The sequence below is a fragment of the Pezoporus wallicus genome, unplaced genomic scaffold, assembly GCF_028554395.1.
Source record: "Pezoporus wallicus isolate ANWC-B61680 ecotype Strahan unplaced genomic scaffold, APGP_CSIRO_Pwel_v1 scaffold_3294, whole genome shotgun sequence".
NCBI classification, from domain to species: domain Eukaryota; kingdom Metazoa; phylum Chordata; class Aves; order Psittaciformes; family Psittacidae; genus Pezoporus; species Pezoporus wallicus.
In genome coordinates this window covers 15,439,685-15,502,346 of record NW_026635478.1, presented here as the reverse complement: position 1 = coordinate 15,502,346, position 62,662 = coordinate 15,439,685, and the positions used below count along the sequence as shown (strand labels likewise).

General features: G+C 45.8%; 3 protein-coding genes across 4 annotated transcripts; all 3 read right to left on the bottom strand.

Annotated features, from left to right (window-relative positions):
* Positions 1–1,216: 1,216 nt before the first annotated feature.
* On the bottom strand, positions 1,217–7,299 carry MGP (matrix Gla protein). The gene is made up of 5 exons (XM_057429797.1): positions 7,173–7,299; positions 4,513–4,661; positions 3,715–3,750; positions 2,462–2,537; positions 1,217–1,592 (listed from the first exon to the last, which is right to left on the bottom strand). Exons 2-5 carry the CDS (start codon positions 4,571–4,573, stop codon positions 1,454–1,456), a joined length of 312 nt encoding a protein of 103 aa, XP_057285780.1. The 5' UTR covers positions 4,574–4,661; positions 7,173–7,299; the 3' UTR covers positions 1,217–1,453.
* Positions 7,300–23,737: 16,438 nt separating this feature from the next.
* On the bottom strand, positions 23,738–44,393 carry ERP27 (endoplasmic reticulum protein 27). Of its 2 annotated transcripts, XM_057429548.1 has the most exons (8): positions 44,171–44,393; positions 43,883–43,983; positions 40,666–40,803; positions 36,876–36,989; positions 32,936–33,061; positions 27,310–27,369; positions 24,937–25,134; positions 23,738–24,246 (listed from the first exon to the last, which is right to left on the bottom strand). In XM_057429548.1, the coding sequence occupies exons 1-8, from the start codon at positions 44,289–44,291 to the stop codon at positions 24,202–24,204; spliced, it is 903 nt and encodes a 300-aa protein (XP_057285531.1). In that variant the 5' UTR covers positions 44,292–44,393; the 3' UTR covers positions 23,738–24,201. The 2 variants fall into 2 exon arrangements, with proteins under 2 accessions (XP_057285531.1, XP_057285540.1); XM_057429557.1 differs by lacking the exon at positions 27,310–27,369 and having other exon boundaries at positions 44,171–44,378.
* Positions 44,394–44,788: 395 nt separating this feature from the next.
* On the bottom strand, positions 44,789–54,289 carry ARHGDIB (Rho GDP dissociation inhibitor beta). The gene is made up of 6 exons (XM_057429753.1): positions 54,151–54,289; positions 50,514–50,702; positions 49,840–49,923; positions 48,391–48,467; positions 46,487–46,550; positions 44,789–45,579 (listed from the first exon to the last, which is right to left on the bottom strand). The coding sequence occupies exons 2-6, from the start codon at positions 50,689–50,691 to the stop codon at positions 45,380–45,382; spliced, it is 603 nt and encodes a 200-aa protein (XP_057285736.1). The 5' UTR covers positions 50,692–50,702; positions 54,151–54,289; the 3' UTR covers positions 44,789–45,379.
* Positions 54,290–62,662: the final 8,373 nt, after the last annotated feature.

The following is a 62,662-nucleotide window of genomic DNA, read 5'->3' as shown; positions in this document are numbered from 1 at the left end:
TTTCTAATGTGGTAGGTAAACTTGGCTCTAGACTTAATTTCACAAATTAGTCAACAATTTGATACTTTATACCTCATAGCCTTTGATAGCATGCCACTTTTATAATTTGCAGATGCTTATGGAAGTCTGGAGATGCGATTATTGAAACCAGCTGTGCTGTGATAGAAGATGTTATGTCTTGTACACATGCCACAACAGGTAGCATCCAAGCTGCTGTGGCTGCTGCCCAGCCCAGAGCAGCACTGAATTCTTGAGCATGTCAGCACTGGTGCCTCTTGGCCTGGGGACAGGCTGCTGCGAGTTCCCCCGGTGCTGGTGGTGGTGATAACCTGACAGCAGTCACACTCACTCCTTAATGGGCTGGGAGGTGCACAACAACCTGTGCACAGGCCAGGACACATCTTGGTTTCCAAGGAATTATGAACAGTAAAAAATGGAATTGTTCTAGGTAAACAAGGTTGTGTTTGACCCTAAACACTGAGTTTCTTTTATTTGTTAATTTACCATAGAATCATAGAATGGTTTGGGTTGGAAAAGACCTTAGGATCATCTAGTTCCACCCCTCCTACCATGAGCTACCACACACTAAATCGTGTCACCCAAGACTCTGTACAATCTGGCCTTGAACACTGCCAGACATGGAGCATTCAGAACCCAGAGCCCCTCTTCACCTTTGGTTTCTGCAGCTTTCTAGTGCTACCCTAATCATTCCAAGTGGAAGTACAGGCATGAAAGAAGATTCCAAAAGGAAATATGAGTAAAGCCTGAACCACGTACTCCTTCCTACAGGAGTATCCTACCTCACGGCTCAAGGGTAGCTGGATAAAGAAGTTGCAATTTACATGCTTTTTCTGTCACTTACTCTCTCCCCAACTTTCTTTTTAAGATTATATAGATGCCTTCTGAATTTTGTTTCCTCAACTAAGGAAGGATATTTTAGATTTCATTTTCAAAAAGTGCATCTCACCCTGCCTTCTGAGCACCATGCCATTTTAGGATCTCTCAAGAGTGGGAGCCGAAATTTGCCAGTGACCTCTAAAAGAAGCCACTTGTAGATCCTGGAATGAAAGCTTTGTAGATAATTTCAAATTTATGGGACTGCAAGGTAATGACTTTTATTTTCCATAATCCAAGACAGATTCTATAATAAACAGACTCAGCTTCTTCGTGGAAAATTGCACACCTCCACCCCAAAATACTGCGACTCAGAAGAAGATAGTATCAAACCAGCAATTTATTGTGTAGTAAACACCCACATCTTGAACTCTCTCTGATCTCTGTTACATCAGCTCAGGGCTAATTAACACGGTGTAGGAATCCATGGCTACAAGGGAGAGAAGCAGCAGGCAGGATAACATACAGGGACATAAGCAACTGAGTATGTTTCAGAGCCACTGCATTTTCTGGGAAAATACCCTGGGCTCCAGGCCCCAGGGTAGGTTTAGGTCATCGTTTACTTGGTTCTCCTCCTCCCAAAATAGTGCCTGTAAGCAGCAGCATAGCCATGGCGAAAAGCATACAGTTCACATGGGTAGTAGTCCTCGCACATCTCCCTCTGACGTTCGTAGGGCGCTTTACTACGTTCCCTGATCCTGCAAAAGTAGGAGAGATGAAGGGTAAATGCTGTCCTCTTAAAAATCTGTCTATAGCCCATTTCTGGCCCACAACCCCCTATAAGGGTCCATAACGAGATTCCATCATCCAGCTGCAAAAAGCTCCTCATACCATATTCTGTTTTCACCACACACAGGGGAGCAACGTGACTACAGCAGGAACATTTTGCCTCTGCAGGCAACCTTTTATTTCATGGCTAACTGGGGTAGTGGGGAGAGGGAGGTTGCTCCTGCCTCAACTTGGAGAGGAGTCCTTCTTTGGCAGTACCCCCAGCTTGCTGCCTTCAGCTCTTCTGCTGTTCCCCAAAGCCATGCATGGAACAAAAAAGCCCTGAAAAGTCCTGCAAAGGGGCCACCAGGTACTGTGGAGAAGTGCCTTGTTAAGAGATTATTTCTGTGCTTCAGCCTTTACTTTCGCAAGCCCTGAATAAGGCATGAAACTGCCTATATTTACATTTCATAGATGAGGCAAGGAGGCCCCCAGATGGCTCTGTGATTTAGAAAAAGCTGTGTTAATTCTGCTTGAGGTTTGAGGACTAGAACAAGATCTCAAACTGAGCTGTCTTTCTGGCCATCCGACACTGATTTCCTCTCCTTCTGTTTCCTTTGAACAAATTAAGCAGAGCCCCTCCAGCGTATTACATGATTTCAAATGTAAGGACTTGCTCTCTACGATCTCTAGTTCCAGCTTCTCCAAGGGATGAGGGACTTCACAGACACCTCACATTGAAGAAAGGGACTGAGGCTTCTCAGAATTACTATGGCTGCCACCCCTGGTACCAGCCTGTGCTTGGCAAGGAGATACCTCTTCTCACTCTCATCCTTAGTGTCCTGAGGCTATAACATACCTCTCCTGAGTGATGGCTTCTAGTCTCGAGTCAGCTTGTATGAAGTCATTGGCCCTTCGCCTGTTGATGAAGGGATCTGAGAAGGCAAGGGGTTATTTAGAGTAGATTGACACTTTTTCAGGGCCGTATTTCAGCCAAAGCTAACTTCCACATCTATAATAGGCTTCCTGTCAGCTCTCCCATGCACAATGAAACCCAGAACCTTTTAATACTCCGTGTTGTGTACCCCACTGCTTTGCTCACAGGCCCTCCCTCCCTCTGGCTTCTGCAGCCTCTATGAAAGTGCACAAGCTTCTCCTGCTCTGCTGTTAGTCAAGCCACCCAAGGGAAAGCTACTGCGATTTTGCTGCCACAGCTCCCAAGTGAGCAGAGCTTGGACAGAAGGTAGGTGCCAAGCTGCACAGAATATGGGAGGTCTGGGCACACTCAGCATCGGGAAATTGCATGTAGAAACAGGAAGAGCCTGGGTAAGTTCATCTGTTTCTGAGGTTCGGTAGTCACAGAGCAGTCTGTGTGGCAGTTTTAGACTGAGGTGTCTGAAGGTCCCTTCTGCCATTTTTGGGAAACACCACAGCCCTATTGCAGAGTTCAGGAGGTTCAGGAGCCTGTGGATGTCTTTGGTATTTTCTCCCACATGTGCCTTTGTGCTTCTGACTAGCTGCTTTGTGAAGTCCTTCTTCCAGATGGTCTAATTTCTTTTTAGTTTCAATCCATCTGTTTTCTAACCTGTCCAGGATATTGCTTGTTCCAGACTGAGACTCTCCACCCTTTCATGCTTTTCCTGTGACTCTAATGCTCTCTTTCAGCTGAAGGATCTCTCCTGCTCACACATTCCACCTGTTTCTTCCAAGGTGCTGCAAGTAAGTCTCTGCCTGTCCTTGGAGGAAAACAAGTCATGTCACTGGCTTCTGCAATACCTCTTCCCATGCTCATCCTAGCGTTTTTTGAGGAATGTCCTTTTCTAGTGGGACTTAACCTATTTTAGGTGCATGCAGCAGGGGTCTAAGCTCATGACTCTTCATTTTCCAGTTCTCATATTCTTGCAAAACAATGAAATGCATTTGTGCCCAAACATGTAAAGTCTTTTTTAATCCTTTCTCTTTTCGTCCTGAAATGCCATCACGTACTAAACTCTATTTCCCTGGCCTGAGTGGTTTCACATATTTAATCCCTAAAGTAAAATACAAGGAAATGGTCTTGAAGATGTCTGTAGCCCACTTCAAGTTTAAGAAAATAGTAAAGCAGTCTCTTACTGAGATACTCATGGGATTCCATGCTCTCATGGGACTCTGGGGAAAGAAAGATTAAAACATATGGTAAGATACTGTACTGATGGGATTCAGAGTCTTTCACACACGGCAGATCAATCTTTGACACACACAAACCAGAGAAACCAGGTTTTAGGGCATCTGTTTAAGAAAAAGAGATCAGTGGTGTGACGTAGTATTTATATAATGACTTTACGGTGTTTAGAATGGAGCTATCTAGTGTCATAGGCAGGACTTCAAGGCTCATGATTGGTCTTCAAGTGTGTGATTCGCCAGCATAGCTCCTCTCCTTTGTGATCCTGACAGTGCAGTGGACAGGATACCTGTTTAACTTTAAAGCCTGCATGTGGTCTTAGGGAATGGATCAGCACAGTGAAATGTGCTTGACTCTTGCATGAAAAGGCATCTTAATTCCATCAGTGTGCCGCATAGGAAAAGGGGGTTGATATTAGAAAAGGAGAAAGGGTAACATCCCAATTCAAAAGGAAGAATTAAGAATAACAACTCTTACTGTAGTGCAGACAACAGAGAAACAGAAAGAGGATCAGCCTTCAAGGTGAGCTGGAACAGAAAGGAAGAGGCTGAAACATCTTGGACCACAAATCACATTAAATAGAGCTGACAGCTCTGGAGCAGGGCTAGGAGGATCTGACACAAGGGCAGGAAAGCACTCAAGAGATCAAGTTAAGGGGAAAGAAAGCACAAAGTTGAATAAAAAGCATCTGTATAGACCCAAAGAAGTCTGTAGGTTTGGAGCTTTACTCAGTGAAAAAGGTCACCTACCATAGCAAGTAGCAGCCATCACCAAGACAGCCAGGAGCGTAAGGATGATAAGAGCACGCATTGTGCCAGTGCAAGGAGGAATCTCTCACTCTGTCTTTCTTGCTGTGTCACTCTCTTCCCACTGAGGGCAGCTGGAGATCCTGGGCTGCCTGCAAAGTTAGAACTGGAATGTTTACTATGAAAACAGAGCCAGGAGGAGGCCATGAAATAGCCTGGGGAAGGCAACGTCTGGCTGGTACACACTCTTTATGGACCCATAACAAAACATCCTCTATTAGCAGATTGAATCAGCTTCTGGGAAGGAGGGGGCATGCCCCCTTCATCTCCCATTTCAGGGCTGGGGGCCATAATTCACAGGCAAGTATGTCACTCACTAGTCCTCCATAGTCAGAAAAGCTGACCTGAGCAAGTGGAAGGAATTTCAGGGGCTCGTGGGGGCCCAGGGGGAGAGTTATGTGCTGATCCCTAATGTAAATGTTTGCCTTTCTAATTTTTCCTCTGATCTGCCCTCTTTGCCCCCAGCATCCCAAATTTGGATACACCCAGCCCAGACTGTTCTGCTAGCTTTGCTGATGGAGATTTACAGAATGAGGCTTCAAACATTCCCTCCCCACTCAGCCCCCCTCCTTCCAGTTGGCCCTGCTGCAGTCTCAGCCTGCCAGTCATCAGAGGAGGAATCCGGTCCCACTGCCTCTTCCTCTCTCCTACTTTATTGCTCCAGGAATGACAAGCAGCAATCTAGAAGGATCCCTTCTTTCTGCTGAAGGGATCACAATTTTTGCATTCAGATGACAGCAGCACCCAGAGCTCTATCTCTGCAGGTCCTCACTGGAGTCTTGGCCCTACATTGCTCTTCCAGCCCAAGGGACAACATCTTGGTGAAGGCAGAGGTAACTGTATCTCTCAGAATTGCCACCTCTTTAGGGCTAAAAGCCCTTGCCCCACCAGGCACCAACGTCAATGCAAGGAGTTATAAAGTTACCCATCCCTGCTGGGTGACAAGCAAAGGGAAGTAGTTTGCTAGAGGCAAGGCAGGGAGGGAAGATGGGTATCTAGTGCCTGCCAGCTCTCCCTCATGGCAGTGGTGGCTGTGATCATGCGTACTGCCTGGGGATGAGCACAGGGCACAGTAACCATTGTTATGTCTGATCCAAGCTCTGGTGACCTCCTGTTTAGTGCATGTGTAGCTGCAGGAATGATGATTTCTCACTGACATTGTTCAGACTATGTGCACTCTGAGTGCAGGTCATTCCACTCAAGCCAGTGTGGTGCTGTCACTGCTGTCACCTTCAGAGGCTGGTCTGGGGAGTCATGCTGCAGATGACTCAGCCAAGAGTTACAGGGACAGCTAGTCAGAGCCTAACACTTCCCCAGTGGGAAGTAGAACTTTAGTGGAACAAGATTACTCTGGGTTTTACAACTTACCCTTTTGATGCCAAACTCCTGGCCCTTGCCTGAAGCCTGTGGTCTCTGGGGGAGAAACCGAGCAGGGCCTTCAATTTCAAACCAGGGCGAAATAGTTGCTTTTCTTTCCCATTATCCCACCCCAGCCCTGCACCATCAATACCCCTTCCCCCTCCAACCATGTCCTGCCCATTCAGTGCTCACCCTGAGATGAGGAAGAAAACTAGGTTGTGCTGGGGCAAAAGCCCAAAGTCTGCTATAGGCAGAAGGTCAGAGACGTAATGAGACTTTTCTGCTGCTCCTCCAACCCCTGCCATTCCAGTCTCTTTAAGGGAATTCTCTGCTCTGGGATTGTTTGCATTCCATAGAGCCAACAGTTTTGGAGTTAGTATCACATGTGGATTTTATAGGTTTCCTGAATGTCTTGTACACTCTTGGAGCTCATGGGAGCTGCCAAGAAAGGGCAGCTTGAGAGAGAGTCTGGAGGAGAGAACCCAGTAGGAAAGCAGTGGAGCACAGAGAGGAAGATGCTGGAAGTACTTTGGCATGAAGGTGAGGCTGCACAGTGGGAAACTCCAACATGTTTTCCAAACAAACCCTCTTTATTTATCCCCATTCACTTAGGGCAGAGCACTCTGCTCCCTAGAAGACTTCACTCCCGTTTCAGAGGACTCTGATCCAAGACTGCCTGGAGTATCCCCTGCCTTCAACCACAGGAGAAGAGCCACAAACACCATGTTGACCCAAATGTTTCATTTTTCACCACAGAGGCAATGCATTTTCCAAGTATGCTGGTATGACTGAGTATGCTGACTACACAACCCCAAACCAATTAACCTCCTTCTGGGAACACTTTCCCTTGCAAAAGTACATCTCCTTTTTACTCTCTCTATACTCCATGCTTCACCAGCACACAAGTCCCCTCCCCAGCATCAGTGGGCTGCTGCAGAGGTAATACAGCACACAACACAGTGAGCCCAATCCCCCTGCTTTCTAGCAGCATCCACTGGGTAGCAAGTACAGAAAGAGAAGCTAAGATGAATTGTCTGCAAGTGCCAGGGAAACATCTGCTGCCCCCTAAAATAACGGACAGATCAGAAAAGCAGTTCTCTGTCCTGTCTCCTGCTGGAGTGGAGAATCACAGCGTTCTGCATGCCATAGCAAGAGCTCAAAACATTTTGCAGCTGTGAAGCACCAGCAAGGCATCAATAACAAGCAGCCGTCCAGGAAAAGCAAGGCGGTCCCTGCATACTCACTGAGCTGTCGCTTCCCCGCCAGCCTGCAATTCTTGTCTGTGGGGCAGCTCTCCTGGAGTCCTGGTCCCTGGACTGAAGAAGAGGGGCCTTTTATTTATTAGCATTGATCAGTGACTCCTCCCCTCTTCTGTCTCCTACTCTCGATCCACCCCCAGGCTACCACCTTCTCAGTCAAAAACACCTCCTGCCCACAGCAAGGAAACCAACAAGCTCAAGGAACTGAGCCAAGAGGGAGAGGAAAGAGCCAGAGCAGGCACCAGGGGCCATGTCCAGGTTGCCTTTCTGTGCCCAGGAGCAGCGAGTAGGAAGAGGTCTGAGGACAAATGCTAGTCTCTCTCTTTGCAGCAAGACCCCTCTCTCCGCCACCCCTTTCTTCCCTAGCTGTGCTCTAACTACAGCTGCGCTGCTGGCAAGGGCGCCTATTCTTCCACAGGGAGCAGGAGGCCAGAAGCCTTCTCCCATCTCCTTTCATGGTCCTTTTGCAATTGTCTGGTCTCCTCTCTTAATAGCACGCTAATGTCAGACTGAAAAGTCACATAACAAAAGTGTCTGCTTTCGGAGGCAGCTCTGAAACCCCCAAAAGTGACAAACCCCAAGAGGCAAAGAGCTGGCTTATACAAACCCAAGCCTCTGAGATGCACCCTCACTGCTCACAGCAGACCCACAACAGTGCTGGACAACATGTCAGAAAATCTACATGTGCTTGTTAGACTGGGTTATTGGCTTTCTAGCCCTTCCTGTACTTGAACCAAGAGCACACAATGCACCATGCTGAGATGCTGAACCCATGTGAATAGCAGCCCACAGCAGTGCTCCTTCATTCTGCAGAGATCCTGGTGCATGCAGAGCATGGGTGCTGGCACATCCAGTCCTTAAGTAAGGGTAGGCACAGCCCTAGAGACGGAGCTCAGCAGAGGTGAGGTGGAGGTGATGACCAGCTGCAGAATCAGTGGCTTGAGAGATTAAGAAAGAAAACCCATCACATCTATTCACTAACCAAACAGCTGGTGAGTATAGCTTGTCTGGTCCAGAAAAAGATCAAGTGTAGCCTGATTTGTAGGTTGTAAAATTACTTGGTAGCAAAATAAAAATTATAGCATAACTAAGGAGTTAAAGGCCCACCAAATGATTGGAACAGAGGTGGGATTTGCTGCACTTCTATAGGACACTTTGTGACCTTACACCTAACACATTCATTTTTGATCTATGTATTCTTGCCTGGTTCCCAATGAACAGTGAGGGATTCCTGTAGGATCTTTAGCTCCTGCAGTACTTAATAAGGTTCGGGAAGTTCAGACCTACCTGTGGCAACAAAGGTACCATATTACATGTGTCCTTGTACAAGCAGCTGTTGACCCTCAGAGTCTGACAGCAGTAACCTCGAGCTCCTCAAGGTATAGGATGCATAATCATGAGCCACCTTTGGAAAGCAGTGCAAACAGGAGGACAGTTCTTGCCCTCTTTTACCACCCTGAATCTTCAGCCCTGTGACATGCTGAACCCTGTAAGAAATCACAGCCCAGATCTGGTCCTCCTCATCTACCTAGACACTGGAAGAGTTTTGTCCCCAGTGGCATCTCGCAAGTTTTTAGTTAAGTTGGAGAAAATGGGCATTAAAGCCAAAATTGTGAGATGGTAAGGAACCAGGCAAATGGGGCAGAAGCTTGAACAGTGGAAAGAAGAAATGTTGAGGAATTACTGACTTAATTTTTCTTAGGACTAGTTTTACTGAATACTTCCGTTAATGACTGGATTAAAAAATGAATACTTGTTGAGGAAGTTTGTTGATGACACTAAGCAAGAAAGCAATAACAGTGGAAAAGAGGCCTGAGCACTCATACAAGAGGAAAAGGATGACCTAGAAAGCTGAACTAACAGAAACAGGAAAGTATGCAATGGTGGAAAGGCAAGGTCTGCCATGGGGATTAGCAGTAAGAATCCTGCTGTAAATTAAGAGCTTGCAAACTGGAAGTAAACTGGGAACAAAAGATACAACAATGAACCAACAGTCATAAAAATGATCACAGAATACTGATTCTGAGATCTCTACTTGCAGTGTGCCAACAGAGGTGGGCATCTGCTAGTGCCACTGGATAAGATTCCAGAGAGACCTCAGGAGGAGTCATCTGTATAGCCCATGTCCATGGAAAAAAAATCCTGTGGGAAGTGGTGTAGATGAGGACTAACAAGGTGAGGTGATTTGCAGACACCACCAAAATGACAGGCCTTTTCACCGTAGCCTGTGGGAGTCACCAAGCCTCTCCTTCCCAGCATTGTCCACAAGGCTTTTCCAGCAGGACAGTGGACTGATAATTAGGTTCTGTTTCCAGTACTCCTCCAAGGACTGTTTCAGAGCCCACAGGTCTCATGTTTAGCAGAAGTCCCATTTCCAGTCTCTCTGTCTTCAGGGCCATAATCCATATCCATGTGTCCATCACTGAGTGCCCAGCTCATGACAGGAAGGCTTCAGCAAAGTTACCGAGCACTGCAGCAAGGGAATAAACCCTATCAATCAACTCTGTGAAGGAGCAGAGCTTCAAAACCCAGGTCGCCCAGAGTGTCAAGTAACTGGACTCATCAATCTGGACAGCCCTTTCCCAAACCCACAGCCTGCTCCTGTGTTTCAGGACATAAGTTAGTCAACCACCACATGGTCTATGGCTAGGGAAGTGATTTCTCAACATGATAAACAAATGCTTTTTGGAACAACTAGTTCTACAGCACATGAGAAAACAAGACTTTATTTTTACTTTTTCATTTAGTCCTAAGTAATACCTAGGAACTGATCCAAGAAGCAAGTATAATTGAGCCACTAAGTAACAGTGCCCGAGCATCCACAATATAATTAAAGTCAACAACCTCATGGAATAAATCGTGCTGAAAACTAGCATACTGACACTCAGCTTTAGAAAGGGTGATGTTTTTTAAACACAGGAGCTAGTCAAAAGACTATAAAATAAAAATAAACAGAACAAATTAGAAGAACTTGACATGCATATCTGAATGTGTGCTAGCTCTGGCAGCAAACTCACTCAGGTACGCGAAATTAACCCTGAAACTAGTTCAAAAGCTAGTTCAACCTGGGAAAAATACAGATTTAAACATTTCAGACTAGATTTAAAACATTCCAAAGATTAAAAGAAAGGGGGAGCACATAAACAGGAAACATCTAGTTTCACAGCAATAAAAAAATTTTGGTTTAATGTAACTGAAATGATTAATTTCCATTCCAGTGGTGGGGTGGGAAGAAAAGAAAAATTTCATAACAAGTAAGTGGGATTATTTTCAAAAAAATATTTAAATACCTATCTTTGAAATCTGTTTACATTTTCCCCCAAGAAGAATTTTGTTCCCAGCATTACAGCTTTGTGCAAAAATAAAAATTCCTAGTGCAAATATACATATTGGTTCTAATTGCAACTTCCTCTAGCAAAGTGAATCTGTGTGTAGTTTTGCAAGTACTGTAGACACCACCTTTTGTAGAAGTATTTTTGTATTGTAGAAGCTTACAGATAATATTGGTCTCCTGCAGCTGAGGAAGGTTCCCCTGCCAGCTCACAGCTTTTCTTTTATGCTTTCTTCAATGTTTTTGGCCAGGGTGCATTTTAGAAACTCCCTTTTCCATCCTATGCAATGACTTCCAGTGCCTTTCTTTCACCCATGGATGTGGAACACAGCTGCACATTTAGTCTGAGGGATGTCATGCTGGACTCTGGGACAACTAGTTGCTCAGTATCCCAATGCCAAGGAGCAGGACTGAAATTAAACACCATGAAAAAGCCCAGGTCCTTCCTCCCTGACTGAAGCCAATGGTGAGAAGATAATTCTTTTTCTACCTGCAGTATCCTACAGAATTTAGGTCTGTCTCCGCATTAGCCTGACCATAAAGACAAGTTTCTGATTACCGAGCTGTGGGGTTAGTTTACCTGGCTCCTTAGTAAACTGGGGAGGGTTTTAACCACTGTATTTTGCTGGTGGTGGCATACACTTAATCTGTTGACATTCTGAGATTAGTGGCCAGGCAAAACCTCACAGCCATGGTCTGTGGAGCTGTGATTCTCGAAGTTACTCCTAATCCATCAGACTTCAAAATGAAGGTCTGTGTCCTGGAAAAATCACAGACTGGATATAAATGCCAGGAGCATTTGGGGTCAGCAGTACAGTTCAATGAGAACTCATTGCTCTCCATTTCTGCTTGGTGCAAAAAGTGAGCCTGGCTGAAGCCTTCAATTCCAATACTTGACACTTTCCATTTGAGTTAAGGTAATTTAAGTTACCTTAAAGACTGATTCTCTGTTTGGCCAGGACTTTCCAGTGTTTGGCTGAAACAATGAAAGAAGATTACTGGTAACGGGAAGTTCATGAGCACAGAAGACTAAAATTCCACAGAAGCCAGACCAAAGTTATTTAGCGCACTGAATAAAGCACCAAAGCCTTCAGGGCTAAAAGCTAACTCTGTCCCTTCCTTTGGCTTCACTCCCACCCACCCACACATGTCCACATGCACTAATCAGACTATTTCTCTTTCTGTCTGGAAAGGAAGGAAGAGAGATGGTAATGTTAATATTATTTGGATGTTGAAAAAATTGGCAGAGGCTCCTGTGCAGGGATGAAATAATCCATGTAAGTAACTAGAATTACTTGTATTTCAAGTATCCTATGAAAACCTGAGCAAGCAAAAAAGTTGAACTCTGACTATAAAAACAGGGCGTACTTCTGGGATGCACTCTTACGGGAAAAGAGAGACGAAATTTCTCTTCCACCCCCAACCCCCTCACTTCATATGAGCACAAAAATGTCCTGACCTGATTCATTCTTTGAGATCAGATGAGATTTACCCATCTTATTTCCTGTCCAGACACGCAGAGCAATAAGAAAGCAGCTGTGGTTTCACTCTTTTCATCCATCTGGTAAATAAAAAATAAAAAAAATAACAATAATGCCTCTTTTTCCAACAACAAACTTAGATACCATCTTCAATCAAAAAACTGACAGTCCTTGTGAAAACAAGATTGGACTGAAATGTGACTGTTCTGTCTGTTTTGAATGAAGGAAGCCACTGATACATTTACAAGCATCCCTGTATTGTTATATCTTTGATTTATCTCATGTTCAGTATCTATACTAAGATAAATTTTGGTTTTAGTAAATAAACCTTTTCTGTGGTACACCAAGCCTCTGATCTTAGCCTCTTGTGTAAAAACCTGACAGAGTTTAAAGGAAGGCTATGGTGTAGGGGGAAATGCACAATACCCACCTGATTGTGAAATGCTGTTTGTGGTGCAGATGACATTCCTTGAAGCATGAAATCTGATTACTCTTATCTTCCTGTGCATAACTACGAATTATATTAATGTTCCTAACATCACTAGTTAGCGAAGTCATTTGACTCGATGACCTTCCTTAGCAATTAATTTCACATATTAATTATATGCTCTTTGGATACATATTTATTTTTTATTTGTATAAAAAATAACAATTGCTTACTTTTTATCAAGAAATTTTGTGTTCTCATAAAGCAGGAAAGAATTTTAAAGGCAATATTGACACATGGATCTTCTGGGCTTCTCGTCTGGGGCAAACAGAGCACTATTTAAAAACAAGATATGTCCTAAAACATGGGACAGAGTAAACCTAAAACATAATACAAGGAAAAATTCAAACCACTAGAGATGGTGGTACCAACATAAAAAACAAGATTGAGCCATAAAATACCTAAATAAGAAGACAAAAGGCAATGAGATCTACAGATACTCAGAGGTGGGAAAAGATGGAAAGACAAAAGATCACAGTCACTGCCAGCTCCTGAAGGATGCAAAAGAAGCATCCAAAATAAACATATGGTGGTCAAATCAAGAGAAACCCAGGAGATGTAATGAGGACTCCAGAGCCCATGCCTTGAGTCTTCTATTGTGATTTCAAGAAAACCAAATAGCATGAAGAAATGTATCTTGGTACTTGTGAATATGTGGTTATAAGAATGTTAGTCTGCATGAGTGAAATCAGTGTCACTTAAAAATAAACAACCTTCCCTTTCTGTAGTGTCTCACATTGACCTCTGTTACTCCAATATTGCAACATGAAGTACCAAAAGGTAATGTGAATACTTTTTATGATGTCCCCAGTATGGAAAAGTCTTCATCCAAAACCATCTCACATCATTTTTCAGCTTTGGGAGTGATCTGTGTGGTAAGAAGTTTCTTTGAGAGCTCTTTCCACTTTGTCTTATGGTCCTTTTAGCCAGACACTGGAAGGAAACCCAAGACAGGTGCACAAGAAAAAGAGGAAGGCTCCAATGCTGCAGGCATGCAGTGACCCTGGATTTAACATCGTCCCTCACTTTGTTTGGTCAACGTTGGATGGGGTCTGCTGTGCTGAAACTAATCCCCTTTATTCTCTACATAGAAAAAAAAATAGAAAAAAGAAAAAGAAAAAAAAAGGATGGCATTTTAAGAATCAATACAGGTGCCAAAAATAGAAAATCACATATGACTTATAACATCTATCGTTCTAGATGCTACTTGGAGCTTTTTCCACAGCAGGATGTCTCTTTAAAGACTCTTTCCAACAAAGACACTTTTGCCCTTCCTGGGCTTAAGCTGATGTTTTTTTTCCTAGTATTAGGATCTGTTTACAGTACTTACTGGAACCAATTGGTCTGTATTATTTAGGATTTCTCTTCTTACTGCCTCCCACCTACAGATGTGCCTGCACTGGAAAATGTTGCTGTCCATTTATCAGCAAAATACACTGCATGAGTCACATATTGGGTACACAAATGTTTATAATCCTTCTGGCTGGCTAAGCCTAAGATTAATGAGGACATTATTTAATACTGTACATTTTCCTAAAGCTGACATTATATAAGAATCTCTGCTGCACATATATTATTTACCAAACACCTGTACACATCTGTAAACAAGCCTTCCCCCCTGTTACTTGGCCAACCATTGCCTATCACTTCAGCTCTTCGAGGTAGATACCTCACCTTGATGGTCATTTCACTAGTGAACCTGCTGGAGGACTCAGTAAACAAAATACCAATACTACTCAATAAACAAAACATATTCACTAGCTCCTAAAAAGACCCTTGTCTATTTTGAGACCCGAGTGTACACCTGAAATGAATAGCTAACTCCAGTAAGGACTGCAGTCAGGACAGTCATTTCATTACATTCCCTCAGGGACCTCATTAGGGGTAAAGTCCTGTTTGTGCCAAGTGCTGTACAAATCCCAGAAGGGAGAGATGTGGTTACGTGCCTGTCCTCGCCCCTCCATAGGACATGAGGCCTGTTTGGCACCTTCCTCAAACAAGGACCTTCTTATCACTGTCTGACTTTGCCTAGCCTGGGGCTTGGTGATGACAGAAGATACACAAGTATCCCAAGTTCACCCTCTTTTCTAGTCCCTGGAGCTCTTCTGCATTACCTGTTCTGTCTGGCCCCTTCTGTGCTATCACTCTAGTGGTAATCTGTTAATCTGTTGCTGAACCCCTGGGTTTCTGCTAAACAAATATCTGGTGTCATTATACCTTAGCTGGGGAGATCTTGAGATAGTGAGAACATAAGAAAATAATTTATCACAGTGGGTTTGCACTTCTACAGAGGAGCACCATCAGTAAAAAAGCAGTGGAAGTGTTAAAAGGAGCTCTGTACAGCCACTGAAAAGAGACATCTGATGCAAGGCTGAAGTGACAGCTGAGATCTTGGCTTTAGCTCCTTCTCTCCTGCCTGAAAGTAAGCTGAAAGATTGCTTTGGTCAGGCTTCTGCCTTCTCCATGCAGCACAGCACTGAGGCACAAAGCTGACCTTAAGCTGCTCCTGAGAGAAAGGCTCCTGCTGGCTTGCTGCTGAGGCTGTTTCCTGCCCATCCCTGCCTGCGTGGTGGCTGCTGTCTTTTATTCTTGCAGTCTGCTGAACCGTGTGAGCTCCCTGAAAAGCTGCTGGGCCCCAGGAAGGGTTTCTTCTGCACTGTTGTCCTGCAGCTGCTCCTGCAGTGACAACAAACCCCACCACCTGAGCCAATGTCCAGCAGTTGCAGTGGGGAAAAGTGGCTTAGGAGATGAGGAAAAAGGATCTTTCCTGACAGCCACTGGGCTGGGATGACCACTGTAAACTAACTCACACATGTGCCTGAACTTTTGGTTTCAGGCTTTGATTTTGTTGGGAAACTAAGTTGCTAAATTGGAATGAAGTAACAAAATATACCTGCGGGCTTGAACAGGCAGAACACAGGGATTCCACTTAATTAGCCAAATTTCAATCCCCATATCAAGGTCTCCAAGTTATCAGAGGGAAAGGAGGGTGCCATGGCCATGGGAGCATCACAGAGAGGGACCCCAGCTGCTGGGGAGAAGAGCAGCAGGAGCATGCACAAAGAAGCCCAAATGACAGAGGAAAGCAGTTGCCAGTATCAGCTGCGTAACCAACAAAGAAGCAAAGGTCTTGATACCCTGGGTCCCATCTCAGGACACTGGCTTCCTCACTCTCTGGAAACATTCTGGGGCCGCTAACTTTGCCGTTCCTCCCAGCCCCGCGCCTTGCTGTTAGTGGGAGCTTTGGATGCTTTTGTCAGTGACGTGGGGAGGAGGGTCCCTGAGAATTCGGTAAGTGGGTGGTGGGGCTGGGGGATAAGCAGAGGAGGAGGGTGCTTGTCTGGAAATGGAGTCTCCCCACACACACGGAGCCTATCCATGGCATGTCTGTCTGTCACAGAGAAATTCAGAGACAGATTTAATATATTAAACATAAACCTACACCAAGCCTTTGGCTGATTGTCATGGCTAGAAATAGAAGCCAACCACTTCAGGGGCTTTGTGCTTCCATGCTCGATGGATTCCCAGCCCAAGGAAGATGTTCAGCTAACTCCAGCCCAAATCAAAGGAAACTCTCCTGCTTGGATTTTCAAGAAGGGGGCATGGAGGTGAGTTAGAGAACATTGGCACCATACAAGGCAATGGCATAAGAGCAAGAAGCAGCTCTCAAGCAGCTCATCTTGGGAGGGTTGAGGGTCCCAGCAAGGATGTGGGAGCATGCTATAAGTAGGACCACAGTATCCCTGGCATAACAAATGTAATGATGCAGCACAACACTTAGTCTCACAAAACCAGTAGCACCATTACGCCTTAGAGACCACTGCCTTGCTGTCAGGTGTGTTTGAGCATTTGTAAGTGAGACCAGGACAAGCAGACACAGGAACCACCTCATGTTCATAGGAGCAGCTACAGAAATACAATACTGGTAAAGTAGTTTCTCAAATGTCCTCTATACACTTATCTTTATTATTAAAAGAAGAAGGGTTTTATTGTCCTAGAATACAGAACCAGACCTACCAAGAAGGCCTCCACTGAAATACCAGTTGCAGGACTCAGACTGCTAACAGAAACCTCCGGGTGAACAGGGCCCCAAGGCAAGGCAGCTAATCCATTCCCAGATGTTGCTAAAGTCTTGCTTTATCACAACTCTGATCCAGGGTCCCTGGTCACTTATCTTTGCTCTCTCTTTGTATGGGATATTTGTTCTTTTTAAAAGGGAGTGCCTGGGGCATGTGCATTTTGGCAGGAACCTTCCCTTGGGAGCAGCAGGGTTATGCTTGGGACAGAGCTGCCTTCAGAGCATGGAGTGAGTAAAAAGAGAAATAAAATCATAGCAATGGTCAGTGGGTCTGTTACTCACACAGAGACAGGAAGTCAGCCGCAAGGAGGGTGCTTTGTACCCTTGAAAGCCTCCACACTGCTGAAGAGACAGCAAGGCAGAAAGAAGAGACCCTTGTTTGGGATACTGAGAACAACCCTAAAGAGGTGATTCTTAGGTCACCCTACTTCTGCCTGCTTCTCTGTGGGAGGATTGCATCTTTCCAGAATGCTCTGCATCTCTAGGTAGAGGTGGTGAGTTATCAGGTCACAGGTGAGATAGCAAAGTCCATGCTGTCTCCATGTTAGGGAACAAAAGATGGAAGCAGTTGGAAGACCCATTAGCTGCGGCAGCATCCAGGCTCCTGGATACCAGAACAGATCAGTGAAAAGAAGACTTACAACCATTTAAAGATTATGATCCTTTGATATAAGCATTGCTACCTCAATTATAGAATGAGAAATAGCCTTTCACTTTAACAATACCTTCCTTTCTGCTACTGTCTTGCCAAGACAAAATGTGCCAAGCAGAGCTCATTCACATTTTCCTCTTACCTGCTATAGGCATTTTTTAATATGCAAAGATATTTTCTTAATATCTTTGCAACAAAATATTTATAATAGAATACTATTTAATTATCTAATAATTACTGAGAGTGATATTATGAAATTAATGTGCAACTATCTCTTCCTAATATTTTCTTAATAAAGTATTTACTTTACTGCCAGAATCTCAAGAAGGGAGAAAGCACGAAAACATTGCTACAGAAGGGGGTCTGAAATCCAGGATGCTCAGGGATCCAAGAGAGCACTGCAACTGCATTGGGAAAGCCAAGTGGCAAAGGAGCACATTCCCCATAAGCCTCCATAAGGATAAGGCAGTTGCTCCAGGAGGAAAGCTCTCACTGGCAAAGAGTGAGAGATAGAGAGAAAGCAGTGATCCAGATCTGTTCAGCTTCAGCTGTGCCAAACTAAAGCAATCAAAAAAGGCAGGCTTTGATTCACGGCAAAAGACTGCTGTTTCAACTTATGACAACAGCCATTGGGAGTCATGGGGAGATGGAAGGTGAAGAGAAACTATGCCCGTGTTCCTGAGGCTCAGGAGATCTGGATGCAGGAGATCTCTCTCCAGATCTGCCCACAGGCTTCCTCAAACAATCTGGGGTTAGTTACTGTTTGTCTCTTCTGTTTCTCATCCAAAGAACTGAAATCATTAGCCCGGGAAAATAAAGTCTTGATTACAATGGGAAGCATGAAATAGCCTAGGGTCAACTCCGAAGTTGAATTCCAACATACCAAAAAATACTAGAGCACAACAGATTTCTACTGAAAGTTTAATACCTATATTTTAAAACACAATTTTTTAGGCATACAGCCCTGTATTATTCAGTGGGTAAGAAAATAGATAGATTACCTTTTTTTATTTTTTTTGAGGTTATTATTCTATTGATTTCAGTGGTGAATAGCAACAAATCAAAAGCCAGGGAAACTGCAAGAAGACCCCATCCTGCTCTCCTGATAGCTGAGGACTTGGCATTTCTCTGCAGGTCCCCACACAGATCAAGGAACCAGAAGTAGACTGCACAATTCTAATTATGTCTTCTGGTGCCTATAGAAGTAAAGACTGTCTCCGACCTGTCTCAGAAAGTTACAAATAGCAATACTACCAACACCTCAGCGATAGATAAAAGGCAAGATCCTGGGCTGCATCAAAAGGAGTGTGACCAACAGGTCGAAGGAGGTGATCCTGCCCCTTTACTCTGCTCTTGTGAGACCTCACTTTTTGTATTGTGTGCAGTTCTGGTGTCCTCAACATAAAAAGGACATGGAACTGTTGGAACAAGTCCAGAGAAGGGCCACGAGGATGATCAGGGAACTGGAGCACCTCCTGTATGAAGACAGGCTGAGAAAGTTGGGGCTGTTCAGCCTGGAGAAGAGAAGGCTGCGTGGAGACCTCATAGCAGCCTTCCAGTATCTGAAGGGGGCCTATAGGGATGCTGGAGAGGGACTCTTCATTAGAGACTGTAGTGACAGGACAAGGGGTAACGGGTTAAAATTTAAACAGGGGAAGTTTAGATTGGATATAAGAAGGAAATTCTTTCCTGTTAGGGTGGTGAGGCACTGGAATGGGTTGCCCAGGGAGGTTGTGAATGCTCCATCTGTGGCAGTGTTCAAGGCCAGGTTGGATGAGGCCTTGGGTGATATGATTTAGAGTAAGTTGTCCCTGCCCATGGCAGGGGGGTTGGAACTAGATGATCTTAAAGTCCTTTCCAACCCTAGCGATTCTATGATTCTATGTGCACTCTGGCCTAGGAAGAGAGGTAGGTAGGAGACATGAAGGGTATATAATACTTAGAGATAGGGAGAAACCTGGAGTGCACACACAGCCCATGTGTTTAGACTGGAAAGTGGATTTGTCTGGCTTCTCACCCTGTACATGGACTCCTCTAACCTGGAGAAATATGCTGCATGGCATCTCATGGGACTGGCCTGCCTATCTGGATCTGTAGGTACATTAGCAGAGAAGGAAGAAATTCAAAGGGGAAGAAAAATACTTTCTTCTTCAATGTGCATCTTGTGGCTTTGCAGGTTTTTCCACTGAGAATATTCCTCTGATGTTTCCTTAGTGACTAAGACAAAACTGGCCAAAGAGATACTTGATTCACAGCCCCAGAAAAAAAAAAACACTGTTATGTTTTTCTCTCCATCATTATCAGTTCCCTGTGGTACCCACCCAGAACCTTCCCTCATTGACCCTTGCCTGTCCCTTGCCACATCATCCCTTGGACAAGTTCTTTCCTTCTCCCCGACCAGCCTCTGGCTCTTGCCTGCCCTCCTCTTTCACGGTCCTGCAAACCACTTCCCCAGTTGCATCCTTCAGACAATATTTCCTCCTCCTATGTCAACCTCCCCACCTCTTTGCCAGCCCATGGGCTGCTGTTAGTGGTACTGAGGGAAAGCCATCCTGAGCAGAGGTGCAGAGTGACTAAGCCCTGTTGTCTCCCCACCTGTAAGAAAGGGTTTGCTTCTACTATTGCTGCCTGATTTATTGGCTCAGCTTCCTTCCAGATGAACAGAGGTGTTAGGCAGCTGTGCCCTTCCTCCTTTTATTATAAGGAGGACATTTCCTACCGTATCTTACACTAAATTTTCACCATTTCCTCCCCCACCTAGGACCCAGCCCTCACATCTAAGGAAAATACACTTTATGCCACCACAACAGTTCAGGAGGATAAACCACAAAAATATTAGCCCCTTGCTGAACCTCCAGGTCTTTGTAATATTCTGCTTTTGAAGGCATTCAAATCCTTTCTCACCAAGGAAGAATATAAAGTTGCATCTTCCACAGCACAACCTAGTTCCCTCTTCCCTGTGGTAAAGATGGCAGCTCTCACAAGCATCTGCAGCCTTGCTTTGCTGTCAGGCAGGCTCAGCTGCTCTCTTGGCTATTTTGAATGTCCCTTGAGTTCAGGCACTGCTGCAAAGCAGGGGCTCTCACACCATGGTACCTATGTAATACTGAAGGGAATAGGAACCCCTCATGCTTCCCTCTGTCAGTCAGTCTCCAGCACTTCCTCCCAGAAAACCAACCCAGCCTCTCTGGCCAGCTCAAAACATCTGGGCCAAGTACATCACAAATTCAAGTCAGAGGGATAACACAAGAGGGACAAAACCCAAACCAGAACAACAAACAAGAGGTTGCCCCTTCATAACATTATGCCTCTGGTTTCTACCTTGGATGCTCCCCCACAGTGGCTAAGCCCACCAAAGCTGCATTGCAGAAGCCCTGGAGCACAGGAATTCATGCAGACCCCCTGGCTCTACCACCACTGTTGTCTGTGCCCAGGGCATCCTGAGCATAGCACTCCAGGGCTGCCTGTGCTATGCAAGTCCCAGAGAGTATGGCAGAGAAGCTGAAGAAGGAGGAGGCTTTTCCTGTGGCTGCTTTGTGGCTCCCAAGGTTGTTGGTTAGGTGCAGAGCTCTGGAAGGCACAGAGGGAATGAAACTCCCCAATGTACATAATGAAGCTCCTGAAAAGCTGTCCCTATAATTATCTGTGTACACAGCAAATACGGTCAACGGGGACATTGCTCTTGGTCCCAAGCTTGTTTGCATAACCAGAGCTTCATTCATGTCCTGTTTTTTTCCCTCTAGCACTGAGGAAGAGTCACGTCGCTGTGCCCAATTCCTGCAGCTATTGTGTTCACAGAGGACCAAGACAAGAATCTCAGATGCCCATGGACCAGGCCGGTTCCCCCACACTGTTTGGTCTGGACCACTGAAGGTACGTGATACTGGAAACATTTACAATGTCAAGGCTTCTCACAGATGTCTCTGCAGAAGACCTTCCCACTTCACCTTACTACAGAGAAAGCAGTACAACCCTTCCTAGCAAGAAACAAGCTACAGCCATAAAAAAAGAGCAATTTTCCCATTTAGGGAAAGCAGAGCATTTGCTAGCAGACACTGCCCTGTGTGTTCTAGGACTGGTATAAACCCAGGAGTTCAAAACCATCACGTACCACTCACTGACATGGGATGTTGGAAGGAGTTTGCTCTGCCTGAGTTCTGGGCCAGTATGAGATGAGCCATGTCTGATCCTCAATGCTGTAGTGTGTGACAGAGTCTGGGATGAGACCCTGTGGCTCCCCAGTGTTTCAGAGTGGCTGAGCCCTGTGCTCACACTTTTACACAGCCATATGGTCAGAGACAACAGATCTTCCCACTACAATGCCCTTTGCACAGGCACACACAGGCCTGGGAAGCCTCATGCATTACACAGGGAACTCCACTGCCAAAGTTTAGACTTCATTCATGCTCTTCTAGTCCAGCACTACAACTTCAGCCCATACCCTGGGGCTCAGACACCAGCCAAAAGCAGCAAGACATTCTGACACTTCGGACTTTGCCCTCCTATCCTCAGCATCTTTTTTGTACTTCTGCAGACTTTCTTCAACGCACAAAAGCCACAGGAGCATCCAGCAAGTTAGAGGCATATATATTACCACAAGACACACACCCACCCAAGAGGTCATCTGGTGCAGACAGTTCTCTTCCCTGGCCCTACTGATGGTGAGGGCCTACTTTGGTATGCTCAACAACAGCATCTCCTGAGGAAACTCATCAAGCGGTAGAGAAGCTGCAGTGCAGCCACATGATGCTACCAGGCAAGGCCCCACATGCCAAGGAGTGCCACTGAGCAGCAGTCTTCACTTGCCACTCCAAGACTAGCATGCAAATCCAGGGCACCAAACACAGCAGCAGGTATGTGACCACCCTGTATAGCCTTGTGCTTCAAAGAAAAAGACACTTAAAAGGCCTGCAGAAATGGCTCACTCCAGCTGTCACATGAACACTACACCCATGGACCAAACCTTATGGCCTTGTAGGCTCCAGCTGATGATGGTGACACATCCTCTTCTGGGACTACATGCTAGTGGCACAAAGTCACTGTGAAATGGTTGCTCAGAAGAAAGGACACCAAAGCAAAACAATTTTATGGGCTGAGGACTGGTGCCTCCACTTTTACCAGCCCAAAGAAATAAATATGCAGAGCATAATGCCTCAAACTCATGTCTCTCTTGACATCTTCAGTGTTACTATCCAGCTGTGGCCATGTTCTCAGAGGCCACATACAAACCAGAGGTTAGGGAGCTCCCAGCTGTGACAACAGGAAAATTGAATAGAGGTGGTTTGCCTCATCTCCTCGCTGTTCTGCTCTTTTCTGAACTGCCTCATTTAGGAAACAATTCTTGCCTATTTGTTGACCATGGAGCTTCTAAGACCCCATATTGCCCACCACCTTGCCTCTTAGGGGATAGCTCCCTGGGCAGGGAAAGAGTTGCCCAGCCTTGCCAACAAAAGGTGCAATCCTGTATACTGTTTTGGTCACACCACTCTTCCTTGGAAATGTGCAACAATTTTGATTCCCCATACCAACTGTTGCAGCATTGGATTTGCTTTAGGTAAGCAGAGTAGAAGGGACAGTAGAGCACTGAAGGAGCTGACTCCAGCTGCAAGGAAGACAGAGCCTTAGGTTGATGGAAGGCATCAGCTTGACTCTCATGGATGAAGCAAGAGCTAACGCAGGGCTGGCACCTGCCTCTCTATTGTACTGAGAGCCTTCCTGCTATGGCCCTCATCATGGTGGCTGCCACTTACTTTGCGTCCTTTCCAGCTCCTGACTTCTCCCTCTGTGGTGGGGAGCTGTTTGTCTCATTCGCAAGAACAACTTTCTATTCCCAGTTATTCCCCTTGGGCCAATCCCTGAGAAAGCGCCAAGTGAGGTTTCTCAGCTTTACTCCTCTTAGGCTCCCTGTCCCAAGCCAAGTCTCTCAAGCCCTAAGAGACAATGCAGTCACTGTTTGACAGAAGCATCCATGCTTCATGCCAAAGGATGCTCAGCCAAGTATGAGGCAAGTCTACTGCATGAATCTAGTACAGCAGCACATGGATGGCTGATACACCTCGTCTGCAAAGTCCCCATACCCTGTATGCCAGCACTGGGACCTCTGAGGGATGTCTGAGGTCAATACACAGACATTAGCCTTCCTCTCTAATGTGATGTGGAGATATCCCCTATCTTGCAATGCAACTTCCTACTGCCCTTCTGCCACAGCTCGCATTCCTCTTAGCCTCAATCTGCATCTTAGTCTCATTCATTTTTGCTGCACCAGCTCAGACCTGCTGTACCCAGTGCTGTTCTGATCCCAAACCTTCACAGAAATCTCTCATCTTGCTGAAAATATCTGTTGATGATGGGTACAGTTCCATGGGGAATGATTCTTAGCAACCAATCTGACTGGTTAGGCATTGCAAGCCTGGTGAAATTCAGAGAAAGGAGATTTTTGAGCTTACTCACTCAGAAATGCACAGGCTTTGTCCTCAGGTGAAAGACATGCGGAGTAGAAAGTCACATATTTGCATAAAAAATCAGGCTATTCACTTTCTGTTTTATTTAGTAAAATAAATGGAAAAGTTCATGTGATATCAAGCAACCAATCTATTCCCAGTGTCAGGAGAGGCTGACAGTGGAACTCAGCATGGCACCGAGAGAAAAGAGAATGAGGGAAACATCTCTGGGAACTATATTCTTCATTTCTGATATTGCCACTTTGCTGTGTCACAGAGCTGTCATGGAAGGATACAGTGTAGGGTAATACCAGAACTACTGGAGTACTGAGAAAATGAGAGCTGGAGACAGCAAATGAGAAGGGAGAAGAGATTCCTAGAAAGGACAGACAGCATATATGTACATGGCATGGAGATGGGAATCCATGACTGACGTGGTCCCATAATCCTGCCATCCCAGGAATTCCTAAGCTGTGGGGCTCAGTGAACTCTTCATATGCCAGAAACAGACTCTGGGAACAGTCATCCTGATGGCTGAGAAAGAATCATAGTTCCTCATTGGGAGCCTTCTCCTCAGGTTCATCTTCACCCTAAAACACATTAGAGGCATGAAATCAGTTTTGATGCTGCTCATTTCTTCAGAATAATGATAAAAGGAAACAAACCAGCTTAAATGCCTCTCCTGTCTATGCCACTGCCCTGAATATCCCATTTCAATTGCAGAACACAAGGTACTGACACACAAAGCCTCTGTGCTATAGGAAGATGAGCCTTGACAGAGAGAGAGCTCTTAACACTGAATGAACATGGAGATTAAATTGTCCTTTTACCAGCAGAGACCTCTGTTAGAGTTCTGAGCCTTCGTCTGCATACTCTGTTCTGTGGCCTTCTGATAGATATCCTTCCTCTCCATGCCACTCTCTCTGACCCTCTCATGTGCTGCCTTCCTAGTGTCCAAAAGCACCCTTCATTCTGCCTCCCAGCTGCTGTCCCCAGAAAATAGATGCTTCACTCACACCTTCATACAGTTGCAGAGGTCAGTGAAGTCCTCTTGCTGCAGACTAGAAGGCAGAAATCAATGAATAAAGAAGCTCTGCAAAAACATCCATTTCTGCTTTCCTCTAGATTGAACGTTTTTCTGATATCCAGGTGAAAGGAAAATGAAAGAGGAGGAGGCAGGGCTGGGGAGGAGTTCAAGGAACTGAAGAGAGCCTTGTGAGCAACAGCATTGTCCTACAAGATCCCAGATTTCTGTAGACTGTACTGAAGTTCCCCTTTACCTTCTCCATTCTTTCGATGAAACCATTACAGAAGTCCTGTACACGCTCAATGGAGACTTCATCCAGAGTTAAGACATCCTGCTCTTCATCTGGTGCGTTGAATATAGCCAGAGCTGGCAGCTGGGACTTCTTCAGTTTGAAGAATGACACTGTTCGTTCATTGCTTTTCAAATTAATGTCTACCAGGATAAAGAGAATCTGTGATGGAAACAGGAGAGGAAACGTAAGCAAAAAGGAAACTGAGAGAGAGACAACAGCTCCCCAGACTGTGATCATACGAAGATTAACAGCAATGTTTTTAGAGTTAGAGAAAGCCTACTATACTCTCTTAGGGCACCGCTTTCTTCTGCCACTATATAACTGCTCCACACAGTGCATTTTTCTGTATTTTATCCAGTCCAGTCTTACATTACCAAATAAAATGTCTTCTTTCACCTTCTTTAAAAATATATCTACACTATGGCAAGAAGGCAATTTCCACTCCGATTCTCTTAGTAGCTGAGGAAACAAATGTCTTTTATCTTAGTGGCACATGCAAAGGAAGCTGACTCCTCTCCTTGCATGATATTTGGATAAGATCACATCCATGGAAGACCCACAGTGTCAGAGTAAAAAGGTGTTTTGGTGTGTAAAAATCAAACTCAATTGCAAGAATGTGGGAGTGAAGTATAGGCCAGCAGGAGCCTGCAAGGATAAGAACATGAGAGAGCCAAACACAAACATTTAAGTGAGCTGCAGTGAATAGAAATGAAGATGCAATCATCTAGGAAACGAGTTGGTGGCAAGACACCAATGTCCACACAGCCCAGCTCAGTGGAGGGTTGTTCAGACCTGAGGAGAGGAGCCCAACAATGACTAAGCCAAGATAAGAACAACATACATTTTTCTGGGCTCATGAATAGTCCTGGAGAGCAAGATCAAGCTAATTGTTAGGATTCTGACATATGATTCACTGGAACAGGTTTCCCAGAGAAGCTGTGGCTGCCCCATCCCTGGCAGTGTACAAGGACAGACTGGACAAGGCTTGGAGAAACCTGGTCTAGTGGAAGGTATTCCTTCCCATGGCAGGGGGGTTGGAACTGGATGAGCTTTAAGGTCCCTTCCAACCCAAACAATTCATGATTCTACGATTCAATAGTATAGATTTAGCAGAAATGGTGAGCAGCTCCATGGTTTTATTTTAAGAATAACTTTCATCTGAGATCTTACAAGTGCAGTAGGAATTGGTATAAACTTAAATGGTTTAAATCTGAAAGAGTAACAATAAAATATACAGATATCTTAAAGATCTTTGTTAAATTATCTGTTAAGGCTACGTGCAAATATTACGTACAAATTTAAAAATAAAAAATACAGCAATTGAAAAATTTAATCAGTGACCTGATTAAATAGATTCCCTTGGCTGCTGACATCCAAGTCAATGAAACGAACATCCAGCTATCATGCACCATTTTATCTTATCTTTATCCTGTGCAACCTACTGGGCCTAGCATATTCAATATACCTATGGACATGGATATGACTTAACTTACACAAAAGCTAAAATGAGTTTAAAAAAAAGGAAAGTAATGCAATGTGAAGACAATGTGTCTGGTTCCCAGGCTGTGACTCATGTTTTTCTTTCTTTTAGATCAAGAACAAGCAAGTTAGTTCAAAACTTTTTTCTTCTCTAAAAAAAAAACTTGGTAAATCTCAAATTCTTTATTAAATTTGTGCTCTATAAAAAAGACAAATATATCTGGAAACTTTCCTAGGAAACAGCCTATGGGAAGGATGGATAGTTAGGCTAGTCTAAGGTTTAACTCCAGTTAATCACTGCAATACAGAAACAGGAACATTTTTCACTGGATACGTGGTATTTATCACTTGCAATTTCTATTCCAAAAGTCAACTGTGCCCCAAGCAAAACAAGCTAGTGAGCAGACAGGCTGTGGAAACTTCTCCCTAAGAGCTAAATTCATCCTTTTGCAGGATAAAACACTAAATAGATTAACTAGAGAAGGGCCACAAATCTGAAGGTCACAGCTCTAAGCACCCAATATAGGAAACGCTCAGCTGGAGCATCAATATTTATATTTTAGGGCTCTCCTTCCAACTAGCAAGTTGGAAACAGAAGCCAGTGTTGGACAGAAGCATTTTCAGAAGGTTGGTACAGGATAGGTATCACATTTTCACCAGTTCATTCAGAAGCTTTTAACTTTCTGTATGAAAGAGTCACTAGACAGCAACATCTTTTAAAACAAATGCTAAGCAAGAAGCTAAAAAAACCCCACATTTAGAATATTTAGGTTGTTAAATGTCACTTCTTATGCAAAATATCCTCCACCTTTAAAAAGATGGTAATATAAATAAATATCAGTCAATATTCTTCACTTTATCAAGCGTCCAGCCTTTGTTAAAAATCCCCAAACTAAAAAGCTGTGCATACTTTATCTATGAATACAGAGAATAGAGTAAGAATAAAAGAATAAAAAGGTTGGCGTTTAGATCTCCAAAGATCTTCTTCCCTACAAAAGAAAACAAAACCACAAAACCCACTGGCCCCTCGGCTAGAAAGGCTGAGGTGTCATCATTCACAGTTCCTGACTTGGATCTCTCTAATGACTCACACTTGGCTCACGGAGTTACAGGATGCCAAAGTATAGCAAAAGTTTCCTTCCCCTCATATTCCAAAAACACAGGAGAGACAGCAATTGCATTTGTCCACTGTCACTTGAAAGAAGACACCTTAATGCTTATCCTAAATGCATTTTAGAATGACAAATTCTAGGTAGGTGTTGTGATGTGGGATGAATCCTCCTTCAGCAAAAACACGTGCACCCTGCACTGGATGTGCTCCACAGGTCCTGCCAAGACCTGTGTAGCCTCAGAGTCACACCTGTGAGGCACTCTGTAAGATGTGTTGGTACTGAGGCCACAAGCATTGCAAGGCTGGTCTCCTCAGCAGCTGGAAACCAAGCAAGTTTCTCAGTGGGGGCATTTACATGATAGAAGCCACCTGGCATTTTCTCATGAGGAATTTATTTTGTTCAGAGATTCCCAGCCAGCTCCAATCACAAAGAATGAATGCAGTGACCATGGCAAATTGCACTGGCATGAGACAAGAGTTACCTTGCCTAACATCTTACATCCAGATCTTAGTCTTGTATCAGACAGTCATACCTCTGCAGACATTACATAACCTCTGCAACGAACGGTGGCAGGCACATTATCCCACTTATTTTAGAAGAAAAGAAGGACATGTCCTTCTCTATCAGTGCTGAAAGGAGCCTAAAGCCTTTGCTCAGACAACTTACCAAATCTATAATTCACAAAAACATATCTCACTTACAATGCCAACTGTCACATCACTGCTAGAAACCAGGTTGTTCCATCCCAGACAGAAAGTTCATTTTCTATTTCATCCTCCTGTACAATATCTGTGTTTGTTTGTTTCAGTTTGTTGGTTGTTTGTGGGGTTTTTTTTCATTCTGAAATGATTTCTATGAAATTGTTTCATTTTGTAGAAATTTTCTTGCCTGTGTTCAGAAGTCTGCTGCTGCAGGCAGTGAAGGATCACCTGCATGGATGGGGAATTCCTGACACAAATTCTCCCCTCCAACATGATATTACCTGTGCACTGTCACCTGCAAATTTCTCTTTCAGAAAATTTTGTACAGTGGTGCCATCTTGGTGTCTTGACAGTTTGATTCCTGGTTGAGTGCTTTTAGAACATCAAGCTCCTGGTAAATACTAAGATACAGAATGATGTTGTTAACCAAGGAATTAAAGTTAATTGCAAATAGCACTGTAGTGGTAGAAACCAATTTGGTGTTGCTTAGTTTCATCTCTAACAAAGATAAACAGGAAGGATGATCCAACCTCATGTCCAGTGTTCGTCTTTGAGCTTCACGAAGCTGTAACCTTCATTCTTTGAGGAGACTGTATAAGCAAAAAGATTAAGTTCTGTAGATTGAGTAACTTCTTACATAGCTTGCATAGTACATCAGAGCAAAATGAAAATATCAGTCATGAATCCAAAAAAAAAGAAAGCTATAAAAACAAGTTTACTGCAGATATCTTTAAATGACATAGACAATCTGAATTTACAGGCTCCCCTGGTTACGGCTAGACAAGACATTTCTAAATATTAACCCTCTCAGTTCTGGAGTTATCAATGACAAGAAAAATCAAAAGTGTATGAATGACTGCCTGAAAAAGAAGGGGCAGCATCCTTTCATTTCCATGAAAGTACTCCTGAAGGGCTCTTGGGAGTTTCTCAGAACCCATTTCTAAATAGGCTTACATATAAAGTAAAAGGGACTTTGCAAACATCTCTATCCAAATAATTTTGACATTGTAAACCAGTTACATTAGTTGCAGCAAAAGTTGCCTTTATTATTCCCAGCATCACCTTATTAAAACTTCTGCAAACGTCCATGAGGTATGCCATCTGTAATTGACATGTTATGCTCTGATATTGTGGAAAGAAAACTGAAGATGCTTATGCTAATTTCGCTCAGCAATGCAAACTCTGACATTTTCTTTCCAGCAGAAAGCGTGGACTCTTGGCAGTACTTTCCCAAATACGCACATGTTTGATTGCAGTGGGGTCCTTCCAAGAAGGCTGGTGGATTCACTTCTGCAGCTGTAGCACCCTGAGCTCTGTCTGTTCACTGTTACCCACCCATAATTGTTTCTCAATGTCTGCTAGAAAATATTATATTCTTAATCTTGTCAGCTCTTGATGTCTTAGCATCATATAACCTTTGCATTTTCCCCTCCAGCATTTTACAGACCCCAGGTTCCATGATAAAATCTAAACTGCTTTCAGACACTGCTGCTTGGGGTGAAGTTCAGGCTGTTTTCAAGTAACAGTCCTCACCATAGAGCCTCATGGATCCTCCAGATGAAAATCTCAGCTTCCTCTCAGGCAAAAATGAAAAGATCATAAACCAGAGATGAAGTGACTATAATCCAGGAACTGGCAGATTAATTATTTCCTCATGCTCTATTAACAGTTGGACTTCATGATCTTAAGGGTCTTTTTCCAACCCAAATGATTCTATTTTCTTTAGTTTTCTTCATTCTTTGGAGCCAGCCACTCAGCAGGAGCAGTTCCACTTCATCTATCCATCAATGCAAGCAAGAAATTTCTCCTCTGCCTCCAGCTAGTGATGACAATGACAAGGATGCCTCTTCCCTTAGAGCAAAGTAGAGATGTGTGAAAGGATCCGTACCCCTTCTCCTGCTTGGGAACCATCTCGAGGCTCTGTTTGTGTTCTTCACTGGCTTGTAAAGAAGTTGCAACACACACCAAGTCTCCCCACACTGTTCTGGCGCTCTGCAATCACCATAAAGCACTGATGGATGCAGTGGCACATATTCAGAGGGAGCTTGAACACCTCTCCACTGCACAATGATTCCTTGCTTGAACTACTGACAGCACTAACCCTGCAGCACAAACAAGCCTTTCACCACCAGCCCACACCAGGCTGTGAATTATTGCCACCACCAGGCTGTGAATTATTCACTGGTAATTCTGAATAAAATTCAAGTCAAGAATCTTGCATTTATTTGCACATAATCTGTGAGCTGCAAAAAGGCAAAACCTACTCAATACTTTACTTGTTTTGAAGTAAACCTGAGTTAACTTTGTGATCCTGAAAACAGATAACTCCATGTTGTGGTATAAACACAGTCAGCCACGCAGTCTCTCTCTCACACCCCCCCCCCCCCCCCCCCCCCTTGCCCTCCTCCTCATCCCAGAGGGATGGGGAGGAGAATCAAAAGTATGCAACTCCCACAGGTTGAGATAAGAACAGTTTAGTAACTAAGGTATAACACAAATCACTACTGCTACCACCAATGATAATAATGATAAAGGAAATAACAAGGGAAGAGAATACAACACCTCACCACCCGCCAACCGATAACTCGCCCCACCCCACCGACTGAGCGCTGACCGATACCTCCTCCAACCCTGCAGTCAGCTAGCCCTTCCGGGTAATTCTCAGTTACATCCTGGGCATGACGTGCTGTGGTATGGAATACCTCTTTGGTCAGTTTGGGTTAGGTGTTCTGTCTCTGCTTCCTCTTGGCTTTCCCTCCTCCCTGGCAGAGCATGAGACTCACAAAGTAATTGGTCAGACTAAACATCAGTATTATCAGTACTGTTCTGAGGCCAAAAGTCAAAAACACAGTGCTGCACCAGCTACTAAGAAGGAGGAAAAAAAATGACTGCTACTGCTAAACCCAGGACATTCCATTTAGGAAAATTAGCTAGCAGAGATTTCTGAGGTATGGTTCAGTGGCTGCTTCTGATACCCAAACTAATTCATGTCTTTCTACATGTCAGAGCAAGAGACAAACCTCAGTGGGCATATTGTTCTGCTTACTCCTTACTATCCAGACCTAAGACCCAAACAGAGGGGTCTTAGTTCTCTCTCACTGCTTTGTAAGTGGGCAGCACAAATCACAATTTTCTCTTCAGAGTGGCAGTCCTTTGCGAAAAACACTGTATTAGACTCTAAGTCTTTTCTTCTATATGTTCTTCAGTACCACTGCAGTAGAAATAATAACTCAAATCCCAACATTTTTAATCTCTATTTTTACTGTGGGAAACTTCTAGACTGGGAAACGTGCCTGGATGAATTAAAAAAAAAAAAAAGTTAGATTTGGCTTGCCGGAAATCCAAAATTTATTTGGACTTCAGTACAACATTTTATCCAATGTTTTGTGAAGTATTTCTAGGAAAATTATTCACATTTTCTCAGATCTAAGCATGTCACATGAAGAGAAAGCTAGCTGCAGCTGCACCAGCAAAGGATAGTGATGCTGAACAGTAATGTGTTATGTTGGAAGAGTTAGCTGCTTGGAGGGGGGAGACCTATATCAAACTCTGCTGCTCATGGAGGACAGTGCTAGTGGTGTTACTATAACACACATCTCACATGAGACAGCTGTAATTTTTCAGATAAGCAAGTTTTCTTTTATCACTAAGTATTCATCAAAGCAAAACACTTCTGAAGAGACCTTTTTACTTTGATGCATAGTTTCCAGTGAGTGGGACAGATGGCAAGGTCCAAAGTAGTTTTGCCGTAAACAAGTCTCAAGACTTCAGAGGGCGCACAGCTCCAAGGTGGCCCCTCCATCTGAGGATGATTATATACTTAATATTTAATCTGTGCCTTCAGTACACAAACAGATGCGTGCAGATGTTTATGTTCTCAAACCTTCTCTTTCCAGCTCCACACATCACCCAGGAAGATTCCTTCCACTGCCTCTCAGCTCAGCCCTCCCCCGGCTGTGATCTTCTACCCCCTCCCTTCTAATCTTCTCCCTTGCCCCAGATGCATTCCTTTGCTTGCCAGCTCCTTCCTCTGTACCATGAACACAAATTTCCATGTAATGCAGCTGCTGGAAGAGAATCAGACATGGGATGTTTACTATTTGGAGAGTTTTGTCCACAGTGGGGTGGGAACCAGGCAGAATTTCTCTGAAAGACACCATCTATTCCATGACCCTGGTGTGAGAAACCTGACAAACCTATTTGCAACTCTTTTAAAAATAGTTTTTTCCCCCGGATACAACCAGAAGGCTAAGGGTTAAGAATCACTGTGACATTAGTTGCTATCACAGGTTACTGATATAACACTCCTTGGCATCTTGCAGGCCGTATATACAAAATCATCTCTCATACCAGTGGAATGCAATCATCATCAGACTGAAGAGCAGCAGCTGTTTGTCATCTCCTAATACAAGGGAACAAAACTGGACCAGAAGCAAGGAAGTACATAACGTCCCACTGAGGGAGCAGAGGAGCAAGATACAGAGGATATTTTCCCTACAAGGAGGAAAACTGGCAAAAGGTGAACAGATCCAACACCTCCACTTAATTATCCAACCAATCCTCTTCTACTGCCACTTGGATTTGCCCCCCTAATCCACAGAGAAGGAAGTAATGCCATCCCCATCCACTGAAGTAATCACTGCTCCCCAAATCTCTGTTTGGACTTACCTTTCCCTTGAAGAGCTCTGCTGCCTCCCGATATCTGCGCATTTGCTCAGGGTACTTCGGGGACGTTTTGTCTGTGACCAGGAGAAGGTGAAGCTGGAACGAACTCTGCATCACACCTATCGCTGTCTGCCACCACAGACAGAGAGAGAAACACACAAAGAGACTGAGCACATTCAATCTGCATTGGTTGCAGGACTGAAGGGACATTGGTCCTTGTGTCTCAGCTTAGATTTCTTTGCAAATCAGCCTCCCAAAAAAGAGACCTCTTGAAGCAGGAGGGATCCAATCTGGGTGCTCTGTGGAAGCACTTAACCTCATGACTTTGCTTATTCCCAAGATGAGAGTCTAAAGACCACCAGGGTTCATCACTGGCCTCAGGATAGCCAGTGACTAGGAAAGGGGACATCCAGGGTACAGCAAGCTGAAAACTAGAGGGGCAAGGAAGATGAGAGGGAAGGCCAGCAAACACTGAACATAAGAGTGCCCTGAATGACTGAGATGCAGCACCTGGACAAAATGGGAGCAAGAAAGTGGGAAGGATTTGTAGTGTCAGGGTTGGTGCCTTTCCTTATTTCTTTGGCATTAAGCTGTGTGTAGGATGGGGATGAGTCCAGAGTTTCAGCAACTCCAGGGTATTCCAGAGTGTTCAGGGTTAAAATTGTCTCTGCAGTCTCATAGTGGGAGACCTGGAGCCAGCTGTTCTTCAACCCCTGGGTAAGGGCCAAGTGGGCAGAATACAGTGGCCCTCTGTGAAGGAGAAAGTGCTGGCACTGCCCAAGAAGGAGCTGCACCATCTTCAGGCACTCACTCACTCTTTTGCTCCTCCTTCTGCCCGCTTCCTGCAGCCCTGCAGCCTCTCCCTCAAACTAAACAGCAGCCAGACCAGAGCTGCTGCCTCCCCCGTGCCACTGAAACCACAGAAGTGCAAACTGTGCAGCTCCCTGCCAGCAGGAGAAAAGAATTTCCACAAGTCCAGGAGTAATAAGGAAGAGGTCAGGGAGTGCACACTGGCAAGGGCCATGAATCACAAAGTATCTGGTTGTTGAGAGCCAGGACTCTGCCATTAGTCTCATATTTATGAGGCATTTTGTATCCCTTCACTTCTCTGGTGGTGTGCAGATGGGGAAGGGGAGAGTAGAGGGGATGCAAAAGAAGGCTGGAGGGCATTAGACCTCATGGGAGAGGACGGGGCTGAAGGTGAGGGTGAAGCCACCCAGCACCAAGGGTCATGACAAGTCTGGGCTGAGAGAGAGCAGGGCTGAAGCAGCAGTTCCTCCTGCAGCTCCACACGCGGGTGCGGCTATCCACAGAACCTTGTGCAGTAGCGATCAGCAGAGCTCATCAACATAGCTGGGTCACATCTGACTCTCCTGGAAAGCCCACAGGGTAAGCGTTGCCTGAAAATGCTTGAAGTATGTGGGGGAAACAGTAAGGGCCCCAGGATGGGAGAGAAACTCCTGGCAGGACTCAGTGTGATCCACATGACCCCAGCCTCTGCTGCCCAGCAGCATTCATAGATGTAAACAGCATATGCACTGGGAATAAATATTTACCAAAAAACAAGCTACATTAGCAGAGCTGGGAGGGCTTTGGACTGGAGACTGCAGGAGGCACTGTCAACTCCAGCACCTTGATAGGACTCCAGAGCATCTGGAAAAAAAAATGGAACGTGTACTGCCAGTCAGGGTGGAGGGGACCAGCTGAACAGCTCAGCTCTTCTCTGTCAAGGGAGACAGCCTGGGTGCTGAATAGGATGCCACAGAGCAAGACCCCAGAGCATCAGCAGAGACGCGTGAAGAAAGAGTCATGATCTAATTAATTGCTAAGAGATGCAGTAAAGGTCCCAGGGTTCAAAAGGCCTGGGCAATTATAAAGATAACAAGTAACAAGACCATCACTTCTGACTTGAGTGTTCATGGCAAGGACAGTGGGACAGGATAAGGCTTTTCTGTCCTCCAAAATACTCTGTACTTTTAAAATTAACTTTTCACCTTATTCATCAAGATGAAAAAGCAGCCACTTTTTTTTTTTTTCTTGAGAAAACAATAGAACTTCTCAAGTATTTTAATGTGGAAACAAATTGTTGCATTTCCAAAATAAAATGTTCTCTCTACTGGCAGGCTGCACCTGGACTAGGGAATTTGTCAGCCTCTTAGCTGAACCTTGACTTCAACTTGAAAAGATTGGCTTTGAAACAGGCTGGCCCATTCTCCTTTCTGTAAATTGAGCCAGATCAACACTGTTGCAGCTATCCAGAAGTCTGCAACAGAACCCATCAGTGATGACAAAGTCTCTGCCTTGCGGCCACTGGGACTTCTAAAACCTATTGAATTCACAGCAGTGCAACCAGTGAACTGCTGAGATTTCAGAGGAGCCTAAATCCTTTGTCACTCTCTATAGCAGACAAGAGCACTGGCATCCTGCCACTGCCAGTCAGATGGGTGAGCTAATGAAGATGTCCAACATGAAAACATCCTATGTCTGACTTTTTTGTTGTTGAATTGATGAATTCTGAAGTAAGGGATGGAGGGAATGGGAAAAATTTTGCTTGGGACATTTCCAACCAACTCTTGAATATGCCTTCAAATAGCCAGGTTTACATCAAGCCATGTGCACTGCTGGGCCATGAAGAATTCTGCCTTCTGGCAGTAGGTCAGTCAAGTTTCCATGTTTCTCTTCTGAGAAAAAGAGAGGAGATCTGGCTGAGAAGACTCTTCAGGCATGGCACAACACGGCAAATACCATGCTGGGAGGAAGCAGCACTGTTAAGGAGTGGCAAGAAATGGAGCTCTCAGCCCACCAACACCCCAAAATTCATAGAATCATAGAATAGTTAGGGTTGGAAAGGACCTTAAGATCATCAAGTTCCAACCCCCCTGCCATGGGCAGGGACACCTCACACTAAACCATATCACTCAAGGCCTCGTCCAACCTGGTCTTGAACACTGCCATGGATGGAGCATTCACAACCTCCCTGGGCAATCTATTCCAGTGCTTCACCACCCTAACAGGAAAGAATTTCCTTCTTATGTTCAACCTAAACTTCCCCTGTTTAAGTTTTAACCCGTTACCCCTTGTCCTATCAGTACAGTCCCTAATGAAGAGTCCCTCCCCAGCATCCCTATAGGCCCCGTTCAGATACTGGAAGGCTGCTATGAGGTCTCCACGCAGCCTTCTCTTCTCCAGGCTGAACAGCCCCAACTTCCTCAGCCTGTCTTCATACAGGAGGTGCTCCAGTCCCCTGATCATCCTCGTGGCCCTTCTCTGGACTTGTTCCAACAGTTCCATGTCCTTTTTTATGTTGAGGACACCAGAACTGCACACAACACAAAAAGTGAGGTCTCACGAGAGCAGAGTAGAGGGGCAGGATCACCTCCTTTGACCTGCTGGTCACGCTCCTTTTGATGCAGGCCAGGATATGGTTGGCTTTCTGGGCTGCAAGCGCACACTTCCTGCTCATATTCATTTCCTCATCAACCAACACCCCCAAGTCTTTCTCCGCAGGGCTGCTCTGAATCTCTTCTCTGCCTAACCTGTAGCTGTGCCTGGAATTGCTCTGACCGAGGTGTAGGATCTTGCACTTGGCATAGTTAAACTTCATGAAGTTGGCATCAGCCCACCTCACAAGCATGTCGAGGTCCCTCTGGATGGCATTCCTTCCCTCCAGCGTTATCAACCGAACCATGCAACTGTAATTACCAAATTACTGGAAAGCGAAATGAACCACCATGTCTCCCTTCCTCTCCCCATCCCACTTGCATGCCCCAGTACAGCATTTGCTTACTGTCCCTATACGGAGTTGCAGCAGAACTGTGTGTTCCTCCATCCACACCATTGCCACAACCCTCACACGTCTGGGTATGCAAACCCTTGGACCAGAGGATGTCCCTGAGGAGGAGGCCAAGTGACAAGGTGAGGGCTGCGGGGAGCTTGTAATTACCATAGGGGTGTACTCTGTCACCAGGCGAAGCTCATTGATTCGAATGAAACGAGTCATCTTCTCAGCATCAATATCATTGTTGTTCATATCCAGATCCCTCCGCTGATTGTCTACCTGAAGACACACAAAGACACCAACAGTCACAGCTGTCCTCTGCTCCTATCGCCCCCTCCAGAGACACTGTTGGCATTCACTCACGGAGGCATCCACTCCCTGGGACACCACTGTCCTCTCTCTGCCACCACATAATCCCCACTTCTGAAAGTCCAGCACCTACAGAGACCAGCCTGCACCTCTAGATAAGGGTCTTCCACCCTCTTTCAGTGTCCTTCAGACAAGGCAAACTCATGGCATTACAGAGATCACCAATGACTCTAGACATCCCTACAGTATCCTCTCCTGATGCACTGGAGACAGGGAGGATTAGCTGATACACTATTCAAGGTGTTGTGGGGTGAGATCACAAAATAGCCTAACTCCTAGCATCAATTTTGGCTTTACATCCCTTTTCAAAGTCTTCATCTGCTTATTCTATTTCTTCTGCAAGTAATAAACATTAGCGTGGGCCTGTATGGATTTCCTGGAAACATTGTGAAAGCAGGAAATCTCTCCAATAAAAAGAGGATTTTTTTTTTCCAGTACAGCAGAAAAAAAAAAAAAAAGGAAAAGAAAAATATCCAGCCCCGCACATTTTGGTTTTAGATGAAAATCCACGCTGCCACATATCTCCCCACACTCCCTCCCTCCCCCCAAATGATGTGATTTTATTGAGGTCTTGGTGAACCTGTAAACGGAAGAAAAAAAAAGCAGTCAACCACTGAATGTTAGCTAAACCACCTGAAGGGGCAGAGTTGCCTTGCAGCATATGCAGGACACGACTGAGTTGAGCCATGGGGATGCTGGGCTCTAACATGTAACAGGATCAAAGTTTGGTATTTGAAGGCCTTCAATACACGTGTTGAATGAGGTTCTCGGGGCTGAGGAAAAGTCCACATGCATAGCCCATAGTTTACTCTCTGCATCTGTAACAACCTCTCAAAGTGCTTGTGTTAGTTTTTCCAGCAGTGTGCATTTAAAGCCCTTTTTGGTGTTCTGTGGTCATTCAAAAGGTCTTTGATCTAGTAGGGAGCCACAGCACCCTGTCTGGCAACTCAAACTAGTGCTTTTCAGACTGCACAGCCTCATTCCTCTTGTAGATTTTCCTCCTCCATAAAATGAAAGGGCAGCTCTACTCAAGTAAATGAGATCAGGCCAATGTGACACCTTGGTGGGTGAGAACAGACAGGCCTTGGGAACCAATTTAAGCACTCCAGACTCCACAGAAAGTCTTCTCTTGACTTTCATGGGCTTCTTAAAACATCTGATTTCCATTTAGGGATAATAACTTCTTAAATCTGCAGTCAACATTCATGGTCTTAAGGAAATAAGGCTGGGAAATAGCCTGCATCTAATAGTTGAAGATCAGTCAAAATGTCTTTATCACTCCATATAACTAGCTTGCTCACATCTGTTAATTACGTTCTTTATAGGTCTACCAAGCCAGATTCCTCACTAGAACAAATTAATTTCCCTTCACCATATACAAAAAAGTGTCACCAGTTGACACTAGCCCATCCTACTACTGTAATTACAGTTTAAACTTCTAAGCAAAAGCAAAGAAAAAATGAGTTTATGCTTCTGATTCACTGCTGTCCTGGTCACACATCTTCAAATCAGTATTTGAGTCAAAGTTCCTGTCTCAGCTCTTTTTTTCTTTTCCTTTTTCTCTTTGATCCTTTACTCCTACATGGTATTCAGCACAGAATAAAAGGAAAAATATCTGAATACCTTAATTTAAAAAAAACTGACAATTAGATAAGTGAGTTGTCAACCACATTTAAACCTGACTAGTGCATTAGCTTCCTGCTTGGTTTTTGTTTTGTTTTGTTGAGATTTTTTTTTTCCTTATTAAACAAGATTTCAGCTTCAAAAACTGGACCGTGAGCAAAGAATATTCAATATAATCCAAATTCTAACGATCCAGACATTTTCTTTTATCAAACACCCTCCCAATGCAGTCATCCTCACTATCTGCCACAGTGAAAAACAAAGGAACTTTTCAGTATTTTTGGAAGAAAATCAGCATGACTAAGAAACAAAACTGAGATGGGTGTCGCTTCAAATTGCAACGCCTGCACATAGCAAATAAAAGGTTAAATAAAAGGACCTGCCTACCTATTGCTCACTCTTGGATCATCCTTTCTGAATTATTTGGATAATGACAGTGGTAAACATAGTGCAGGAAACTATGAGAAAGGAAGGGGAACAAACTGGCTTTGTCCAATCTTTGACCAGCCTGCATCTAGGACTTGGCCAAGCTGTCACATTTAGTTTCCCTGTTACACATAGTGTGTCTTCATTGCACTCCCCTTCCCAGGTTGTGCTTAGAGCTCTGCTGACACAACAGACTTCACTGGCTTTCAGGACATCTTGTGCTGCCTACAGCTGCTCTTCTAAGATACATCTCTCTTTCCAGTATTCTAGTACCACACTTGTGTGAGAAGGGGCCACACTAGGACATGGATATAATCGGCAGAATACTCGCTCTTAGCTTTTTTTGGTACTCTTGAAGCAAGTATATAGCCCTTCTCAATACCATCTCCTTGAATTTCAGCAAACTTCAAACTTCAGCAGCTTCAAATTCAGTGAGGCACCAGCACTTACTGAATACAACTGTATCCATCCCTAAGAAACTGCAAAGTAACATTTTTAATGGGCCCATGCCCAAAGCCTGTTTAGGGAATAACTGCAAATCATAGTGTAGCAGACAGAAAAAGTGTTTGGGACTTCTTTTGGTGGCAGAGCATTTATAACTGCAGAGACCTGGTCTGGATCTGTTTTCAGTCATGATGGAAAAGTTGTGCACCGATTGAGACAGCCTTGCCTGTCTGAAGTGATGCTTGGTAAGATCTGATGTCATGCCTACTGTGTTGATCCATTGTAACATGGCCTCTAGATGCTCTTTGTGTGCCTCAGGAGCCTTACCAAAACCACGGGAACCCATTCAAGTAAAACTGAGTTCCAGGCAGGTCACTCAGAAACAGAGATGTCATTCTTTACTCTGGGTGCTGGACCAGATCCATAGGGCAAACACTTAAAATGGAGAACCTTATCAGGTGTAATAAATGTTGCATATTTTGGTGATGGGTACTCTGCAAGTGAAAAGCAAAAGGCCTCTTTGGGGCAGGAAGCTCTACAGATGTGTTTTTAGGTGGGCAAGCAGTGACCGTCAATGACAAGCCTTGGCTTTTGGCTTCCTCTAAGGTGACTGCCATGGGCAGGGACACTTTCCACTACACCAGGTTGCTCCAAGCCTTGTCCAGCCTGGCCTTGAAGACTGCCAGGGATTTGGCAGTCACAGCTTCTCTGGGCACCTTATGCCAGTGTGTCACCATAGTGAAGAATTCCTTCCTAATGTCTAAGAGATGAGCAGCTTTAAACTTCTCTGTCACTACTGCCTGGGGATTTCACTTCTCTACCGTGACCGCAGGCAGGTCTTTAGCGCTTGTCCTAGAGCCCCTCTCATCAAACCTAGCGGGCAGGGGAACTCCTAAACCGGGGAGGTGATGCTGGGGGATACAGCTTGTTGCACGGCACCCTGTTTCCCGAGGCGGGAGCAGCTCGGGGGCAGCCGCGGCTAGCCCCGTCTGGCTCCCCTGGATCATCTGGCCACGGCGGCGGCGATACGGTGAGTGCTGTCCCCTGACACGCTGCTCCACGTCCCTCCACGCTACAACGCGGGCTCACGCACCATGCGGAATAACGTGACGGTGTTCGCCTCGACGCCGTAGTGGGACAGAACCGCGGGGCTGGTGCTGAGGCCGAAGGGCACCTCCGGGATCCGGCCGGCCGTCAGGAGAAACTGCGAGGCTTCGGGGCTCTCCGGTTCCTGCGGAGGGAGGAGGGAACGCGTGGAAGGCGGAGCTGGGGAGCGGTGCCCGCCGCCCTCCATGAGGTAGCGCGAGGGTGACACCCAGCGGCCGTCAGGGAGAACCGCCCGGTTCAGCCCACTAGCCGGGAGAGAGAGGAGAAAACCGGGCAGCCGAAGGGAGGAACAGCATCTTTCTCTCCAGTTATCACACTGCCTGCGCTGCAGGGATCCTGCAGAGATCACCCTCCTCCCCTTGCCCCGCCAACCATCGCTCCTCCCCAGAATCAGGGATGTTACAGGCGGCGATGCCCGACGCGCTGTGGGTGTCACAAACACAGCTGGCAGGTGCCACAGCGCTGTGTAAGCCTGGCCTTGCCTTTCTGTGAACCCACACGTCTTACCCACACACTTGCGGGTGACACTGTGATCGTGAGAAGCCCCAGAGGTCTCAAAAGGGAGGGGAGAAAGCCAGAATCTGGATGTAGCATGCTTAAATGTATATACATGTTTGTCATGAAATCATGGAATCAGAGAATCACAGAACGGTTTGGGTTGGAAGCAACCTTAAATCTCATTCAGTTCTAACCCTCCTGTCATAGGCAGCGACACCTACCACTAGACCAGGTTGCTCCAATACCTGTCCAGCCTGGCCTTGAACACTGTCATGGATGGGGCAGCCACAGCTTCTCTGCACAACAGGTTCCAGTGTCTCACCTACCCTATAATGAAGAATTTCTTCGTAACATCTAATCTAAATTTACTCTCTTTCAGCTTAAAGCCATTGCTCTTATCCTGTCCCCACACGTCCTTGTAAAAAAATCCCTCATCTTTCTTGTAGGCACCCTTTAGGTATCAGATACAAATGTATAATTATGCACATACATGTGTGTATAAAATAAATATATAAAAATGCAATTTTTAAGATAACCTTGGATTTAGAGTCAGTGGTTTACAACTTTTGTAAAAACACTATGCATTAGTAGTATCCTGGTTCCTTTCAAAAAGCTGTCTTAGACACATACTTTAAAAAAAGTAGCCAATGCAAACACATCAAGGGATAAAAACGTGCAATTTCTCAGTAATTTAAGGTCCATTTTCTTTCTTGAGCAAAAGCATTGGCTACAGCCTTAACCCGTATTGAAGCATCCCTTGCTATTCCCATTCCAACCTTTTGAGTAATGTATTTTTGATAACTTCTATTGGATTTAAATTCTCAAGACATAGTCTCTGCTAGAAAATAACTGGTTTTTCTTTTTAGTTTGAACCATCAGTTCAGCTGTTTGTGAGCCCAGAGAGGATGGAAAACAAAATTCTTTCTTATTCAAAAGAAAAACATGTCTCGTGACCTATTTAGAAATGCCAGCACATCGACATGGCTCTGGTGAGAGCACTAAAGCCTGGGGTGTGAATAACTGCACTGAATTTTGGAGCATTCCTGGGAAAGCTGGGGTTTAATCAGGCCAAGTATTGCCCTTTCTTGCAGACATGCAGGGTTTCTGGAGCAGTGTGCTGTTTTTCCATCATGGCATTCTGTTCCCAGTCAGAGAGGCTGTGCTCATTATACAGGAAGCTTGCCGAGCCACGTACTGCAGTGAATTAAAAGGCTGCAGTAGAAAAATAATTTATGGAGAACAGAGAACATGGGCATTATGTGGATGAATATACTCTTAGGCAGAGGGCCAAGACAAGCCCTCATGGCACACATAGGTCTTTATCCACTGTTTAAACGCAGCCCTGTCATGCTTCAGGCACTGGATGACCAACACGTTGCTGCCTGCTGCCTCGTGCTCCTGGCAGCCTGGGATGCATGGCACCAGCCTCCTGTCTTACTCTGTGGAATGAAATCCTGCACCAACAGAGAGGCCACAGTGGCACGAAACACCAGTGGTTATGTCCTTGCATAGCTTTGCCCAGCAAGAACCCACAGTCCCTGCTGCTGCTTAGCAGCAGGCTCTGTGCCCCAGGTACAGCCTTGCCACAAGCCCAGTCAGCTGTCCAAGGGGAAGGAGGCATCTCCATACAGTAAGATTCCCTTGCTGGTTTGCAGCACTGCAGCACTGTAAGAGCGAGGAGCTCCAAATGCCTGCAGGCACTGCAGGTGAGGCAGCTGGTGCTCTCTGATCAGTGCTTAGCAAGGCCCCTGGGGCACTAGCCTCCAGCACTCACATGCTTCTTGCTTCATACCATCAGTCCTCACTCTATGGCAGGCTGTAAGATGCCATTGCCCTATACCAAGGCCACGATGCCCTCCCTAGGCTGCCCTCCAGCCCCTGGCATGGGGCAGAAGAAGGAAGGTGCTTTCAGAAGGAGCTGGTTTTGAAAAGCTGAGGTCTTTTCTGACAGAAGCGATGAGGCAGTGTCTGGGCAGCAGAAGCCCAGAGCAGAGCTCAAGGAAAAGGTGCAAAAAGGTGCAATTTGGGCACCTTAAAAGTAATAAGGATCCTGACAAAGAGGTCCCTGTTTTGCGCTCTACATAAATATTTTTGTCTTGTTTTCTGAGGAAAAACATTCACGTCATTTTGGGAGCAAGGGACACAGGCCATCACTCACCTTTGAATTCAATTGAACTCACGCACGGAGAGGCAGAGGCCTCAAGGGTATCAACTGGGGAACAAAGCAGCAAGGCAGAGCGACCATGCCTACACTGCCCCCTGGGAGGAGGCTGAAGCTTGAGCTCACTGCTGGACTTCAGAGGGCCTGCACCAGTGCTGCTCCCCAATACCCAGCTTCCTTAGCCCCATGACACAGGCAGTGCCTTGTTTTGTCATTGCTGCCTAAAGCAAACAACTGACATTCCCACACATGCCTTGCCAACACTGCTTCTCTGCCACCCACATTCCCATTTTGCTTCCCCTGCAGTGTTTCTCTTTCTCTAGCTCCAGGGTTCCTATGACCTCCTTCACCTTCCTCCTTTGCTTCATCTCCCTTCCCACACATAGAACAAATTCCCTGCATTCCCTCTGTGGCCTGTCACAGCCCCAGCACCTTTTGGGACAGGAGCTGCCTTTGGAAGGTGTATATGACACTTCCAGCTCCATGCTCTCATCAGGGTGGGACTGAGCTCATAGTTGGTGGAGGGGAGGTACTGTGAACACACCTGGAAGAATCCAATGACTGCTACCTCTGCCCCACTGATGAAGGCTTCAGCATCCTCAACATTGTCCAACAGGACAGGTTTCTCTGCAGTGCTGGCTGTGCCTGGAAAGGAGAGGTCATGATTGGACAGAGGGTACACAAACAGCTCCCCAACATGCATGAAAACATCCCACCCCTTACAGTCTCACCCACACACCTCTCCTGCAAGCTCAACAGAACCCTCCTGGTTAAGAAAGACTCCCCACAGCAGACCTAGCCTTTCCCCAGGCCAGGAGAAATTCTCACTTACTGTGGGATGCAGAGCTGTTGTCTCCAACACACGCTGCTGGAGAGCCCCTGGTGAGCAGGATGATCAAGAGGCACAGGAAGATGGAGGTATTCATGGTGCCAGCTTGCCCTGTCCTCGCCATGGCACTCTGCTCCACTCCTCTCCAGCAAGAGACACGTCAGCTGCTGCAGGGGCCCACAGCCACTCCCTGCGTGGTGGGAAGAGAGCAGCTGGCCCAGGGTGGTGCCTTCAGCTCCAGAGAGAACCTCCTGGCTGGGAGAGAGCCCCTCGCTGCTGCAGAGGCAGCAGCCTTGGAGAGCCTCACCAACACCACCACCGGTGCATCCTCACACACAGTGCTGGATGCTTTGGCTACCCTGTGCCTGTGTGACCAGATGCCCCAGCTGGGTAAGAACATTTCTCCTCACAGAAGGAGCCACTGCACTTCTCCAAGTGCTGGGGCACAGAGGGTGATGCTCCCTTGTGCTTGGCCAACAGGGCAGTCACTGGGACATGTTTTGAAGGAGGCGGGCTATTTTCCTCCTGAAACATGCTCTTAAGCCCTCCTATAATGCATTCTCCACATATACATAACTGAAAAACACACTCTAGAAAAGAATGTGACGCTTATACAGAAAAGAAGAAAGATACTGGTTTTATTCTTGGGACACTGAAGTCTTGTTACAGCATCTAGCTGCATTCCCCCAACTGGTTTTGCCTGCACAAGGATGGATTTTAACAGGGTGGGGCACCAGATACAGACCAGGAGACCATCATGGAAGGTAAGTAACCATTTACGGTGAGTCAGAACACATGGCAAGTATAACTCAGATACGGATTTTCCAGGGACCAGTCCACCCTGCCAGGTGATCTTGTTTCCTAGAAAAGGCACTTCCGGGACCAGAGATGGTACAGGAGAGACGGAGGCAGCAGGAGGAAGTACTGGGAGAAAGGGAGGGAGATGCTTTCCAATTTAACCCATTAGGGGTAATGATGGGGTGGTGGTGAAAAAGGGCAGGTTATTTTCAGTGTATCAGAAGCAGCAGCAAAGGCCGCCTGCAGGCCTGTGCATCGACCGAGGCTGGCACAGAGCCCCAGCACCCATGGGAAGGGCTGCCAGGGTTGTGGCTGGCCACAGTGGCAGGAAGGAGCAGCGTGGTGGGCATGGCCCACCTGGAGACTGGTGCAGGAGGCAAGGGGATGGGAAGGGGGAAGGCAAACTGAGTGAACTCATTCTGTCCATTCCTTCTTGATGGACAGGTTCCACTCCCAGGTGAGATGGTCATGCTTGTCATCATCCGTGAAGAAGGATTTGTTGTGATAGGTGCCTCGAGCCAGCATACCCTTAGGAGCCTCCTCAATAGGTGTCAGGAACTCGTACTCCTCTGGCCGTGGCCCGTAGCTGCCAACCATGAATGTGGCTTTGTCCACTAGGAGAAAATAATCCACAGGGTATGAGTCCCACAGGTGGAGAATGATCAAGGAGCATGGGCACAAATCACAGACAGAAAGGGGATAGTGGGGAGAAAAAGGGACAGTCCATGTCAGCAAGGGGAAAGAATCAGTGGGAAAAGTTAGTGAAGCATAAGGACAGCTGGAAAGATAAACGGATGGGCAGAAGGACAAGCAACTCAGTCAGTACTGTCTCATATGTATGTTCTGCTGGAAGGGAGTGGGTACACCCAGTGTATGGCTCAAGATCTCTCTTGATCCCCTGCTACTCTATTTTCTTGTGAGAAGACACCACTTGCGTGTGCTGGAGCCTTAGAGGTGGCTGCATGCAGAAATGCACATGGGGGATGTGTGTATGCAAAATGGGGCTCTCCTCTGCCTCATCCAGGCAGGGCAGCACTGCACAAAGAGGAGTGCTTTTTGGGGCAAACACAGGGCTCTGCACACAGCAGGAAGTTCCATAGAGCAGTTCTGAATTTTACCAAGTGCATTTGGAAGAGCTTTCAGGGGGTGACAAGCTCCACATATGCTGAGCCGCTCTAAAGGGGAGGAGTGGAGGTGAAGAGCTCTGTATAGAGAGGAAATCTGTGGCAAGCACTGTCTAACCAGTGTCTCTGAGGACTGCTGCTGCAGACGGTGGTGTAGCATACAGATACCAGAGCTCACTCATACTGAGTTCGCACAGGAACAGGAAGCAGTTGGCCTGGGTGATTCAGGGTGCAGGCTAAGGCACTCTGCTGAGAAGCCTTGCCTCCTACATGGTGGCACAGGGTGGGCCTTGGGACCAGGGGAGACCCTGTCCTCATCCAGAGATGCTGGCACACTTCTTTAAGCAGAGGGAACACAGAGGTAGAAGCACTGATGTGCAAGGCAAAGAGCCCTTACCCTTCACCCCTGTCCGGTAGGTGTGCTGCACGTATTTCAGTCCCGACACAATGTCCCTGTTTACCTGCAAGAAGTGACCAGAAAGAAGTGTCAGGGGAGGGGGGTTGATTTAATAGCTGCTGGTTTTCCCTCTCCTTGGAGACATACCCATCTTGGCTTCCTACACCACTGCTCTCAAAGGTTCAGCACAAGGCACATTGTGAGGACTTCTCCATAGGCACCTGGAGACCTGCAGCATCCTCTGTGCATTTCCTGCACTTCTCCATCCTTTCGCCTGACTTTGAAGCTGACTGAAGCACATCAGCCAGCTTCACAAGACGGGCTGATGAGGACAAAGAAAAGCGAAGCAGGGAATTCCTGGTTAACAATTTCCGTGTTGAAAACCAGACAGGTATGACTAGGGTTATCCATGTAGCACAAACTGGGGGGCAAGGTTAACTGAACACTCCCAGCTACTCTCTAAGCTCTGTGGAGAGCTGGCAAGTTTCTCCTCAAAAGACAGAGGGGCACAGTTTTCTTCATAGCTTTTCCTCAGACCTCCTATGGATAGCTTGAATGTATCCCTTGCTGTCCACCTCCAGCATACATCAGCTCCCCACAGCACTACTCAATCTGGAAACAAGATGGGCAGATCCTTTTAAATCCCAGGAGATAATTCACATGGTACCAGCTCTTACCAGCCTTAGGACTGAGGGAGGGAGTTAGAATAACTTGTCTGGCTCCAGGCATCTCCTGTCAACAGCCTTCAGATACAGATGGAAATATTTCATAGCACAAAGGAGAGTTGGAGGTGTCTCTGGACACAAATTAATCTCTGAAAAAGCAAGCTTCAGAGAAGAAGGGAAATCTTTCCTACAGAATGAAACACATTAACACTTTCCCTTGTCCATTTCAGGAGAGCTATCTTCCTTCCCTTTTTGCCTTCTCTGCCAAGCTCAGCTTTGTCTGCAGCAAACATTTGTTGGGGATGACCACTTCATTGTTGGGGATGACCACTTCAGCACTGGATGCCATGCTGGAGTGTGGCCAAGTTTCATTTTCAGCTGGAAGCAGAAGAAATGGCTGACACACTGGTTAGCGGGAGAGGGGAAGAAAGGAGCCCCTTTGGATATATCATGACCCACAAGAACTCAGGCAACTTCAGCCAAATGCTATGGTATTAAATCTTTTTTATGTATTCAGCCTTCCAGTTCCTAAAGGAGGGCTACAAGAAATCTGGAGAGGGACTTCCTACATGGGCATATAGTGACAGGATGAGGGAAAATGGCTTTCATCTTAAAGAGGGTAGGTTTAGATAAGATATAAGGAAGAAATTCTTTACTAGAAGGGTGGTGAAGCCCTGACAGAGGTTGCCCAGAGAAGCTGTGGCTGCCCCATCCCTGGCAGTGTCCAAGGCCAGGTTGGACAGGACTTGGAGCAACTAGTGGAAGGTGTCCCTGCCCATGGCAGGGGGTTGGAACCAGATGAGCTTTAAGGTCCCTTCCAACCCCAACCATTCTATGATTCTATACACGATGCTCAGCAACGCCAACTGAACCAGTACTTCATGGAAAGCAATTTTCTCTTCTCCTCCCTGTCCATTTCCATTTTGTGTGAAGTAAAGGTTTTCTGGCGGCTAAAATGCAAAGCCAAACTCAGCCAAAACTAGCCATCTGGCTTCCAAAACACCTGTTGTTCACCACTGTGAGTGGACAGAAAGCAACTTCTTCCAAGGGGCAATCAAGCACAAGCAATTCCCTGGAAATACCCAATCCCTTGTTGGGCAGAATGACACATGAAGCTATGGAAGCTTTACAAAGGCCCAACTTTTAAGCAGGCACGCTGCCTGGCTCTACTTATCTGGTAGGCTGCCATTGACCAGACTCAGCAAGTGATGAGAAGCAACAGGAAGGAAAACAACTCACTCTGAAGTGGATCTTAACTCTATATTCCACTCCTTCCTTTAATACGAAGGTCTCTTTCTTGAGTGTTTCAAGATCACCTGTAAGGAGAGGATCAAGCCATTAGCTAGACATGTCACAGTGGGAAGAAACCACACGCAAGGAGGATGGGGATGGGATTGGTGTCAAAAGCAAGTGTCCCTTCAAGCACAGCACACTTGCAAAATGAGTACTCAGAGGTCTGTGTAAGCAGTTGCCCTGTTGAGCGCACATACACAGAAACGCCTAGGTGTACATATGTATTGACTCTATGAATGTGCACAAGGTAGCAATCTCTGGCACAGTCTTATGCAATGAAAACTGAAGAATCATGAAATGGAAAAGTTCTACCTGCAAAAACTACGTACATATAATTCCGAGACATGACTATCAACAAGGACCATCTTGGACCTCAGCTGAACTTCAGAGCAGCATGTCTTATTTCTATCAAAAGGGAATCATACGCTTATGGGGGACAAAGGCTCATTTGTTAACCAAATGCCAGTTGCATAGAAACACTTGGGAAATAGGATTCTGGTGAATTGGAAAAAGAAACTGGAAAATCTGCATGTTAATTTAATTCCAATGAATGAACAAGCTAGAAAATGGATTCTGAATGGAATGTTGGAATTTTTATTTAATGTTCACCTGAAACCCAGCATGAGCCTCTCAAACCCAGCCCCTCTAATCAGTGGGATATTGAGGTTACACCTGCCTTAGCTGTGTAGTTGAGGTCAGGGCTGTCTTTGGAAGTGAAACTCTAGATTATTCTATTCTATGTGTCTGTGTCCACATCTATGAAGATAATGCCTAAACAAACACAGGTCTGGGCACATATACACAAAGATGTTTACGCACAGACCCACTGATGGGAATCGGCAGAAGCATGTGCATGCTTCACCCATGCCCAGCCCTGGCTTGGGTGACTGAGCATGTTTTACAGCTGCTGCCCAGCTTGTGAGGCTGCCTGGACCCTGCAGGGTTCTGAGTGTTTTTGGTTGAACAGGAAGCCTCTCTGCTCCTCTGGACCCAGCTTCCTCTCTCTACAGAAAAGCCCATATAAGGTGAAGCCTGGTTCTCTCCCCATGTCCTCAGGAGCCGGAACTGCAGCATTGCTTGATTCTGAAGTTTCAAAACAGTCGGTTACCCAAATGCATGCACATCCCATGTACTCGTGAGGTCTCATTGAAAGGAAGGAAGAAGAGAATGCAGGAAACACTCAGGAGCTCCTAGATTAGTCTAGCCAGAGAAAAAGACCCTCAACAATTTTCTCTGTACATCTCCTTTTTCATACACATAAGAAACAAGGCTAAGATGGCCTTAGAGTTCCTCTAAAATCCACTGTAGCATCCCAAAGACAAGCTGCCTTTCAATGTGAAGCATGCCAGGGCCTTTGCTTTTCCCCCTTTGTGCACAGTGGCAGTCTGTACCTACCTGTAAGGTCCATGGTGATTGGTCCTGGAGCAGAGTCACATACCAGGGTGAGGCGAGTGACCACCACATTGGGAGCTGTTGGGTCTGCAGGAAGGAAAGCTGTTAGCTTGGGGGAAGCTGTTAGCTTGCAATATTAAAGGGGGGAGGAGGGGGGAGACTGAACACTGTCTCTGAACACTGAAGAAACACAGAAACTGCACTTCACGGAACACCTAGTAACAACAGACTGTTAGTACAACAGGACCATGCATCTACCCCAGTCTGCCAACATGGATCCCTCCAGCCTCCATCCCAATACCTAGAGGAGGTCTTTCCACTGCAAGGCAATCCCCCCATAAGATCATTCTGAGCAGCAAGTCTCTCTTTCAGCATATACTGGTCCCCTCAGGGGTTTTTAACCCTTCAAGGGTCCTCCAAGGCCCACAGACCTCCCACCACAAGTCTCTTTCTGATGTCAGCACGCCCTAGTAATCTTACACCTAACGGTCAGAGCATCTTCCCTGTTCCTTTGACATGCATCTTTCCACCTGTCCATCACCAGTCCTCCAACAGAAGCAGCTCATGTGCCTGGTCAAACAAGCTCCCTCTTCCTTAAGGCCACTTTGCACCATCCCCACAGCACACTGTTGTGATGCATCTCCCCAGTCCCTTCTTATCAGAATGCCCCAGCCTACCTACTACCACAGGTCCATCTCCCAGGAGGGACTTCTTGTATTTAGCAAGGCTTTCATCATCCTTGTCCAACTCTTGCAGCTCCTGCAGTGTCTTCTGGGGAGGAGGTTTGTAGTTGAGTTTCCCATCCAGCTCATCATCATCCTCCTCCACATGAGGTTCTTGGGTCTTCTCAGTCATGGTCACTTGGTCTGGGTAACAGAGGAGGGGGTAGTCAATGAGATTGGTTTGGAAGGCAATCCCCAGGGGCAATTGCTCTGGGCGCAGCGCGGCTCGACCCCTGGATAGGCAGGCACACACCCAGCACGGAGCGGGATCGTTAAAGACAAATGGCGCTGGTGATCAGCCGCAATCCCGGCACTGCCGAGCCGATATTCTGGCTCGAACACAATCCCCCTCTGCACCCGCTCCTCTCCCTGCAGGCACCACGCGCACACGCAGACCTACAGACCTACACCATTCTTCCCTCCTGGGGAGGAGGTGCAAGAGCGGAGGCTGAAAGCAGAGTGATTTACAGCCACTCTGCAGCACAGTTGTGGCCGGCAGCCCTGCAATTACAAGCCACCGTGTAAGGCTTCAGTGCTCGCCAGCTATCTCACACAAAGAGCCACTACCACGCACTGGGGCACAGAGAGACATGAATAAATCCAAGGGCAGGGGTTTCATTTACCCTTTCACAATAGGCTAAAAGCCACGTTTCATAGAAAGCTCAAATACCTGGCAGCAGCTCCCTTATATTAGCAAGTAGCCCTCAAGGAAATACATCCACTACAGTCTTATCTGCTGGTGTTCCCAGTGCTTGCTCCAGGAACAGCTCACTTCAGGAACCCAATCTTGTCTCCTTCCCGCTGAGGAAGGAAGCATGATAGTGACTGCATCCAGCCCAGCTGCAGAGCAGCCATGTGTACCTGTGCTGCATCAGCAGGGTTTCTCCGAAAAGAGAGGCAGGATGGCTGGAGCTCGCAGCCAGCACAGCCAGGACACGCACTGCTGAATGCAGGCATGCAGCAAAGCTGCTTGGGTGGCATCCCAAATGGGAGCCAGAGTGGGGAGAGATCAACTGATGAGCAGCCAGGGCATGGAATGGCAGAACAGGAGACAGGCAGGAGAGGTGAGCAGTGCTGCGCCAGGTCCCCCTTAGTCAGCTGCCTGCCTTGTGGAGCCAGGTGCATGGTTCCAGACACTTTCCCATTCTTCAGAGAAAGGCGGAAAACAGCAGTGCTCTAGTGCAGCAGCAGTTGTCACAAATGGCCAAGCCATTCCTTGCTATTTGGCAGCAAAAGAATTTGGTCAAGCTACACAGTTCATTCAGTTCACTTCCACTTATCCTTGTTTTAACCCCTTTTTCAAGACTGTCTCAACTAAAAATTCCCCATTTGCCTGATTATTTGCAGTTTCCCCAGCAAGCCCTTTATCCTTCTCTGCAGCTGGCCTTAATATTCACCCCTGCTCCCTTAAGCTAAACTGGGAGCTAGTGGGATAGTTCTCTCATTCATTAAACTAGAAAGGGAATGCAAAAAAAAAAGCTATACACGCAACAGTTCAGGATGAATCAGCAAGTGAAATCAAGCAGCAATGAGTAATATCCAGACTTCCAAGTGCAATTCCAGTGGGGAAAAAATGATGAAAAAATCCCCAAAACAAAACAAAACAAAAACCCCACAAACAGGGAGGGATATATTGACATGTTACAACAGGACAGAGAAGGACCAAGCAGCAGAAGAATAAGAAGAGTGGTGTCACAGTCGAGAATGCTAATGGCCATCACAAGACTATTGGCAATTTTGTAGTGAGTCAGGAATTAGTGCAGAGCAGGCAGCTGGGAAATAAATGGGAATCCCAGCTCACATGAACAGGGAAGAAAACACGTCCCAGCAGCGGAACAACTGTGGCTGAGTTCATGCCCAGCCTTAGAAGTGTGAAGGACTTACACACCATAGGGAAGGCCCTTGAGCTTGTCCTCATGAGGAGGGAAACCAGAAGTTCCCTCAGGACAGCAACAACTGCTCATGCCCCATTGCTCTGCGGCCCCAGCATTAGTCACTTTACAAAGCCTCGCGATCCTCTCAGTGTCGTCCCACATGCAGCACAGGAAAGGGATGTAATGAGCTGCAGCAGCCAGCACCAGGTCTTGCCTTTCACTTGGGCTCCAGCTGCACAACCAATAATTTTCTCTCTCCTGAGCTCTCTCATGATACCAGGCTGCATCTGCCACCACTACAACCACAGCGCAGAACTGCCTGTCTGCCCCTGTCCTCCGGGAGGGGAGCGAGGGTGATTTAACACCAGAGAGAGCAATGGCCACACTCAGAGAAAAAGCAGTCAGGGTTGCACCAGCTGGTTGCTCTCCATCCCTCAGATCTTTCCTTTGCATCACATAAGCCATATAGACATTCCCTGACAGCCCATGTGGGTGGCTCACTGAACAACCCCTGGCTCACATGAATCTTATGGGCACTGATGAGAGCCCATTCTGGCATTTCTACCCAGGCTGCGGACCTGACCCTGCCTTCCTGCCAAACTCTCAGGCAGGAAAGAGGAAAGCTCACACCTCAGCTGCCCCTGCCTCTACGCGCTCCAGCTCTACAAGCTGAGACACGCTACTGGGCTTTGGCACCAGCACTTCCCCAAAGTGAGTGTGGTACCCAATTATTGGGGTCCCTAGGATCCTGTGCCACTGCCCAAGCCAAGGGCTGGGCTAAGATGGAGACCCCCCTTCAGGCCACAAGCCACAGTACAAATGAGAAAATTAACCCTATAAATGCTCCACACAAGGAGAAATCTGGACGATTTGTGCCTTGCACCACTACATTTTTCTTGCGTTCCTGCAGCCCCAACTGACAGTCATGCACCACCTGTGCTTCTGAGGCCTGGCAGCACCCACAAAGCAGTGGGGAGAGGGGCAAGGGTAGCGTTAGAGGTCCTTGCCAGAGAGGGAGATGGCTGCAGGAGATGAAGGAGGAATCATGCCCTGCTGAGTGGTGCGAGCATCTCTTGGCTGGGCTCTGCCTGTGCAGGGAAGTGACTGCCCTCACAACTGCAGTACGAATTGGGTTGCAGCAGATGGGGCAGATGGTGGGCACCTCCTCAGCCCCCACATGCCTCCATGGGTGCAAAGAGCTGTGACCCAGGGACAGCATTTTATTTGCCCTCCCTCTGTGCATCACTCCCCCAAAACACACTATGATCGAGGGCTTATCTCCAGGAAGTGGGTTTAGCAGGGAGGAAGTAATTTTCCACAACAGGGGCAAAACACAACGACCCCTCCAGCACCCTCGGCCATGACTCCCCCTCCCACCCCTGGGGGGGGGCGAGAGCAGAAAGGGAGCTCGGAGACCGCCGGGTACCATCCCACTGAGGTACACCCACCGACACCCCACGGGGGCCCTCCCACCACCCCGGGGACTGCCTCTCCTTCCCCTGCCCCTCCAACCCACCACAGCGTGGAGCCCAACTTCCCCCTCGGATGTAGTGGGGGCCCTGCCCGTCTGCCCCGGCAAGGCTGGGCAACGGAGCCAGCAGCCGGGAACAAAGGCGCAAAGTTGAGCCCCCTCCGGGGACATGGAGCCGGGGGTGAGCCCTCTCCTGTCCCCCTACCCGGCTTCTCCCCGGACTCTCTCCGCCGGGGTTCGTACTCACCGGCTCAGCGGCGCCTGCGACCAGGGTCCTCCACTCAGCGCTCAGCTTTGAGCTTTGGCAGTTGGAGCAGGAAGGAAGTTGGTGAAGAGAGGAGAAAAAAAAAAAAAAAATAACGCTCACACGAATGGGAAAAAAAAAAAAAAAAGGGCAGCCGCAGCCACCGCCAGAGCCCACTCGCAGAGGAAGCCCTGCACAGTCCCGCATGCTGCAGCGCTCACCAGCGTTCGCCGGCCCCGCTTTGTCTGCGCGCCCGCTGCGTTCTTTTTGCGCAGAGGTGCGCAGGACTTTGTTTACGGAGCTGAGCCCGGCTAGAGACGCGGGAATGTTCCCGGATCCTTGTGCCTGGGAAAGGGGGGGGGGGGGGTCTTTGTTTTGCAGTCCTGGCTTTTATTTTGTTTACTTTCCTGGTGTAATTGCGGTCGATTTCAAAAGCTGGCCCTGATTTATACCGATTAAAAAAAGCGGAGAATCACGTTGAGTGTATTCTTGCATAGGTGAAGGGATACGGAGGGGTGCAATTGGGGTTCATTACTGATGAACCTCATTTTTTCCTGGTTAACATATGCTACCTGCTGCAATTAATCGGCTAATTGTTCCCAACTCTCAGCCATTTTCACACAAGCAGTTTCATAGAGCAGCTACCTCAGGAAAAGCAGGCTCTCCTTCCCCAGATTAGAAATGATCAGAAATTATCAAAAAGATTTTACACCACTTCCTTGAGAAATATCTTCTGTCAGAAAAATCCTTCACACACACACAATCCCCAATGCACAACAAATTAGATCATTGGTTTGCAAACAGCAAATATGGATCTGCAACGACTGATAGACTGCTATTTATGCATTTCCAGAAGCAAAATAAGCAAAGCAAATCTATTATCAGTGGGCTTAAATTCACTGCCCTGGAGCCACATGTCTATTAAAAAACATGTATCCCACGCAAACTTTTTAAGCTGCAAACAACTGAGTAAAAGGGCTCTCCTAAACGACCAAGGAGATCTCGGAGGACAGCGACTGATATTCTCAACCTACAATTGCTTTCATTTAGGCTATAGGTGGCACTTTGATTCTGACCTCATGTTTTTCAAGGGACCAAGAGAACGTATGTCTGTCTGGCAATGAATTTCCATTTAGGAGGGGCTGTAGCCTCAGAAACATTTTAAGCTTCCATGAATTAGCTTCACCACCATGAGAAATTATTTTATTCTCTGCTGCTCTGTTTCACTCCTACGCTAACCCTGCCCATGGGCCAGCACAAGAGAGCTGATCTGAACACAGCACTGAGCTGAGTTTAAAATGTGCCTCACATGAATATGTAAACAAATGCCTAAATATATAATTTTAAACCCAGATCGGTTTCCCGGTTCTTATTCAAGTGGCCCAATGCGGCTAAACCCTTGTGCCAACACAAGGGAAGGGGCTGTATGGGATAGGGATGGGGAAAGGCCAGAGCAAATTCTACCAATGACAGTGCCACATTATGGTGGCTCAAAATGTTCATGTGAATAGCCCTGGCCTGAAAAAGGTGTGAAAAGCTGGATGTGTAAACTATGGGGAGCTTTGAAGAAATGGTCTTGTTAAACAGCCTCTGTGTCTGGTACATCAACTTCTTGTTTCCTGTGCTGTCTGTACTAACACTCTGATTTCAGTAGATTTCCCAATTTGTACTGGGAAACCATAATACCCTTTAGGAGGGTGTGTGGGTTAAGGGTACGGTTCAGTTATGGCTTGGCTTGAAATTCCCTTGGTTTTAGTGGCTGTGTACAGAGAGAGCAAGGCAGTCGTAACTCCAGCATCATTACAATCAGTTTTAATCAGTTTTGCTGGGGGGTGGTTGGGTTTAGCTTTGTCTCTTTTTTTTTTTTTTTTTTTCAGTTAGACTAGATATTAGGAACAATTTATTCCCCAAAGGACAGTCAGGCATTGGAACAGGCTGCCCAGGGCAGTGGTGGAATCACCATCTCTGGAAGTGTTCACAAACTGTGTAGATGAGGCCCTCAGTGACATGGTTTGGTGGTGCCCTTGGCAGTGCTGGGGGAAGAGTTGAGCTTGATGATCTCACAGGTCTTTTCCAACCTGGTTGATTATATGATTCTATAAATACCAGACTGCCTGTGCCTTTGTGTAGCTATTTGCATACTATTTCTAAATGTGTGTGAGCATACATCATGACCAGTATATCCACAAATATGCATGAAGGTATAGGGATGTATAGCTGTGTGCCACCATAGAGTACATACACTCAGCCTGTATCAGTACATCTGCTGATCACACAGGAGAAACAGATTTTACTCCTAGATTAGAAATTAGCTGGTATGTAATCCTGGACAAATCATGTCATTGCTCTGTACTTCATCTTCCTATTTGTAAGAGGGGTGAGAAGGAGCTGCATACATTGGGTATGCACCATGTCAAGCAGATGAGAGCTTAGAAGCCAGGCAACATCCTTTGGGTCAGAATATCCAACATCCTGCTGGGGAACCACATCACTGATCTGCTGGAAGAAAGGCAGGTTTTGAACCATGTTGGAGAAGAATATTACTGAAAGCAAATCCCTGCCACTGAGTATTTAATCTCTGAGAAACTGATGCCATGCAATGAAGATCATCTCGTGGCAAACATTGTCCAGCCCCAGCCAATTCTTCTGTCTGTAGCAGAAGGAGGCAAGGACAACAGCTAGAGCGTACCAACTTTATTGTAAATGAAACTGTAATATTTCAAATATGTTCTTAGTTGGAAAAAAAAAAACCATTTTCTACTTAAAATATTATGATTAGGACTTATTTACTTTGACCTAACTGATCACAGTTGGTTGTACAATTAATTGACCATATTAATATGTATCAACTGTTAAGTGTCTAAACTTCTTTCAAGTAAATAGCCAAAAGCTTATGCAAATTTTTAAATATATATTCTTAAACTATGCAGCCTTTATTCTCAACAGTCATACACTTTCTATAGCACTTTATTAGACCCAACAAATCATGAGCTTTCTTAAAAATTTTAAGATTTAAAAAAAATTAGGCATGTCATTTTTTTTTTTTTTTTCTGTTTGAGTTTGGATTGCTCCCATAAGCTGTCCAGCGTTTCTGGGTTTGAATTTTTTAGATTGGTGGTACATTGTTGCTGCGTGCTGCTAAATGTCACCTCCATCTTCTGCAGAAAAGGTGGTTGCATTTCAGGAAAGGAGCTATTTTATGGCCTTCAGGAGTGACTAATTCAGGAAATCCTCACCTATTAGAATCCTTTACTTTCATCTACTCTTAGTTTCCAAAATTGTCTGATTTGGAGCTGAAATTTCCCAGGCTGGAAGTTCTGAGGGGAAAAATAAAAAGAGATTCCAGGCAGGGAATCCGTTTTTGTAATTGTAAGAGGCCCAATAGTGTTATATTTTTTTAGTACTGCTCTTGTAAAGTGGTTTGGAGCTCCCCATTTGAATTTGCACTGAACTCAGTACATAGTGTTACTAACTTTGGTAACACTGCTGAATCCTGTCACTGTTCCTCAAGCTTTTTGCAGTCTCCAGGAAGACTAGTGGTACGCTGGGAAGAAAACATCATGATGCAGCAAATTCATGTCAACAGGTGCTGCAAGGTAAGCATCAGTTTCAGTCATGAGCATCTCCAGGTGGGTGTCCCCAGATGGTGTCCCTCGCTACCTGCAGAGATCCTTTCTCCTCCAGAGATGGGAGGAGGTAATCCAGGCCTGAGGCAGTCACAAGGTGATGAGCATGGTAGAAGGTGACAGGTCAGATGCAAGGCCTTTCCCTGCCATGAGGGGGTATTCACTGCATCACCAAGTGCCACCCAACACCCAGCACTGCCTCCTCCCCCTCCCACTTAAGCAGGATAAACAGGGGTTACAGGCAATGAGGCATGAATTCATTCCACACAAATAAGATGCAGGCAGAAGGTGTCCCAGGATTTGTTTTTTAAAGGAAGCTTCCTAAGGTTGATCCTGCTGTGCCTAACACATGTTGTGCTTGTCTTCTTCCTACTCCGTGCTACTCTCCCCTCCTAAAGTGCTGCAAAGGAGTGTGCAGATGATAGGGTAAGAATGGAGGAAAGGAATGGGCACTAGACACAGTGCCAGACAAAGAGGCCAATATTCAGCATGGAGAGCAAGGGGGAGGAAAGTACTTCAAGGTGCAGCCACAGAGCCCCTGGTAAGGGTTTATCTGGGTTTCCTACTGCCCAATCCTGTGGCAATCCCTTCAAACCACCTGGCCACAGGACTTGAGAGCTCTCAGCTGGACAAATAGCTGACTCCAGTCAACATGACTGTGTGCTCCATCTCTCCATCTCATCCAGAAGAGATTTCCTGAAAGATGGAGAGAAGATTGGAGCTTTAATGCTTGCCTAAGCAGCTTTCAGACCAGTTAACGTGCTTATCTCATAAATCTCATCCCAGCCTGAAGGTGTGCAAAGACTTCACATGTCACTGCTGGATGACTCGATTCCTCTGGGGGAGCAAGGGAAACTGCAAGAAGAGGGAAAAAAAACCCTGATTTGGCTGGGGATGAGAGAGTAGGGGTAAAACAGAGCCATTTTCCTCCAGAGACTAGCCTGAGACTGAGGATGGACAGAGCATTCCAGTAAAGGAGAAGGAGAGCTAAGCTGGTAAAAGGGGGAGAGTGAGGGGACCTGGCTTGGTGAGGGGAAGAAGGTCCCTGCCACTGGGTAGCAGTGGTATCTTCTCTGCCTCACCCCTGCACACCAAAGCCGAGCACAGAAGAAAGCAGCTTTTGGTCTCCACCCCTCAGTGGATATTTTGGTGGGAGCTGACATCTCCAGGTCCTGGAGAAGTCACCCTCAGAAGCTGGATTTGAAAAAGGACTGGATTATTTTAGGACCTCTCAGAAAACAGGTGGTTATGTAAGGTCAAATCTCAGCAAGTGTAATCAAATCTCAGTTCTAAGCTGATCATCAGGCAGGGTGTTAGGAGGTATTTATTCAAACACTCCTCCTGGTGCTGTGACTTTTCTTCAAAACAGCCAGAGCTGAAGCTGAGACTAAATTAGGAGAGCTGTGCCATCGTCTTCTCCCCCGTTGGCCTTAGAAAATCTCTCTTGCCAGCTGCACCCTGCCTTGCCTGTGCTAAACACTCCTCTTAACAGGCACCTTGATTTTATACTGGAATTCATGACTCCCTGCCAGGCTGTGTCCAGGCTCCTGCTAGCTCTTATGTGCCCTGGTGCTTTTGCCTTAACAATGCTCAGGGCATGCTGCTTGCAGCTACAAAAGCTCTCTCTGAAGCCATGAGGCAGTAATTATCAGCGTCTCTGTGGAAACAGTTTTCCTTTATTGCACTTGTGCTGTTCCCATATTATTGCTGTCACAGCCCTGCCTCTGCAAACCCCCACAGTGTTATTGTAGTGGATTCTAGTGGAAAGCACCAGTGTGAGAATTGCCTCTCCTCCCTCTGCTTCTTTATCTCTTGTTTTGTAGACTTTAGTATATAAAAGAGAAAACCAAATGTCATGTTCAACAAAGCAGCTAACAGCTATTTAAATTCTCAATAAATATTATCCGATAATATGTATTCACAGAAGCCTAACAAGTAATGAATGTGCAACATTTGCACACGATGAGCATTTTCTTCCCAGAGCTAATAGAATCACAACCAGGAGTAACCAATAGGGAGTTTAAATGTGCCCTGATGAAAATATATAATACTAAAGAAAAGCACAGCAAGAAATCATCACCCTCACCATTTTCATTGTCATCCCATGCTGCACTGGAGAGAGCCCACAGAGGAGGATGCTCCTATGGGACCCCATCATTGTCTTCCCCAGATGTCCACTGGAGAAAGTTTCCCCTCTTTTTCCTCTCTCTCCTCTTCCTTTATATTAATTTTTCTCTAGAAATAACTTTCACCACTACAGGCAAAGTATGCCATTAGCTATGGACACCACAAACGAATCTTTGTATATATAAAACTGTCAGAACATCCTCTGTGCCATACATGCATGACCAGCCTGCAATGATAGCTACTAAACACTTCACTTACTCTATGATGTGTTTATGATGCTTACTGGGCCCAAGAAGCAGCCTACAGTTCCAGATTCTTGGCATAGAAGTATCCTTATGGGCCTCCCAGTAAGAGACTCTAATTCACTTTATAGACTTGTGTACCTTCTCTGGAAAGCAGGACTGTAGAGAATCTAAATTAAAAGAAAGGTTGGGATCTGCCAGTGAAAGGCCATAAAAAATTACACACATTAAAACACTAAACTCTACACATTAGCAAGATCTGAGGGGAGAGCAGAACTAGGTGTATTACCTAGCAATACACCTGATCAATATAAGGAGAAAAGGGGGGTTGGGGGATGGGGTGCAAATGATTCATATTTTCATCCCCTGGCTTTTCCCCTTCCACAGTTATTTCCACCAGGGATCTACTATCACATGGCAGCTAGAGCATTTAGCATCCATGTATGTGAGAGGTGAGCAGCCACCCAAGAGACAAGATAATGGAGCAGGAAGAGCTGCCTCCTCTGCCCATTAGTTGAATGCTCCCAAGGAGAGTGCATGATGCTCCCCAGAAGCAATCATTTCTGTTTGAAAGCCTCAGATGTCACATGAAAAAAATCATAATAATGGTGGCAAAGAGCTGAACTGAATGAGATTGCACAGTGGTGCTTTTATCTGCTAGGAGGAGGAAAGAAGAGTATGGTATGAAAGCCATAGGAAGAGATGTGTCCCCTTAAGAAGAAACATTCTACCAAACTGTTTTAGAAGAGCCTTTCTTTATTGAGCTGCTGGTTGCTAAGGAGAAAAAATTGATCGTTCAGAAAAGAGATGAGAAAAGGAGCTGTCAGGAAAGAAGACATCTGGAGCTGACTTGTGTACAGTTTCTTCTTCTCAGCCCAGTGACACTGAATCATTTGCTTCTCTGTTTTAAAAAGAATAAAGCTCTGGAATTATCTGATTTCCATTTAAATAAAAACACATTCTCACAGTCTCTTTATTTATTTTTTTTTTTAACAAAGCATTTATATTTCTCTGTTTAGTTCAATGTGTGATCATTTTAGTGAGTGCTAGTGGGTCATTTAATCACTGTTCACAGGTATGTGGCATATAATTCATACAGAAGGAATTAATTATGGAAGAAGAAAAATCTAAGGAAGACCCTTGAGACAATACTGTGCAAATTGTTACTCAGGTACATTTTTAAGAGCAACCACACGTTCTGCTTTCTGGCAGTCACATAGATAACAAGATTAACTACTTGGGTTTGATAAAAAAAGAGAAAAATGTTAAGTATGGTTCAGTATATTAATGTTGATCTTGTTCTGTTCATGTCATTCAGGGGGGGAAATAACCTTACAAAGAAAAAAAGAAATCCAAACCGATATTTTTATTCTGGGCAGAGTGAAAACATGGAAGAAAGGGAGCTTTTTAAAATGATGTAACAACTCAATCTCGTTGCAGCCCTGCCAACACGCTGGTGCTTACATTCAGCAAAGTAGTGCGTGGAAAGGACGTTTGTTAATGTTATTGCTTTCTCATGGGACAACTCTGCAATGAGCAGGGGGATGCTCTTAAACAATGAATCACAAAGCAGTTACAAAGTACTGAGCTTTTTGCGCTGCATGGCCAAGCACATCAGTCCCCACAGCAGATGTCTGGGTCTCATCTGCAGGTCTATGAACTTCCTGTTCATGAGCTTCCATATTTACAAATAGGGTTGATGAAAATTTAGCTTTGTGTTTTGAGATCTGTGGGTGAAAAATGCTATCTAAAAATGGAAAAGATAATTCTGGTTTTCCTTTTATTTATGCCAATAAGGGAAAAGTTCATGTAAGTTAACAAGATCATACCAATGTAGCAGTCTTGTGAGTGTTTAGATGGTAAAACTTGATTATCTGTTCCAAGAAAGGCCAGACTCACTACTCAGAAGAAAATGTAACTCTCTGGTAACTAATGAAGTGTATGACAGGCTACATGGTTTTTTTTATCAACTGCTATAAAAAGCCCCAGCATGTCGTAAAGTGTTGGTGCCTGAAAGCCTGGGGCCTGTAATGATCTGACATGCAAAATCAAGTATCCTTGGCTGAATGAGAAAATCAGGAACTTGATTTTTCCTCAAGAGCCTTGACAATGACCTTGGCTTGCAGACGTAGTCATGTCCCCAGTGCTGCCTAGTCATGTCCCCAGTTTCTAACACAGACAGGGTGATTGCTAATAGATCAGCTAAACCTTATGGTTTGACTGGTGTTTCCTCAAAAGACTCTTTTCTCCAGAATGACCATGGAATCTTTCTGTAGAACCCTGGCAGCGGAAAAACAGACCTCTGCCTCTTTAATCTCTGCATCATTGACAAAGTAGCCTCCAGGGCATGAGTGAAAATGAGAATTGAGACCAGGCTCTTTTGCAAGCTGGGCTTGGAGACACCCAACATAACTCTTTTAGCCAGCAGCAGGCACAGATTCCCGAAGTCAGCACACCCGGTTTATTGCAGGCTGCTACAGATGCTTAATCCTAACCCCAGAACAGTGGTGCATGATTTCC

Bases quoted from the DNA above. Each gene is read 5' to 3' on its own strand.
- MGP (XM_057429797.1), bottom strand. From the start codon at position 4,573: ATGCGTGCTCTTATCATCCTTACGCTCCTGGCTGTCTTGGTGATGGCT. The intron at 3,751-4,512 runs GTAGGTGACCTT...TTCTTTCCCCAG, and splicing joins GATGGCTGCTACTTGCTATG to AGTCCCATGAGAGCATGGAA. The intron at 2,538-3,714 runs GTAAGAGACTGC...TTGCCTTCTCAG, and splicing joins GGAATCCCATGAGTATCTCA to ATCCCTTCATCAACAGGCGA.
- ERP27 (XM_057429548.1), bottom strand. From the start codon at position 44,291: ATGGCGAGGACAGGGCAAGCTGGCACCATGAATACCTCCATCTTCCTG. The intron at 43,984-44,170 runs GTAAGTGAGAAT...TCTCCTTTCCAG, and splicing joins CAACAGCTCTGCATCCCACA to GCACAGCCAGCACTGCAGAG. The intron at 25,135-27,309 runs GTGAAGAATATT...TTTCCATCACAG, and splicing joins AAGGCTGGACGCTTGATAAA to ATTCTCTTTATCCTGGTAGA.
- ARHGDIB (XM_057429753.1), bottom strand. From the start codon at position 50,691: ATGACTGAGAAGACCCAAGAACCTCATGTGGAGGAGGATGATGATGAG. The intron at 49,924-50,513 runs GTAGGCTGGGGC...TCCTTCCTGCAG, and splicing joins AGATGGACCTGTGGTAGTAG to ACCCAACAGCTCCCAATGTG. The intron at 45,580-46,486 runs GTAAGGGCTCTT...ATTTTCTCCTAG, and splicing joins CTACCGGACAGGGGTGAAGG to TGGACAAAGCCACATTCATG.